We start from the raw sequence: 72,089 nt of genomic DNA, 5'->3' as shown, positions 1-72,089 counted from the left end.
CTTTGTAGGTTATTTTGCAAATCGATACTGTCTTTTGGCATTGCTACTTTCTTATAGATAACTGCTTCATCTGCGAAAACTCTTAAAAAGCTTCCAGCGCTTTATACTAGCTCATTTATATATATTCTAAACAGTTTCGTTTGCGTGTATCGTGGCGTATCAGGAACGACCATCGATCTGGTACACCAAGGAATTTGATCCATCCGGCCAGGCTACATTTTTCTATTGATCCACAAGCTCATGCTGATCATCTCACCACCAATGCAGTAGTAACTGACGATGCTGTTGAGTCAGCATGGGAACACGCAGGTGACGTCTGCTGCGGAGCCCCGTGTTCAACAATGTGCGGTGACCCATGTGCTACGAAACACTTCTGCCTACACTAGTACTGTACTCTTATCACCAGAATTGCCACACGTCACACCGAGGCCTTCTTTGCAGAACGGACAAGACTCTTAACTTTACGTTCCGCGATGAAGCGAGCACGTGAAATACTTTATTGTCTACCCGTGGTTACGCTGTCCTTCAGCCACTAATCATAGATACTCATGGCCGACCAGTCTCCCCATTTACGAGTTGCTTGCTACGAGCCTTAATGATCTGTCCTTTGCCACGCTCACTTAAGTCGATCGATTTCCCTATTTGCGGCCCGTATCGCCGCTAGAATTATTCCACATTCGTTTGTGCCCGTTTATAGAGGGAGAACATTAATAAAACCGACAAACAGCAGGGACGGGCTCCTGACTGGAAATAAGGGAAAAAATGTCCTATGAATATTTGTCCGGAAAAGTTTTGCATCACCCCGGTTCCCAGAATTCCTGAAGATAGACGTCGACTGTGGATATTGTATCACAGACACAGTCCCTCTGACTGTTCAGGGATGCCACTAAACCCGCCCACAGATGTAAACAACCGTGCACGAGCAGCGCCTATTGCACTGAGGGGGTCCAACGGCCGATCAGTTCCAGTCATTCCACCGGAAAGAAGTTACACAGCTCGTGTCGTCTGTAGTTTAACCATGCCTAGACGGTCAATACCGCGGTTCGATCGCTACTTTGTGCTAGGAAGGGCTCTCAACAAGGGAAGTGTCCAGGCGTCTCTGAGTGAGCCAAAGCGATGTTGTTCGGACATGGAGTAGACAGGCCACCCAAGGGCTACTACTGAAGTGGATGACCGCTATGGCTCGGAGGAAACCTGACAGCAACGCCACCATGTTGAATAATGCTTCTCGTGCAGCCACAGGACGTCGTGTTATGACTTAAACTGTGCCCAATAGGCTGCATGATGCGTGAATTCACTCCTGACGTCTATGACGAGGTTCATCTTTGCAACCACGACACCACACAGCACGGTACAGACGGGTCACACAACATGCCGAATGGACCGCTCAGGATTGGCATCACATTCTTTTCATGTATGAGTGTCGCATATGCCTTCAACCAGAAAATGGTCAGAGACGAGTCTGGAGGCATCCCAGTCAGGCTGAACGCCTTAGACACACTGTCCAGCGAGTGCAGCAAGGTGAAGTTTCCCTGATGTTTTGGGGTGGCATTATGTGGGGCCGACATAGGTCGCTGGTGGTCATGGAATGCGCCGTAACGGCTGTTCTGTACGTGAATACCATCCTCCGACTGATAGTGCAACCATATCGGCAGCATATTGGCGAGGCATTTGTCTTCATGGACAACAATTCGCGACCCCATCGTGCACATCTTGTGAATGACTTTCTTCAGGGTGACGACATCGTTCGAATAAAGTCACCAGCATGTTTTCCAGACGACAACCCTATCGGAGATGGCTGGGATGGATAGAAAAGAGCTGTTTATGGACGACGTGACCCACCAACAACTCTGAGCGATCTACGCAGAGTCGCCATTGAGAGGTGGAACAATCTGGACCAACAGTACCTTGATGAACTTGTGGATAGTATGCCACGACGTATACAGGCATGCATCAATGCAAGAGGACGTGCTACTGGATATTAGAGGTACCCGTGTGTACAGGAATCTGGACCAGCACCTCCGAAGGTCTCGCTGTGTGGTGGTACGACATGCAATGTGTGGTTTTCATGAGCACTAAAAAGGGCGGAGATAGTGTTTATGTTGATCTTTTTTGCAGTTTTCTGTACTGGTTCCGGAACTCTCAGAACCGAGGTGATGAAAAACTTTTTTTGATGTGTGTACATCGTCGCCACACCAGAAGACGCTGGCGAATGAAAGTTTTGACTGACCGCGTACCGTGTGTTCTTTGTATGTTGCAGGCTGTGTGATTGACTTAACGTGCTTCAAGCAGCAGAGTGGTCCGATATTCATCTCGGGAACAAGCCGAGGTTGTTTCTGTACAGGGCCAAGTACACTACTGGCCATCAAAATTGCTACATCAAGAAGAAATGTAGATGATAAACGGGTATTCATTGGACGAATATATTATACTAGAACTGACATGTGATTACATTATCACGCAATTTGGGTGCATAGATCCTGAGAAATCAGTACCCAGAACAACCACCTCTGGCCGTAATAACGGCCTTGATACGCCTGGGCATTGAGTCAAACAGAGCTTGCATGGCGTGTACAGGTACAGCTGCCCACGCAGCATCAACACGATACCACAGTTCACCAAGAGTAGATGACGAATCCACGCTTCCAATGTGCGTTCACCGCGATGTCGCCAAACACGGATGTGACCATCATGATGCTGTAAACAGAACCTGGATTCATCCGAAAAAAAGAAGTTTTGCCATTCGTGCACCCAGGTTCGTCGTTGAGTACACCATAGCAGGCGCTCCTGTCTGTGATGCAGCGTCAAGGGTAACCGCAGCCATGGTCTCCTAGCTGACAGTCCATGCTGCTGCAAACGTCGTCGAACTGCTCGTGCAGGTGGTTGTTGTCCTGCAAACGTTCCCATCTGTTGACTCAGGGATCGAGACGTGGCTGCACGATCCGTTACAGCCATGCGGATAAGATGACTGTCATCTCGACTGCTAGTGATACGGGGCCGTTGAGATCCAGCACGGCATTCCGTATTATCCTCCTGAACCCACCGATTCCATATTCTGCTAACAGTCATTGGATCTCGACCAACGCGAGCAGCAATGTCGCCATACGATAAACCGCAATCGCGATAGGCTACAATCCGACCTTTATCAAAGTCGGAAACGTGATGGTACGCATTTCTCCTCCTTACACGAGGCATCACAACAACGTTTCACAAGGCAACGCCGGTCAGCTGCTGTTTGTGTATGAGAAATCGGTTGGAAACTTTCCTCATATCAGCACGCTGTAGGTGTCGCCTCCGGCGCCAACCTTGTGTGAATGCTCTGAAAAGTTAACCATTTGCATATCACAGCATCTTCTTCCTGTCGGTTAAATTTCGCGTCTGTGGCACGTCATCTTCGTGGTGTAGCAGTTTTAATCGCCAGTAGTGTATATTAATCACGTCGTCCGCTGAGACGACCTATAGACCAACCAACGGTTGCTTCCACTGATATCACAGACAAGGAAAAATCGCCATCTGACAGTATGTTATCAAGAGGACATTTCGACGGACGGCATCACAACGGGCGGCGGCAGCAACACACTTTCGATGGAAAACCAGTAGCCATCAGTCTCTCGGGGAGCGGGGCCTTTGGTCACATCCCGCACAATGGGCCAACCGTCGTCCGGACCGCCTCTAGCTCGGAGCCCCAAATTTCTCCCAGCGCCCAAACGAGACTCACACGCCGCGAATATTCGACTCAACGGCCGCGGCGCGACGGCAGTGCCACCGGACGACCAGAGGAGAAACCAAACAGAGGAAGTCACCCGGAAGAGAAACCGATACGACCCGACAGGCCTCGGTAGTAACTGAAACAGATGAGCGACACTGAACGCCTAGATCAGTTTTACTACTGAATAAGATAAAATGTCAGTGTTTCGCGGCCACTTCTTGATGCCTCCACTGTTAGTACTCCCCTAGCAATTGTCGGCTGACGGTCGTTTAGTTGTTTTCGTGCGTTTTGCTAGCGCTAGTGGATAGGATATTCAAGGATTCCATGTGAGTTGCTGCTGGCAGAGTTGGGCCGAACTCACGACCGGAGGTTATATACAGGGTGAAGAATAACTGGCGCACTCGAAATTCGCAACGCGATTCATGACATATCAGCAATGCAAAAATGTGTCTCAAAATTTCAGCCGGCCGGTGTGGCCGAGAGGTTTTAGGCGCTTCAGTCTGGAACCACCTGACCACTACGGTCGCAGGTTCGAATCCTGCCTCTGGCATGGATGTGTGTGATGTCCTTAGATTAGTTAGGTTTAAGTAGTTCTAAGTTCTAGGGGACTGATGACCTCAGATGTTAAGTCCCATAGTGCTCAGAGCCATTTGCACCATTTGAACAAAATTTCGTCCTGCGAACATTTCTGGCTGTAAATGGATATTAAAGATTGTCAGTTGGCAACACTGTAATCGCATGTATGGTAACTACTTGTTTCAGGATACAGCAGTAGTGGTGTGCAGTTGATGCGGTGGGTAGCATTTTGGGTTAGCATGCAGTAGGTCGAGGGTTTGAGACTGGGTTGAAGTGTAGTTGTTGCCAGTTTATTCTGCCATATAATAGTGTAGTAGATACCGTTTCTTAAACCACATGTATCCCATATTTACATAGTACACATTTCAAAATCATTTGCAAATCGTGTTGCTAGCCCTACTGATGACGTTAAGGCGATAACGAAATGTAATGGACCTGAATGTGGCAAGAAAAAGTAGTTGGTACTAATTGATGGGACCATTAGGGAAAGATACACAGAAAACAGGTTTGGAATCTAGTAGATGCAGTGGTGTGAAACATTTCGCGTCCACGACCTAAAAGGCTTCTTTAAAAGCTAACCATTGAAAACAATTGTACGAGCATTGTTCAGAAAGTAATCGCCGATCGGGCGAGAAATGGAAACCATTGCAAATTTCCAATGAAGCTTTGCACAGATATGTTGGGCAGTGCCTCTAGTACGCCCACTGGTCGCGTTATGTCACTCTTTTCAGTTCTGAGCGCACAGCGAGCAAGTGAAAATGCGTAGAACTATAGTGTCTCCCGCCAAGCATGAAGGCCTGGCCAGAGATTTCGCCTAATGCTATGCAACCCACATAGCATAACAGTCATACCGAGCGAGGAGGTGCAGTGGTTAGCACACTGGACTCGCATTCGGGAGGACGACGGTTCAATCCCGTCTCCAGCCATCCTGCTTAAGGTTTTCCGTGATTTCCTTAAATCGTTTCAGGCAAATGCCGGGATGGTTCCTTTGAAAGGGCACGGCCGATTTCCTTCCCCATCCTTCCCTAACCCGAGCTTGTGCTCCGTCTCTAATGACCTCGTTGTCGACGGGACGTTAAAAACACTAACCTAACCTAACCATAACAGTCATGCGCTTCATTCTTATTGACAAGACGCTCCTGCAGCGTTTTCGATGAGAAGCGTTTGATGTCCCACAGTACAATCGATCATTGGCTCCCCGTGGGTTCCACATCCGCTTATATCAACTGTTAGCTATAAAAACAGCATTTAGGCACAGACAACGAGCTGCAGACCAGCACAGAGAATTAGCGGAAGGAACAGGCGGCTGCCTTCTATGAGGAGGATATTGGGAAGCTGGTACAACGCTACGACAGTTGTCTAAGCCGGAGAAGGGACTATGCAGACAAGTACCAGGCAGACGTAGCTAATTGGTGCAGCCGGCCGGAGTGGCCGTGCGGTTCTAGGCGCTACAGTCTGGAGCCGAGAGACCGCTACGGTCGCAGGTTCGAATCTTGCCTCGGGCATGGATGTGTGTGGTGTCTTTAGGTTAGTTAGGTTTAATTAGTTCTAAGTTCTAGGCGACTGTTGACCTCAGAAGTTAGGTCGCATAATGCTCGGAGCCATTTGAACCCATTTAACTGGTGCAAACAAAACATTTTTGGTTTTCACAATGGGTTCCATTTTGAGACCGGTCACACCTTATTTTCCGAACAGCCCTCTTATTTCCATTTCTGTGTTCGTTGTATATATGTGAAGATACTGTCTGGAAGACCCATTGTAATCGCTGTGTGGCGATTAAGACACCAGATACCGTACCACGCAGATTATTTAGCAACTAGAAACAAATACGGCTTGACCCAGTATCGAACCCTTGCCCTCCTGCATGCTAACCAAAAATGACATCCCCTGCACCAGCTACATAGCACTACTACTATAAACTGAGTTACCGTACATGTGATTACATTGTTGCCAGACTGCCAGTCTTTAACGCACATTTACTGCCGGAAATACGCGCAGGACTAAATTTTGTGACAGACATTTTTGTATGCTGGAATGCAAGGAAACGCGCTGCGAAGTCGGAGAGTGCAAATTTTTCTTCACCCTCTATATCTGCTGCGCCACTGCCTATGGGCCTTAGCTATTCTTTGCCACTTACACTTGCCCCCTTGTGACCTGCAAGACTCGTTCGCTGCAAAGGGGACTCCAGGTTCTTTTTCTATCTTGAGACCTCTTTCTTGCTGGAGCTATTACCATGCTAACGAATTTTGATCGTGTCCCTCAATACACGGCCGCGGTAATTCTCCTCTACAGTGAGAACTTGTCTAACGTCTAGTTTTGCCCATGTAGGATGTCACTGCTAACACTGGTACCTCCGAATGTAACTTTCGTTGCCGAAAATCCGCGGAAGTACGCACTTAAACCGCTAGAATATTGCGTCGAGGAAAAGCCCTAGCTCGCAACCTGAAAAAGGAAGAGTTACAAGCTACAAGTCCTAACTGTAATTAGTGAAGCGGATCATCATTCATCTCCTATCTAGTGGACCTGAGCATGTAAAACGTCTGATTATTCAGCTACCAAACGCTGGAAGATTCGAACTGATGATATCTCCATCAAACGCCACCGCAAATTCATGCATTAACGCCGTTTTTGTAGAAAAAGGTTCGTATTACCACCTTTACCATACTTCAAGTGCTTAAGTTACATCTAAAATACAGTTAAGGCAATGATTCAAACGAGTAATCTTAAATAAAAAGTACATGAGTCAGGAATCTCTGGAATCGTCCTAGTATCTAAGATTCAGAGATAACTTGTTCTTGTATAGTTCACAAAGTTCTTTTGATAATTTCCTTTTTTCTCCATTTCATGTTATAATCTTGCTATTCTACACTTAAATTCCGTTAAACTCGGTACTGATGAAGTTAACATGATAGGAAGATTACTCTGTTGTCACACTTGCTGTGGTGTCACAACTTGTTCTGTTTTGACATATTGTTGTGCCCGACTCAGTAGTGATGCAAGTAGATTTCCCGTGTGTGGTCACATGTGAATAGGGATATAAGTATATGGACTTGTGTACACTGGAGTCATGCCTGAGAATTTTTAGGCCGTGTTGCCCTAAGTCCGATGTAAGCTGGTTCTTGTGAATGTTCGGGACGACTGGCATGACGGTATTTAGTTTCCATCCCGTTAGGACCTGATCTTTTCTTAATCTGCTGGCACCACATCTTTGCGCTGCACATTTTGAATCCCTTGGTTACTGAGCTGTCACCGGCTTGGCGGTTCTGAGGAAGTTGGTCTTTAGATGTATGCCTTTAACATAGACAGGTAAAATTTCGCTTTCTGACTGAACTGCTGTTACAATATACTGCTCAGATTGTAAGGTTTTATTTATATCTTTATTAATTATTATTTACTTATATCTTTATTAAGGACATTGAGTACTAGAAACGACTTGCATTTTGACCCAATGCTATTAATGCGATACTATCTTCTTCAAAGGGTAATGATAGTGTGTTGTGGTTTAGTTTGAAAGTATTTTCAGGGCATATGAGATATCTATCTACTGATAACTGACTTTTCACTATTGGTGCTGGTACTGGCAAAATGGACGCTATGTTATACACTAATCGTATTTGAGACCGGCGGATGTTGATTAGGTATCTACGTGATATGTCTTATCTTGTGAACGTAATTCGTTTATAGTTCTTCAGACGGTCGCGTAGACTGAAAACAGCAAGCAGGTCTTACTGAGCGTACACGGAAGGCGCGCAAGTGTAGGATGCGATGCCTGCAGAGCATAACGCTCCTACGTAGAATGTCGCTCTACCAAAACTACTTTTCGGTAGACATGAGGTAGTAAATGATAGGATTGCCGGTATTATTGGTAGCATTCGTAGGGAAAGAAACATAAGAGAATATGTAAGAGAGAAAGTGGGAGTCGACGACTTCAGTTTGTGTTTTTGTTTGTTTTTATTGTTTGCTTTTCATATAGTTAGAACCGCACGTCATTCAGTATTGGTCCATCGTTTATTTTATATCCTTACAGAATATATATTGCATTTTATAAGCGATAAAGATTATATGACCATGAAAGTTCCGCACTTTTATGTAACCAAACTGTACTTTTGATGCAAGTACAATTTATATGCACAAAAATAAAAAATATATATATATTTACTGGTTTTGTTTTATACTCAGTAGAACGTTCATCATTATGTTGAAATCCAAGAGCTTCTCATTATTATTGATAAATGTGTAAGTTGATTATGAATAGCAGAAACGTGTTTTATATAATTTCGACGATGCATTGAAGCGATGTTTGACATATTTTTACGTTTATTTTATTTTATTTTTTCGTTGAAGAGGTTGCGTTTTGTAGATCTATATGATAAATCTGTTATGTTTTCTTCACTTTCACTACAACATCTCAGTTTTTGAACAAAAATTGAACTAATATTGACGGTTTCAATTTTGCTATAAGTAAGGTTTAGTTTTAAGTAGCAGACAAGAGGTTAATTATAAAGAACAAAAATGTTCCCTATGTTACCTCGCCTTTTATGTATCCTCACACAGTTTCTAGACAGTTCCCCCCTTCCGATTTTTATGGGAATGGATTAACACTCCGACTGAATACGTATAAAAAGCGATCGTTATGTGGTAACGCCTAATAGATATGCAACATGTACACGTGACGCGGGTGCGACATTAATTGACCAAAGCTGCTAGGAAAGCTACCGTAGTCTACACATACTTATAACAGTCTATGGTAACGCAGGATAGCTTTACAATTCCACTGTACGTTTCACAGTACTGCCGCGGTCGGTGAAATTGTACAGCTTGCATCAGCGCTGGAAGCGGCGTGATAACTACTGGCTGGGTGCTGTTGGGGTGAGCCCCACGGCGGAATGGAGTTGGCGCTGAGCGCTCGGATTACGACAGCTGGAGCTGGAGCCAGCCTATCCCCGCGGCACCTGTTGTCTCGGCTGCTGCCCGCGCCGATCAAGTGCCGATAGCGGCCGCAGGCTGGGCCCGCCTAACGAGTGGGTAGCGCAGCGCGCACGCGCAGGCGCGGCCGGGGGGCCATGATTTACGCGGCGGGATCCGCAGCTAAACTCGGCGCTCGTAAATCGCATCGGCCCGGTCTCCAGTTCTAGCTCCAACTCCAGCTCCAGGGCAGGGCGGGGCGGGGCGCGCTCCCCCGTCGCCGGGGATGAGCGTTACTCAGTGCCGCGCTGCGCCTCGCCAGGGCGGCCAACTTTTACGCGGGTCATTACCGTAACGCAGCAGCCGGGGACGGGCGGCGCCCGATACAGCCCTGGCAGGGCTGACAAACTGACGGATTCCTCTCTGTACTGAGCAGCGGGCAGCGGGAGCCGTACGGTGGGCTTCCCACGCTTTTATTTCTTCTCTCGGGCCTCTATCTGCAGCCCAACGGGAGAAGTTCCTCTCCGCAATGGTGCGATTTCCTTCGAGGGGAGTGTGCGGCGTTTTCTTTTTAAAACTTCGGATTAGCAGATCTTAAAACACAAAGTCTGCCTAGTCGAAATGGCTCTCGTCCATCGCTAGTACTAATGGCTACGACATTCACAGAGGAGAATAAAATTAATGCATAACTACAGATTGCAGTATCACTCCAGGCAACATAAGCCAGCTTGACTTGCAGTGATAGCAACCTAGAACACAATCACTCCGTCTGCAGGCCACGAGTGGCCTACCGGGACCATCAGAATGCCGTGCCATCCTCGGAGGAGGATGCGGATAGGAGCGGCGTGGGGTCAGCACACCGCTCTCCCGGTCGTAAGATGGTATTGTTGACCTAAGACGCTACTATTCGGTCGAGTAGCTCCTCAATTGGCCTCACGAGGCTGAATGCTCCCCGAAGAATGGCAACAGCGCATGGCGGCCTGGATGGTCACCCATCCAAGTGCCGACTACGCCCGACAGCGCTTAACTTCGTTGATCTTACGGGAACCGGTGTATCCACTGCGGCAAGGAACCTAGAACACAAACACTATATACAATGACGAACGAAATCGGTATCACTACCTGTGGTGTCACCGCCAGACACCACACTTGCAAGGTGGTAGCCTTTAAATCGGCTGCGGTCCGTTAGTATACGTCGGACCCGCGTGTTGCCACTATCAGTGATTGCAGACCGAGCACCGCCACACGGCAGGTCTAGTCTAGACTCCCTAGCACTCGCCCCAGTTGTACAGCCGACTTTGCTAGCGACGGTTCACTGTCTACATACGCTCTCATTTGCAGAGACGTCAGTTTAGCATAGCCTCCAGCTACGTCATTTGCTACGACCTAGCAAGGCGCCATATTCAGTTACTATAATTACTTCAAGAATGTATTCTGAACAGATAAGATTGTGAATCACGTATCGTCAAGAGTGACGTTCATCATTAATGGATTAAAGTTAAGTATCAAACTAATTACGTCCGCTTTCTGATTTCTCATTCCTTGTCACGTTTGAGACCTCACGTCAGTATAATTCTTCCCTCCTCACGCCAGCCTGCGTGAGCTAAAACGCGTGCATTTCGGCCTCCACTTGTAACACGGTGTTGGCTTCTGCTAACACAAAACTACCTATACAGCCCAGTCACATTAATGTGACCACCGTCCATGTTCAACGTCAACGTGCAATAACATCTAGCAGACAGCAGGTGGCAGCACTAGCAGCAGAGGATATGTAACAGGTGTCGGGGGAACGAACAGTGCAGCCGTTGTCGTAATGCAGAAACGAAGCAATTTATCTAACGTAAGAAAGGGCATGATCATCGGCTTTCGGGCCAAAGGTGGAACCATTTCTGAAGCTGCTAAGTTTGGTAACTGTTCTCTTGCCACCGTGATTAAGGCGTACCGTGCACAGCAAAATGGCGCTATCCAAAATCGGTGACTAGGCACCTGTGGTGCATCGTGGGTCATAGATGACAGAGGTGAAGGACGGCAGCAGAGTTGTGTATGGGTGAACAGACGTGACAGTGTTGAAGAAGTGACCAGCCAGGTGAACCAAGGGGCTACCAACAGTCTCTCCTGAACGACCTGCCTCCGCGGCAGGCGTCTGGTTCATGCACCCTTGATGAATGTTGTTCATCGGCGACGGAGTCTGAAATTCGTACTCCAGTACGGAAACTGGAGATCTACTGAGTCGTGACAGGTGGCCTTCTCAGATGAATCACGTTTTATGGTCCACAGATGGCAATTGGTGCGAACGATGTGAAACGTTTGAAAGCAAACAAGAAAGGAACGTTACGGTCGGTGGAATGTTCTTGTGGCATTCCCTAGGTGATGTCGTCATTTTCGAAGACATAATGGATCCTCACTAATATGCATTCTTGGGACATTAAAAAATGAAATAATAGTGTGGCATTGATGGCTAGGAAGCCCCATCTGGCGAAGTTCAACTGCAGGGTGCAAGTGACGCCACACTGTGTGACTTGTGCGTCGGTGATGATGATAAAAGGATCATGAGGACAACGCAATACGCAGTTCACGAGTGGAGCAAATCTCCACCCTGGCAGAGAATCGAACGTGACCTCGTTGCGTGGAAGGCAAAAACGTTACCACTCAGCTAAGCAGGCGGACTGGGAACTATATCCATTCCTACATACAATTGGCTTTTTCCTCGGCACTATCGAATCTACCAACAACGCCTTGTTGCTTGCTCGGGCTTTCACTGTTGAAAGGTTTGTGTAAAGAGAAAGCCACCTACTTTGCATCATGCGGAAACGTTTCATTAGTCTGACTTGATTTACAGAAGAACCTTAGAAAATATATTGTCTGCCACTTGTATCATGGAGATATTTTATGATAATAGTTCGTTTATACTTTTCCATAGCACGAATTTATCAATCACTTGTGTAACAGATTTGACTGCAAGGAGTTTAACTCCATAGATACATATGCAAAGCTTGGATATACGAAAGGATACGGTTTTTTGAGTATTAAAAAAACCATTGTTGAGTAAAGTAGCATACAGTAGGCAGGACAGCAGTAGCGAGGAGTGAGAGTCGTAGTCGAGTCTCGGGCGAGATGAGCCGGTGACCGGTGGGCTTAGCTGAGAAGCTCTGGGTCAGAGAAAATTGTTCCCTTTCGAAAATGATAAATTTTGAGAAGTGAAGAATAGCTAAGAACTGAATATTATTGGAGGAATTTGATTTTGACACAGAAACGACTCAGCAGCCAAAAGGTACAGGGTCACATTATTGAACTACATGAAATAAAATCGTCATAACTTCTGAACTGTTTGCGTTAGGACGTCGAAGGTGCACGGTTGGCCGCGGGGTATGCTGGGAATTAGCATGCGCATGCAAATTTTGTCGAAGCCCACTTTCGTATGATGGGTTCGTCAAGATTCAAAACTGGCACATTTGGGGCAATGAGAATCCACATTTCGCAATTAAGAAGTCTCTTCAACCTCAACGGGTGACTGTGTGGTGTGCAATGTACAGTCACGGGATAATCGGTGCGATGTTCCTTGATGTTACGATGACTACCGAACGCTACGTGAAGGTTCTGGTAGATGATTTCATCTCCGTTACGCAAAGTGACCCTGATTTCCACAATATATGTTTCATACAAGACGTAGTTCGAAGCCATCTAAGCAGGAGAGTGTTTGATGTCGTGGAGGAGCACGCTGGGGACCGCATTCTGGCTCTGGGGTGCCCAGGCCACTGGCATGGGCCTCGCTTTGCCGCCATATCCTACGAATCTGAACACATGCGACTCCTTTTTAAGGGGGTATATTAAAGACAATATGTACGGCAATAACCCCCAAAATCATTGCGGAGCTGAAAATAGCCATTCAGGAGGTCACTGACAGCATCGATACTCCAACATTTCAGCGGGTCATGTAGAATTTCGCTTTTCGTCTGCGCTACATCATCACCAATGATGGCAGGCATATCGAACATGTTATAACCTAAATCCGAATATCTGTACTGACGTTTACATGTTGAATAAAGTGTGTGCACGCCTCAGTTTGTAAGTAATTTACGTTTTTTAAAAGTTGTTGTGGGCTTCAGTCCTGAGACTCGTTTGATGCAACTCTCCATGCTACTCTATCCTGTGCAAGCTTCTTCATCTCCCAATACCTACTGCAGCCTACATCCTTCTGGATCTGCTTAGTGTATTCATCTCTTGGTCTCCCTCTACGATTTTTACCCTCCACCCTGCACTCCAATACGAAATTGGTGATCCCTCGATGTCTCAGAACATGTCCTACCAACCGATCCCTTCTTCTAGTCAAGTTGTGCCACAAGCTCCTCTTCTTCCCAATTCTGTTCAATACCTCCTCATTAGTTATGTGATCTACCCATCTAATCTGCAGCATTCTTCTGTAGCACCACATTTCGAAAGCTTAAATTCTCTTCTTGTCTAAACTATTTATCGTCCACGTTTCACTTCCATACATGGCTACACTCCACACAAATACTTTCAGAAACGACATCCTGACATGTAAATCTATACTCGACGTTAACAAATTTTTCTTCTTCAGAAACGTTTTCCTTGCCATTGCCAGTCTACATTTTATATCCTCTCTACTTCGACCATCATCAGTTATTTTTCTCTCCAAATAGCAAAACTCATTTACTACTTTAAGTATCTCATTTCCTAATCTAATTCCCTCAGCATCACCCGATTTAATTCGACTACATTCCATTATCCTCGTTTTGTTTTGTTGATGTTCATCTTACATCCTCCTTTCAAGACACTGTCCACTCCGTTCAGCTGCTCTTCCAAGTCCTTTGCTGTCTCTGACAAAATAACAATGTCATCGGCGAACCTCAAAGTTTTTATTTCTTCTCCATGGATTTTAATACGTACTCCAAATTTTTCTTTTGTTTCCTTTATTGCTTAAACAATACACAGATTGAATAAAATCGGGGAGAGGCTACAACCCTGTCTCACTCCCTTCCCAACCACTGCTTCCCTTTCATACCCCTCGACTCTTATAACTGCCATCTGGTTTCTGTACAAATTGTAAACAGCCTTTCGCTCCCTGTATTTTACCCCTGCCACCTTCAGAATTTGAAAGAGAGTATTCCAGTCAACATTGACAAAAGCTTTCTCTAAGTATACAAATGCTAGAAACGTAGGTTTGCCTTTCCTTAATCTTTCACCTAAGATAAGTCGTAGAGTCAGTATTGCCTCACGTGTTCCAACATTTCTACGGAATCCAAACTGATCTTCCCCGAGGTCGGCTTCTATCAGTTTTTCCATTCGTCTGTAAAGAATTCGCGTTAGTATTTTGCAGCTGTGACTTACTAAACTGATAGTTCGGTAATTTTCACATCTGTCAACACCTGCTTTCTTTGGGATTGGGATTATTATATTCTTCTTGAAGTCTGAGGTTATTTCGTCTGTCTCATACAGCTTGCCCACCAGATGGTAGAGTTTTGTCAGGACTGGCTCTCTTAAGTTTGTCAGTAGTTCTAATGTAATGTTGTCTACTCCGGGGGCCTTGTTTCGACTCAGGTCTTTCAGTGCTCTGTCAAACTCTTCACGCAGTATCATATCTCCCATTTCATCTTCATCTATATCCTCTTCCATTTCCATAATATTGTCCTCAGGTACATCGCCCTTGTATAGACCCTCTATATACTCCTTCCACCTTTCTGCTTTCCCTTCTTTGCTCAGAACTGCGTTTCCATCAAAGCTCTTGATATTCATCCAAGTGGTTCTCCTTTCTCCAAAGGTCTCTTTAATTTTCCTGTAGGCAATATCTATCTTACCCCTAGTGAAATAAGCCTCTACATCCTTACATTTGTCCTCTAGCCATCCCTGCTTAGCCATTTTTCACTGCCTGTCGATATCATTTTTGAGACGTTTGTATTCCTTTTAGTCTACTTCATTCACTGCATTTTTATAGTTCTCCTTTCATCAATGAAATTCAATATTTCTTCTGTTACCCAAGGGTTTCTACTAGCCCTCGTCTTTTTACCTATTTGATCCTCTGGTGCCTTCACTATCTCACCCCTTGTTCATATGGTTGAATAATTGCACCCTGTTTTGACACATTGGTTTGTGTGCAATAGAGGTTCGTTAATATTCATTGTTCAGCGATTTCGAGCGTTAGGTAAAGGAGACGATTTGTCAGTCATATGTCCATTGTGTTGGCAAGTTCCAGCCCCTTCTTTTGATAGCTTTATAAGCATGAGTAGTTTTATCAAAATGAATTTCGATGTTATATTTGCAATTTAGAAAAAAACTTAATAAGTTCTGATTTAACTTTATTTTTCATTCATAATTATCCTCTCCCTTTTCTTAAATGACACACATTTTGAATGCAGTGTTGTTAAGAGAACAGAACGGTGAGTGGATAGGGTGTTGTCTTCCTCGACAGGAGGTAAATTACGGCACGCAGCGCAACCCTTTTCTCTTTCGGCTTATTACGTCGCAACAGCACTGTCACTGGCAGCTATGCTGATGCAGACCAGAACCGATCATCCATTGCAGATAAGACATTATTAGGGCCTAATTACACCCCCAATTTGGAAGGACGTTACCTTGTTACGTGCTCTGAAATAAATTAGATGTTAACACATTCTCAGTACCTAATGTATAGCCACTGTGACTGAGCGTTTCCCAGACAAAATTAGTTTCATGTAATACTGTCAATGTTGAAAATTTCTTTCATTAGAAATTTCTAAATTATATAATTTTCAATTTATTCGATATACCCGCGATTTCCCATCATTAAATATATTTATACTTTCATTACCCTTGTAAGTTCCCCACCATACCTTCCTGTATGAAATTTCTCCTAACTTAACCTCCCACTCTATAAAAACTCTACATACTAACAAAATTACATATCCATAAACTGTTATCCAACTTAAACTGGATTTCTAACCTTTACCTAAATAGAACCAAATCTGAACTGAACTGTAACTGGTCTGAATACAACTTGTCGTTATATTAAATGCGCAGCTGAACTAAAACAATTATCTGGCCTTAATCAAAATTTCCGCTACTTCGCGTCTCGACAAGATTTCTCAGATTTCTCGAAAGAACACCAGGAAACAGCAAGCAGGCAGCAGCTGAGCTGTATTTCTATTTTTAAATAACCTTTCCAAACAATATTCTACTGTTGCACACCATATTGTGCAATGTGGTAATGCTAATAATAAACCTTCTTTAATCATTGGGAAGGGTAGAGTAACCATTCCAATTAAATGATATTCCAAGGCAACGATTTTAGAATGAAGTATGTGTTCAAAAAGACGGATTAAAGCTTCGCTTGATCTTCATACGTTACATTGGTCTGAACAATACAGGGTGATTCAAAAAGAATACCACAACTAGGAATTTAAAACTCTGCAACGACGAAAGGCAGAGCTAAGCACTATCTGTCGGCGAATTAAGGGAGCTATAAAGTTTCATTTAGTTGTACATTTGTTCGCTTTTATCCTTGCTCAAATGGAAACAGATGAATCTTTCGTTTCAAAGATTGTGTTTAGTGATGAAGCAACTTTCCACACTAACGGGAAAGTCAACCGTCACAATGTCTGTATATGGGGCACTGAGAATCCGCGGGAAACAACTCAGTATGAACGTGACTCGCCTAAGGTGAACGTTTTCTGTGCCATTTCAGCCAATAATGTTTTTGGTCCCTTTTTCTTCGAAGGTGCTACTGTAACTGGACTACAGTATCTGGAGATGTTAGAGAATTGGCTGTTCCCTCAGCTCGAACAAGAAGCACAACAATTCATAATTCAGCAGGATGGAGCGCCACCACATTGGCACTTATCTGTCCGTAACTACCTGAACGTCAACTATCCGAGGCGATGGATCGGCCGCCAGGCAGCCCGTGACAGAGCACTTCATCACTGGCCTCCAAGAAGCCCTGACTTACCCCCTGCGATTTTTTCTTATGAGGGTATGTTAAGGATATGGTGTTTCGGCCACCTCTCCCAGCCACCATTGATGATTTGAAACGAGAAATAACAGCAGCTATCCAAACTGTTACGCCTGATATGATACAGAGAGTGTGGAACGAGTTGGAGTATCGGGCTGATATTGCTCGAGTGTCTGGAGGGGGCCATATTGAACATCTCTGAACTTGTTTTTGAGTGAAAAAAAAACCTTTTTAAATACTCTTTGTAATGATGTATAACAGAAGGTTATATTATGTTTCTTTCATTAAATACACATTTTTAAAGTTGTGGTATTCTTTTTGAATCACCCTGTACTATGCGTAACAAAGTTAAAAAGATTTGAAAAGGGTATAATGTTAAAACAGAGTTACTATAAAACCAAACAGCTTAAATAATTGATATCTTAATGCATGACTCAGGGGAGCGGGGTGGTCTTTGTCTCAGCTCCGAGCAAGTTAACTGGCTGACAATAATTATTTCGAGAAACTAGATGCGCAGTGCTGCAGTCTTGCCTTGAACTTCTTCTCTTCAAAAACAATAAAATTATGCAAAATTTATATCCCTTTCCCCTTCTAATATATATACATCATATTCATCCTTGCCGTCCTTTACACTAAATCTTCCTTCTTACGACAGATACAGTCACAGGTGGACTGAGCACCACTGAAAAAGTCCATCACTTACCACATTTACCACCTCTGTCGTTTCCGAAATGCCGGGTCATAATAACCTGCTATTTGTCAAAGTTGCTTATGTCAGCGGATTTCCATTTTTGCGGGCCATCTCGCCACTCGAATGATTCCCCATTCGTCTCTGCTCCCCTCATATAGTTTCCTTGCCGCATCAGGTGCACACAACGCCATGAAATGACATTCAGTCGCACGCAGGTCATAATGTTACGGCACATCAGTATCCGTCTGCATATAGACACTCCAGACCACTGTGAAGTACATGGGTGTGTTTATATCCCATTACATCATTTCCTGTGGCTTCTTCCCATTCTATTCACGAAGAGAGCTTGGAGATAATGGTTGTTTAAACGCCTCTGGTGCCCACTGTTACTAATCTCACGGTCATAGCTAGGGGGGGGGGGGGGAGATTTTGGGGGTCCAAACCATTCCTGAAATGGTCAAAAAGCTAAAAAAAATTTTGAAATCGATTGCAGTGTAATCTGCAAATCTAGGTTTTTGTTGTTGCGATCTTCAGTCCTGAGACTGGTTTGATGCAGCTCTCCATGCTACTCTATCCTGTGCAAGCTTCTTCATCTCCCAGTACCTACTGCAACGTACATCCTTCTGGATCTGTTTGGTGTATTCATCTCTTGGTCTCCCTCTACGGTTTTTACCCTCCACGCTCCCTCTAATACTAAATTGGTGATCCCTTGATGCCGCAGAACATGTCCTACTAACCGATCCCTTCTTCTAGTCAAGTTGTGCCACAAACTCCTTTTGTCCCCAAATCTATTCAATACCTCCTCATTAATTATGTGTTCTACTCATCTAATCTTCAGCATTCTTCTGTAGCACCACATTTCGAAAGCTTCTATTCTCTTCGTGTCCAAACTATTTATCGTCCATGTTTCACTTCCATACATGGCTACACTCTATACAAATACTTTCAGAAACGACTTCCTAACACTTAAATCTATACTCATTGTTAACGAATTTCTCTTCTTCAGAAACGCTTTCCTTGCTGTTGCCAGTCTACATTTTATATCCTCTATAGGTAGCCCCATCTAATAGTCTAAGTTGCTGAGGCTAGGCATAGAGAGACGACGTTCGTTCATACACCAGCTGCTTAGAAGTATTTCCTGGAAACTTCCTGGAAACTGCAGAAATTGTTGTTACTGTCGGAGAGAGTTATGTAGGAGAGAGGAAGGGGTAGTGTGTACAGTAGGATAATCTCTCTGGTTTTTTTTATGTTTACTCTTCTACGTTCGAATGATAATGACATATCTGAGAATTGAGCAGTCTGAAGCAAAATTGTATAAGGGAAAAATTGTAGAGCATTAAAGTGGGTTTTCAGAAAGTCTAAGATAGTGACGAAAAACCTAGCTGATAAGTAAATATCATCATTTATCGGTTTAATAGAAATCGAATAGTCTGGTGTGAAAAACTTAAGAATGAAAGTAATTTCCGCATGGTGTGTCTCTGCCAAGTAACGTAGGTCTATGACACTTGGACCATACACAGAAAGAACTGCTACAGTATAGTGGAGAACTTAACTGAAAGAAAGCCTCAAGGAGAAAACAGTAATCATACTTGGCCCGATTGTCGCGCCACACCCAGCGCTGTATCTAGCGACTGCCTTGGAGTATCGACACGGGACGGGCGCATCCTGACAAAAGGGTAATTGTTCTGCCTAATTTCAGGTGGGGCTCGTCAACGCTTTATTGCTACACTACTGGCCATTAAGATTTCTACACCAATAAGAGCTGCAGATGATAAACTGGTATTCATTGGACAAATATATCATACTAGAACTGCCATGTGATTACATTTTCACGCAATTTGGGTGCATAGATCCTGAGAAATCAGTACCCATAACAACCACATCTGGCCGTAATAACGATTTTGATACGCCTGAGCATTGAGTCAAACAGAGCTTGGATGATGTGTACAGGTACAGCTGCCCATGCAGCTTCAACACGATACCACAGATCATCAAGAGTAGTTGGTTGGTTGTTTGGGGAAGGAGACCAGACAGCGTGGTCATCGGTCTCATCGGATTAGGGAAGGAAGTCGGCCGTGCCCTTTCAGAGGAACCATACCGGCATTTGCCTGGAGTGATTTAGGGAAATCACTGAAAACCTAAATCAGGATGGCCGGACGCGGGATTGAACCGTCGTCCTCCCGAATGCAAGTCCAGTGTCTAACCACTGCGCCACCTCGCTCGGTCATCAAGAGTAGTGACTGGCGTATTGTGACGAACCAGTTGCTCGGCCACCACCAGACGTTTTCAATTGGTGAGAGATCTGGAGAATGTGCTGGCCAGGGTAGCAGTCGAACATTTTCTGTATCCAGATTGGCCCGTACAGGACCTGCAACATGCGGTCGTGCATTATCCTGCTGAAATGTAGGGTTTTGCAGGGATCGATTGAAGGGTAGAGCCACGCGTCGTAACACATCTGAAATGTAGCGTCCACTGTTCAAAGTGCTGTCAATGCGAACAGGAGGTGACCGAGACGTGTAACCAATGGCACCCCATACCATCACGCCGGGTGATACGCCAGTATGGCGATGACGAGTACACGCTTCCAATGTGGGTTCACCGCGATGTCGCCAAACACGGATGAGACCATCATAATGCTGTATACAGAACCTGGGTTCATCCGAAAAAATGACGTTTTGCCATTCGTGCACCCAGGTTCGTTGTTGAGTACACCATCGCAGGCGCTCCTGTCTGTGATGCAGCGTTAAGGGTAACCGCAGCCATGGTCTCCGAGCTGATAGTCCATGCTGCTGCAAACGTCGTCGAACTGTTCGTGCAGATGGTTGTTGTCTTGCAAACGTCCCCATCTGTTGACTCAGGGATCGAGACGTGGCCGCACGATCGGTTACAGCCATGCGGATAAGATGCCTGTTATCTCGACTGCTAGTGATACGAGGCCGTTGGGATCCAGCACGGCGTTCCGTATTACCCTCCTGAACCCACCGATTCCATATTCTGCTAACAGTCATTGGATCTCGACCAACGCGAGCAGCAATGTCGCCGTACATAAACCGCAATCGGGATAGGCCACAATCCGACCTTTATCAAAGTCGGGAACGTGATGGTACGCATTTCTCCTCCTTACACGAGGCATCACAACAACGTTTCACCAGGCAAAGCCGGTCACCTGCTGTTTGTGTATGAGAAATCGGTTGGAAACTTTCGTCATGTCAGCACGTTGTAGGTGTCGCCACGGGCGCCAACCTTGTGTGAATGCTCTGAAAAGCTGATCATTTGCATATCACAGCATCTTCTTTCTGTCTGTTAAATTTCGCGACTGTAGCACGTCCTCTTCGTGGTGTAGCAATTTTAATGGCCAGTAGTGTATACAACTACGAAAAATAATGCATCCATCTATTCTACTTACACTCGTGCACACAGATTCACTATTTACAAATAAAACCCATCCATACACTCAGTCTCTCTAAAGAAGAGTGTAGGAATTCTACCCTAGCCGCATGGAACAAATGTTTGTCGTCATGTCACAACAGGCTGACTTTCAGTTGCATTACAGTACGTATCTCATGGCCTCATGATCAGAAGACTACTGGATGCATTATATGAGCAGGTCGAGACAGAATATCTCTAATACTTTTGAGTATACACTCCTTGTAATCTTCGATCATTAGAGGGTTTGAGAACATGTGATATTCAGCCTTAATTCACTATTGCTGTATTGCACACATACATTTGAGTCTGAACCCCATATACTTCACAAACTATGACCCATTGACCTCCTCTTTCATCAGGCCGTTGTTGTGGGGTTACTCCATAAGGATTAACGGGCGTATATACAGATGTGCCGAGTGTTTCGGGGTGGTGCCTAATTACTTAATATGGAGTGCAGCTTTTCACCTAGTCGATGAAATAGGAGAGTGTGGCTTTGCAAACTTATAATGAAGTCGGTACATGTGGAGTCTGGGAAGGTCCAGAATACATACACTGACATAGACAGGCTTCGAGAACTGCACTGAAATCTTAGCCATCCCCTTAGCGACTAGCCCTGACTGATACTAGCGGTTCACTTAAAATTTGGCCTGGAGATACGTATAATCTCTTGCACCATAACGCTTCTCCCGCTCATAGTCATCTCCACAGCGACTAGTCCTTGAATGAAGATAGTGGTCCACGTGAAATTTTGTCTTGTAACGAAACCTCTTCCACCACAACCCCTTCCCAGTGGTAATCTAAAAGAATATCGTTGCAGTGTCTTGTATTTTTACATGGTTTTGCCAAAAATATAATTTTTTTTGGTATTTACATAATGTAATCATTTAAACAGTATGCCTGTTTGAGGGAGATGCTATGAATGACTCTACTAAGTTTCATCCCTTAACTGAGATATTGCTGGGGGTTTCTGTAGCGTGCAGAATGTATCTCAGTTTATTTCCCAATATTGCATGAACTTGAGGATGATACCATTGAGCAGGACTAGGCGCTCTGGACACAGCAGCAACCTGCAATTCAGTAGATTATGCCAGCTGCGCCTCCACAACAACAAAATAGTTATGGTGACTCTGGCGCAGTTAGAATCCTTACTCATACACTACCTGACACTGAAATTCGTCATTGATCTTTTTTCAAGGTCATGCGTGATACCGTCGGTCATACCATCATCCTTATCCACGGGATTTCACACTCCCCTTTCTTCCTTCTCTCCTCGCCCCTCCTTAACTCCAACCAATCATAGCGCAGTATTAAAAATCCAAGATACGTGGTTGAAACAGCCCCGTTGCATTAGTAGAAAATTAAATAAACCCTTCCCTCCCCCATCCCTAACCAATCACAGCACAGCATTCGTTATCTCCAGTCAATCATTTGCAGGATTTAAAGACCAAGATAATGGAAACAGATCAAATGTGTGTTTTATACCGCACCCCCCTTCTCTCTGTATCCGACCAATCACAGCAGAGTATTAAAATGATGCGTAAAAATTGCGTCAAATATTATTTCTGGAGTAACCATCAGGTCACACGCCTGCCCCTCCTCATCGTCAGTAAATCAAAGCAAAATATTTAAAAAAAATACAAGAGAAGATGGAAACATACCATTTGTGTGGTATACCTTTAAAACTATTAGAAAGTAGTCGTGTTAATGGGGAATTGAAAGCAATGCCCTCCTCCCTATCGCCACTTAGTCATAGTGCAGTACGAAACATTGAAGAAGATGGAAACAAACCAGTGCCCTCTACTTCCTACCGCCAACCAATCAGTTTTTAGTACTGGAAAATGACGCCAGATATGCTGTAAAAATTACGTAACTTCCACTTCAAAGTCTCATTATTTCATGAAAGTCAAAGGTACGCATTCTTTTCAGCATATTCCACGTAATACTGAAGTGATGCCGTTGGCAAAGGTATGTCCATAGGTAGTTCTGGTTTAATAATATTAAAAAATGATTCCATGGTCAAAAAGTTGCTCATCATTTGCGTACACACACACGAGTATCTCAGTATTTCTTTCACCAAAAAATACTATACGCAACCGTGTTGTCTAGTAATCATTTCTAGTCTGAGACACACACACAACTGTATCAAAATCACCTTCTTATTTTAATATATTACTGAGTAATTAGAGGAGAAACAAAAGATATATATAAATAATTATTCTTTTGTTTAAAGATTTTCAGGGAGGACTTTCGCAGTTTATACTGTGGAAGTATACTAATGTAAAGCGTATCGTACACCACACTCTACACTTACAGCATCGTGTATTGCAAATAGTAATATCTCGCAATCTGAGTAGATATTTTAAACAATTCCGCTAGACAACCAAGATTTCTCTACTGTATCCACAGTAATAAAATCGAAACGACACTGACAGGATTTTGCGGACAAACTGTGTACATTATGAATAATATCTTTAATGTAGCAGTTTACCGGCTTCCTATACTCGAACGGGAACAGTTTTGTATTGTAAATTGTAAATACCCTCGTATCTGTTGCACGCTTCAAAAACAAGAACGCGTTCGCAAACGATAAAGCATTCTCTCTGAAGCGATTGTATGATTCGTTCATTAACATCGGTAAACGCTTTTGGGTCACCAATGACTTTATATATGAGAGCTAAACACTCTTGGAAATAAAACAAAGAGTCAGAACAGTCTTCTTTTAGAGATCTAATAGTCACGTCTCTTATTGCGCTATTGAGTGATACTTTGTGAACAGAAACTGAAATTTTTGTACAAAGAAACAATTTCATATCAACACAGTAATCAGCTTGTCAACAAAATGTGTAGATTACTATTAGTAAAAATGCCTGTTGTACTTCCATCTTTTGCGAAGACAGCGACTGCGATGCTGACTCTCCAAAGATTCAGCATCACCTTGTAACTTCTTACCGAGTTTTTCCCCTGTTTTATAATGTGCCTCCCTGCTGAATCGGCAGGCAAAAATGTGATTACTAGGCTTAGCCACCAAGTTTTTTTTTTTTGTATCCTGTTTGCAGCACACTTTTCCCAAGGAAAAAGGGTCCTCCTCTAGATATTTCCAGAACACACTCTTTCTCTGCCTTTCCGAATGAGTGTGTTGAAGAAGCTTGCTTCCTACGCCCGGGTTCCCGGGTTCGATTCCCGGCGGGGTAAGGGATTTTCTCTGCCTCGTGATGACTGGGTGTTGTGTGATGTCCTTAGGTTAGTTAGGTTTAAGTAGTTCTAAGCTCTAGGGGACTGATGACCATAGATGTTAAGTCCCATAGTGCTCAGAGCCATTTGAACCATTTTTTTTGTTGAAGAAGAAAACAGATTAAACAGACCACCTCCGTTCTGCAACAGTACAAAGTTGCCTTCAAAAAGAAGTTGTGGTAAAAATATTTTAACGAGTGCACCATGACAATACAAGCGTTAGGTGCAATGGTAATGCAAGCCCTATCAGCACTGGCTGAGGCCTTGTGACAATGGCACGGTGTTACCACCGGTAGACTGTTACCTGTGCTTGCTCACTCATCTCGCGCTACACTCTGTTGATGAGAGACTGTCTCAGTTGTTTGTCTAATATTTTCAGTTCTGCTGTGGAAGCGACTACAGTCTCTCGCCCATAATACGAGAATTATTTCCGAATCTGCGAGCCTCAGTACGCAACGTCGAGTCTCTTACAGCAGTATTTTCATTAGATATCGTAAACGTTTAGGCAGTAAACGATGTTTCTCTCTTCATTACATGATATTATCTTTCCCTTTCGATTGGTTCATGTTACAGAAGACTGTCCTAGCATAAGAAAACTGTGACATTGCGCAAATTAATGAGAAACGTGCCCATCTTTTGCCTTTATGGTGGCTTGTATTCAACTGGAAAGACTGTCTCCCTAGACAGCTGAATGTCTGTGGAGATGGGGCGGCCCATTCTCCCGCAGTAGCCGCCATCAGTGATATTGGATGGCCAGCTCTGGAAGTCAGTGTTGTAACTCATCCCAGAGGTGTTGCATCGGGCTTAGTTCGCGGATCGAGGCCGGCCAGTACATTCCAGAAATATTGTCGTCCGTAAACTATCGTTTCACAGATGTTGATTTTGATAAAAACATTCTTTATCTCCGAACTGCTTCTCTACTGTACGTAAAACAATACTGCGTTTAGTTTTCTCGGTTGCAATAACGGGGCATAGCCTTAACCATGAAAAACAGCCCCATACCGTAACACCATAATCACCTACATCACTATGTGATCAAATGTATTCGGACACCCCCAAAAACATACGTTTTTCATTATAGGTGCATTCTGCTGCCACCTACTGCCAGGTACTCCATATCAGCGACCTCAGTAGTCATTAGACATCGTGAAGAGAGCAGAATGGGCCGCTCCGCGGAACTCACGGACTTCGAACGTGGTCAGGTGATTGGGTGTCACTTGTGTCATACGTCTCTATGCGAGATTTCCACACTCCCTGGGTCCACTGTTTCCGATGTGATAGTGAAGCGGAAACGTGAAAGGACACGTACAGCACAAAAGCGTTCAGGCCGACCTAGTCTGTTGACTGACACAGACCGCCGACAGTTGAAGAGGGTCATTGTGTGTAGTAGGCAGACATCTGTTCCGACCATCACATAGGAATTCCAAACTGCATCAGGATCCACTGCAAGTACTATGACAGTTAAGTGGGAGGTGAGAAAACTTGAATTTCATGGTAGAGTGGCTGCTCATAAGCCACACAACACGCCAGTAAATGCCAAACGACGCCTCGCTTGGTATAAGGAGCGTAAACACTGGACGATTGAGCAGTGGAAAATCGTTGTGTGGAGTGACGAATCATGGTACACAATGTGGAGATCCGATGGCAGGGTGTGGGTATGGCGAATGCCCGGTGAACGTCATTTGCCAGTGTGTGTAGTGGCAACAGTAAAATTCGAAGGCGGTGGTGTTATCGTGTGGTCGTGTTTTTCATGGAGGGGGGCATGCACCCCTCGTTGTTTTGCGCGACATTATCACAACACAGGCCTACATTGATGTTTTAAGCATCTTCTTGCTTCCCACGGTTAAAGAGCAATTTGGGGATGACGATTGAATCTTTCAACACGATCTAGCACCTGTTCATAATGCAAGGCCTGTGGCGGAGTGGTTACACGACACAGAGTCCTGACCTAATTCCTATAGAACACCTTTGGGATGTTTTGGACCGCCGACTTCGTGCCAGGCCTCACTGACCGATATCGATACCTCTCCTCAGACCAGCACTCCGTGATGAATGGGCTGCCATTCCCCAAGAAACCTTCCAGCATCTGTCTGAACGTATACCTGCGAGAGTGGAAGCTGTCATCAAGGCTAAGGGCATGACAACACCATATTGAATTTCAGCATTATAGATGGAGGGCGCCACGAACTTGTAAGTTATTTTCAGCCAGGTGTCCGGATACTTCTGATCACCTAGTGTACTTCACTGACGATAGATAGCGTGCACCGCTCCAAATCACTCGTTTCCAGTCCGCTACTAGGTGGAGAGGCTCTTTACACCACCTCCAGCACTACTTAGTATCGACTGCAGAAATGTATCGACCGTTGCATTCCATTCTTCTTTGCAGTCGTTTGCAGCGTGCTACAATTTGGAAACATGAAAGAGAATGTACAATGCCTGATTTTATTCGTCATCAAAAACTATATGATGCAAAAAAGCTTACCTAGATTATGTTTATAACGAATAATGAGACAATTGATCTGTGCTACAACTGTTACTCGTTCGACATCCAGACAACGACTGACAAATGTGGCTCACACTACGTCTTCTAAATACGCTGCGTGCTTCCATCGTAAACGACAGGATGGGCAACATTATTTCCCAAATACATTAGTAGTTCAGCCACACCACGTGCTACATCATCTTGATGGAGTCATTGTCTCCCTTGGATTTTATACTTTTTGTATAACGAATGTCGATGTTTTTATCTGGTTTCTGTGGTTATATGTACACTTTAATAGCTCTATTCGCTTTATTTTCTATGATATTTCGATATCGCACGAATTATTGCTCTATTCTTTAGAAGCCAGCAAGAAAACAGACCGCTCCACCATTTATCCGTTTCGAAAAGTGCTGGCGTTTTCTTGCAATCGCGAATGTGTCATCCTGCTCCTCTTCTTTTCCATCATAATCTTCATCATCCTAGGTGTAACGATCATCATTGTCTTCTTCTCCTCTACCTAATTTTTTCATAAATATTTCGCTGTTAATGTCCTTTTGGCGTAACTGTCCTAATCACTGAGAAGAGAGCTGAAGCCATCCTTGTTGAATTGCATCTCCGTGTTATCCTTTGACAGTACCTGGCGATACTTTTAGCTACAGCTGGAATTGCGTTTTCTCCCATACTGATGTATATCTCATCATCTCTCAGCAATGATCCTCGAATTTTATCTAATACAACCTTAACGATATGCATATACTTCTAACCTTCGTTGAATTTATTTATCTGCAGGCGAGATAGCTTTGCTTATGACCAGTGGTAGCCTTGAGAATTTTACAATAATTTTGAAGACTTATGGTACGTAAATCTTTTCAACAGGTTTCGTTTTAAACAATAGGCTACATAATCATTTTGTACGCAGGTATATCAGATTGTTACATCTACTGGTGAATCACCAATCATCCTTAAACTTGCTGTTAGTACAAATGTAATGCCGTGCGTGTTAGCACACAGTTTGTATGTTGGGTTAACGAAAAAGATGCTGCCATTTGAACCTTTGTCGCTATCATCTATGTATTCATCTTCTTCAACCTCATGGTTGAGAAACAGATGCTATTATGTTTTCCAGCCCAATGTCAGGAGCCTCAGCTAGTCTTTCTTAAAGCAATACGGATATTTCCTCGAGATTTCATCATCTATCTCATGGGACAACTCTTCCCGCCAGTTGAATTCAGAGACATGTTGACAACTGCAGTGCCCAATCACGACTGAACCGATCACAAGGAAAGATCTCAATTTATACTACTCCTTCTAGTGCTAGGCGTTTGCCTTTAGCCATTAGGCGTTGGATATTAGGCTTTAGTTATTAGCTGATCGGCTTTAACCACTTTCAAGTAGAAGTTACGTAATTTTACATCATATCTGGCGCCATATTCTAATACTACAAACTGATTGTTCCGAGACGGGGGGGATAGGGTTCGTGCGATATATAGGACAATTGACTTGATTCCATCATCCTGGATGTCAACATTGGTCATAAATTTGATGCCGATTCGTTTCTTTTTTAACATTGTGACCCATGAAAGCTCTGTTGGGCAAGATCCAGAGTGTATGTGTCCACGCACTCAGAAATTTCTCAAAATGTTTGTGAGCAGATCTACGCTGGTGTTGATGTACAATCTAACGTATTCCCCTGAATTACGAACGTTGAACACTTGCCAAACATTCAGCACACGTCTGTAATCCGTATCCATTGTGACAACGCCTGTCACTTTACTAGAGAATGTGATTATGTCGAATGTTGAATCCAGGTACTCATAAGGAACGACCATCGTCTCTTACACAAGCTTAAAATTGCATCATTGGGATACGAAGTTCTGATGATATGCATATTCTCCTGATGTGTTGTCTCAGTAAGTTTCTGAAGAGATGTGCGCATGAAACGTAGTGAAATCAGGGGTCGGAACATTATTCTTGGTGTGATTTGCTTGGAAAATGACAAGTACTTTTTCAGCTGCGTCTGGTATGAAACTGATCTTATTACTGTAAAATCGAAAATACCCAAGCGCTCAACAATAAAATGAGCATAATACCCTCATTATGCAAGGAGACGCGTGCGTGTCGTAGAAGATGGTAATTCAAACTACATGCATTGTTAGCTGCATCACAGAATTTCTCGATTAGAGGTCGGTGGTTTCTATGTGGAGTTTCGACTTTTCTGTTCATTTTTCGGCCCACTGGTATGACAGTCAGCTGCCTGTTCGTCTAAAGCATAATTCTCCTGAGATTTGGTCATGGAAGCATTTTTGCTATAGATAGTATCAACACACCATGCAGTTTTTTTGAGCTGAAAGAGCAACTATCTAGCAGTATTATCCCCAACGTATTGTTCCAATTGGTTAAGATGAGAGTCATATAACAATATAACCTCATACACCGCCACATATGTACATGCTGTCAGTGAAGTTATTATGAGAGGCAATGGGGCCACCTTCACAATGCGCCACAGCAGGTAGGAGGGAATCGAAGTCCTTGTATACGACGAGGTAAGCCCTATTTGAGGCATCTATGACAAAAATGTCATTTGTACTTGTGTTTACTCTCTTGCGAGGAAAGTAGGCAGGACATGTCTTTGATGCAGATGCAGTGTTGCTTCTCGCCGTCAGAGAATAGCACTAAAGCTACACATCTGTGGCACTGACCAGCTACTTTGGAAATGTAGGGGGACTGCCTGCTTTATGCTTAACAGCTTTCTGCTTGTTCTACACAGTATAGTCTTTGTCATCCTTGGACCTGTACTGTGTGTATCCGCCGAGCGGATTCGTGCTGGGGATCGGCACGCCTTCCTGCTTGGGAAGCAGCGCGTTAGACCGCGTGGCTAGCCTGGCAGCCATCCTTGGTCTTAGTTACAGGCTGTAAAAATGAAATGAAAAATCGGTGTACTACCTCTCAAATTTAGGTAGGTCCTGGATATTGAAGGGGAATGAAACTGTAGTTATAGTTCTCACAGACATTACATGTTTTGTATGTACCCGAAAGCACTGCATTTGTCAGCTAAAGTAGATCACAAACCAGAAGCAACCGTGCAAAGCAAAATTCACGTCCTCAGCAGTATTTTCTAAATTAATACATGCTTCTTTGGCGGAAATGTGTTTCGAAAGAAGGGTGAAATTGCACTCTAATTTACTGGGTCATATCACTCTGTATTGTATCTTGGTGAAATGGCCCAGTATAAAACTCTTGGTGTAAGTACTGAACCACTCTGTCATTGATTTGTCGCACAATTTCATACCACTTACCTCCAAATGTGGACAGTGCTCTTTTCCTGCCATCATCACCACCCTCTTTTGGGATGTTCGTGAGCTCACAATATAATATAATTGGCTTGTATGTTATGGTGGATAGCATGGCTCACTGAGAATTCAGGAAACAACTTTTTCAAAATGGTTTGACATGCATTGAGAAAAGGGGCAGTGTCTTGGCAGCCTGCATTAGACTTGGTTATGTGAGCTTTTTGGATCCGATCCCAAAAAGTGCCAGGAATCACAGAATAGTTCAATGCAGACGTGCCTTTTACTTTGTGATCTGGAACAGAGTAGGCCGAAGTGCTGCTGCCAAGTCCAAGGCAAGGTGATGACCCAGTAGAAGGAGAAATCCAAAGCTGAGAAGGTCCAGTGCACAGTGAATGCTTAGTCATTGGAAATAGCGGAGGGGAGTGCATCGTCGAAAGACCGGTCTGCAGTGAATGCATCGTTGTTTACTGGCCCAGCTGTGGTGAGCGTGTAACTGTTGGGTCCAGACGCAGAGTCGTAGGCACAACAATACCTCCACTTGCATGCAACACATCCACAGAGAAATAAAAAAGCGGTGTGATATTGGTAAGTATCATGTGTCAGTATTCCACAAAGATAGAAATTACACATAAATCTGCAATAATAATTTGTAGTGGTAGCTACCTGTAAAATCATTGTCATCCTTATCAATTCATTGAAATCTTATCCCATAATCATTTGCCATTATATTGTCTGATATATTATTCAATTCTGCACATAGGTCTAAATCCGTCTCACTCATTACGACGTTATTATCGAGTGTGCTTAGAAAAACAAAAACAAAAATCTCATAAGAAGTGATTGCAATTGTGGATAAAAAATTATTATTAATGTAGAAAAGAAAGAAATATGAAGTGCTTAAGTATTTGGGACTTAATAATTGGTGCCATTCTCCATGAGCTAATACGGGAGAATGGTGTAATGGGTTGAGGTAGCACATTCAGTTGTATCTCAACAGATATTGCGTCAGTCTGTTCACCCAGACTCATATTATTATCGAGTGCACCTATAATCAAAGTTTCGTAAGTAATGCATGCAAGTGTAACAAGTTATTACTGGTTCAAATGGCTCTGAGCACTATGCGACTTAACTTCTGAGGTCATCAGTCGCCTAGAACTTAGAATTAAACCTAACTCACCTAAGGACATCACACACATCCATGCCCGATGCAGGATTCGAACCTGCGACCGTAGCGGTCGCCCGGTTCCAGACTGTAGCGCCTAGAACCGCACGGCCACTCCGCCCGGCAGTTATTACTGGTGTAGAGTAGAAAAATGGAGTACTACTACTCATACATTTGTCCCTCAAAACAATCGGAGCCATCTCCGATGAGATAACACTGGAGGATGGTGTCACGGCTTGTGATGCTTTATTTAGTTGGGTATCTGTGACTACTGCATCAAACCATCCATCCGTAGTCACATCTTCATTGAGTGCATCTAGAAAGAAGCAAGAACATCTCGTAAGTAATGCATGCAATTATATGTGTAACAGTTACTATTATTGTAGAAGAGAAAATGAACTGCTGCTTAAGAAACAGTTCCTCAGTGGCTGGTGTCATTCCCTATGAGCTCTCACAGCCAAATTACTTTGATCTGCAGTACATGCAGACTAGGTGCTGCACCGATCTGTATCAAGAGACTGCTGATGGCGTCCACAGTTATTGGGCAGGGTTACACTTCACCCACCCTCATCGTTACAATCTTACTGAAAAACTGTACATTATATGTATATAATGTACCACACATGCACACATACAGAACACACACACACACACACACACATTCTCTGGGGTGTCAATGAGCATCAGATTCTCTAGTGTACCTCTTGTAGATAACAACAATCAGTTCAATGAGAGCGCTCATGTAGCCATTGTTTCTAGAACAGAATGCATGCTGGTAGTCAGAACGTGTTTTTAATAGTAAAGAGGGAAAAGGGCATCTTGACAGAGTTTCACTTTTCTCCATTATAAGAGGTTTGAAAGGCACTGCTGGCAGCTTTAAGTCTGAGAAGTGATTGCACAGTGGGACACTGTTGGTTGAAGCCTCCAGTACACAACAAGCAGAAAATGAAAGCCCTTGCGGAATATGCCATTGCAACTAAGTTCCGTAGCTCCTTGAGCTACAGGAAAGGTGTCACGTGCAGGGATCTGGTGGACATTCCCGAAGGTGTGTTAAAGCTGGCGACTGCAACCTCGTGTGCAACAAAATAAGAAATATTTTATCAAATTGCAGTTGTAAAAACAATGAACACACACACAAAAACACAAAGCGTATATATGAGGCGCAACGACCAAAGATCCATTCTCTGAGTGCGGACGCACAGCGCAGTCTCCTGTGGGAATCTAAAATGGCGAGTGACAGGTTTCCGAGTAAGTGACACTGTGCTGGTAGTGTGCAACAACAGGTTGGAATCTCGTCAGATGGGAAGTATACGAGGATGACCAATGCAGTTAAGGCGACTGCTCGCATTAAGCAGGCGATCTGGCTTCCAGTTGTGGTGTGGCACAAATTTTCACCTTTTACCACTGATTCATCTCACCGCACAAATGCAGCTAATGTAATCGAAAACCTTTGAATTTATGTGATCGTTGTATCTTCTTTCAAAGTTTCTACCAGTTTTGCTACATAGAGGGCGTTGCATGTTCTACATACCATTTTCTAAATGTTTAATTGGGTATTTTTGTGTCAGTGCTATTATGCTGTGTTACAGTGTGTGTAACAGTTTCTATTATGTGTTGTGAAAGCAATGTCATTGTTGTACAGACTGAAAATGTTTGCTGTTCTGTAGAAGAGTTTGCCTGTGAATAGTATGCAAGCCATTCCATCACATAGTTACACATACACAGAAAAGCTTTCATCTTCATTTATTGTACGATCTTAGCAACTGAAATCAGTTAATCTTAGGAGTTAGGAATCTCTGGAAAGATGTAAACATCTGAATGTAAAAGGGTTGTGGTGATGTATTTGTTAATGTGGTTTGTGTGCTAAACAAATAAATTTCAAGCAAAAATGTAAGTACGTTTATACATTAATGGGTTAATCATACAACTCACTCAAGATTCACACTAAAATACATGTATCTTTCTGTACAGGTTTGTATTTCCTTACATAACCGCACTGGCACACTCAGCAATGCACAGTAACTGCAATGCACCTGACGATGCTGCTCAAATGCATCGTGTTAATAAATATTAGCAAAATGTGAAATTATTTCGTAAACGTTTCTATAAAACATTAAAAATTTAAGTTTTTATTGTTTATGTTGTGTTTTCCTTGCATTAGCAGTAAAGGCATCAAATTAGAGACAATAGCAATTCAGACTTATATGTATCAGACAACATACACAATCCCTCTGTCAGTGACAGTTCTAACAAATTTTTCCTCTTGTAGCCAAAAAATGTACAGGCGTATTCCTAAGTAATTCTGGGAGATTTTTTGAAGACGACTGCTCAAAATTACAAGACACACAGGTAAATGGCGTGCCTCAGTATGCTTCGGTTCTTAATGTGCGCCGTAATGTAGCTGTGCGAGAGGCAAGGCGGGTCAGAACATGTAGGCAAATCATGAGTTCAGTACTGTCACAATGAATTGGTTAGCGCCTGCAGATAGGCTACCAAATGAAGAAATTTCCAAAGTGACCTGTTGTCGGGGCAGCTCCTGTCAGCAACTGTAAAGAATACGTATTGACGTCTGCCGTCTCTCAAACTAAGTCCGTTTTGAGTATCCATAACGTGAGTCACAAACGTCGAGAGATCTGTGTTAGTTAATTATTTACTTTCATGTTCCATGGATCATTTTGCGCGATAAATCGTAATAATATGGAATGAGTCACTTTGCCTTCACTTGGCTAATTAATTTGTAAACTTATCTACATGCCGAACATTTATAATCACTTTTTATTTATTATTATTGTTATTATTAGATATACAGACGTGAGTTAGTAATTCCTACCAACCACCTTTTACACATTACAGTACTAGAAATTATGCTACAGAATAGAAGGAGTTGTCAAGGAGAATTTTCTTCAGTTTCCTTTCTATCAAATACCACTGGATGAAAGACCAAAATGTTAGTTGCAGCACTGTATTATTTTTCCTCCTGGTATAAACAAACAAATCATTGTCCTTCTTGATGTGCAGTGTTTTATTTATAATAAACATCGTGAGAGAAGAAAGTAAGAATACCCAAGCCTTAAACAGCTGTCTATAAGATAATCGTGGGTGAGCACCATATATTATAATTACAACAAATTTTTGAGCTATAAAGACTTTCTTTCCTATGATTTATCGTGCAAATGTGGCAGAGCTGTTTTAGGTGCTCCAAGATTTGATTTTTCCGGTCTAAATTCTCAAAATTATCTACACCAAAGAATTCTGAAGTTTCCGTCCTATTTGTTATTTCCTCACCACGTGTTACATTCATCACTGGTTTAGTATTCCCAGATCGGCAGAACTGAATATCCAACCACTTTTTTAAAATTCTGGGTTAAACTATTCGCAGAAAACCAGTTAATAATAGTTTTGAGAACATCGGTTACCATTTCTTCTGCATCTCTTTGTATTCTTGGACTGATTACAATATTAGTGTCATATGCTTGTTGTATGTTAGACAGAAGATCATTAACACACGAGGGCTACTCGGAAAGTAGCCTCCGCTCGATCGCGAAATCAAAAACAGAGTGAGAGTCCAACGGAACTTTGGATAGATGTGTTGGACAGTGTCTCTATTATTCCCGTCGCTTTTTGCAGTCCCGAGCGCACAGTGAGCACGTAAAGATGCCTAGGAAATAGTGTCTCACGCCAAATTTGAGGGCCTGGTGAGAGCTATCTCCTGATTTCACGCAGGCTGTACAACTTAACTATCATGCATTTTATTCTTAATTCAGAATTGTTTGCCGCACACTGCAGCGGCAGTGAGGACTCTCCTGAGACATTTGATTTCGATGGGAAGTGTTTGATCACCCACCATAGAGCCCCGAAGTGGCTGCCACTGATGTTCACCTGTGCTCACATGAACCTCTGGCTATGAAGACAAGAACATTTTGGCACACACAGCAAGCTGCAGATCAGCGTAGAGAATACGCAGAAGGCACAAAAGACTGCCTTCAATGGCAAGAGTATTGGAAAGTTGGTATAATGCTACGATAAACGTCTAAGTTGGAGCGGTGACTATGTAGAGACGTAGCTAGACGGTTGCAAATAAAACATTTTTGGCTTTCCCTGTGGTTTCCATTTCGCAGTCGGTCGTATATTACTTTCCGAATTGCCCTCGTACATGAGCAACAATTACGAAGTTAACACTGAGTCTTGCGGAACCCCATACGTGATTTCTCCCAAAGAAAAGTGCCCCCGGACTACACTGGTTGAACTGTTAAATACAACGTTATGCATTCTTTTGGTTAGATATAATTTTTCTGCATGACTTGGAGATTTCACGCTGTCGTCTTCTGAAAACCCACAGATTCAAATGGTTCTGAGCACTATGGGACTTAACATCTGAGGTCATCAGTCCCCTAGAACTTAGAACTACTTAAACCTAAGTAACTTAAGGACATCACACACATCCATGCCGGAGGCACGGTTTCGAACCTGCGACCGTAGCGGTCGTGAGATTCGATACTGTAGCGCCTAGAACCGCTCGGCCACTATGGCCGGCCATTGATAAGTATTGAGAAGGAAATTTAAAATTTACGTAAATATGATCTCAGCTTAGAAGCGTCACCCGCATGAGCTTCGAGCTCGCTCCAATGCCTGCAGAGGAAGTGTCAGTTTGAACAGAGCAATAAGTAATTAAAGCCACGAAGTTTCTGCGACATGACCGGCTCGGACGCATTTCCTCTCGGGCAGAGACCCGGCTATTTTGTCTGCAGCGGCGGTAAACACTTTGCGGCCCGGAGGCGGAGGCGTCAGACGCCGCCGCCGGCTGCCGGGCCGAGTTCGCAAATATTTTGAGAGAGTGCCGCCGCTGCGGTGGGGGCGGAGGTGGGGGCGGCGGGGGCGGCGGGGGCTGGCGGAACCAATATAAGTGGGCGTCCGCGGCGGGTGATGAAATATTTGGGCTCAATCAATGGCCCGCGGCCGACGCCTGTCCCCCACTAATGAAACGACTCGACCCCCGACTCCGGCCTTGGCCGCCAGCCGCCGACCTGTGGCGCTCTCCGATGGCACACACCACCTCCCCCACCCCGCATTCCACGCACAGTGCTCTTCGCATGCGCACTGATGCGCCAAAGAAACTGCTATGTGCATGCCCATTCAGATAGAAATGCAAATAGGCAGAATGCGGTGCTGGGGTCGGCATTGCCTATATAAAATCATAGGTATCTGGCGCAGTTGTTAGGTTGCTGCTGCTACAATGGCGGGTTATCGCGATTTAAGTGAGTTTTAACGTGGTGTTATAGGCGGCGCACGAGCGGTCGGACGCTACATCTCCGAGGTAGCAATGAATTGGGGATTTTCCGTGAGACCCCTTCACGAGTGTATCGTGATTATCGAGAATCAGGTAAAACATCACATCTCCGACATCCCCGCGGCCGGAAAAATATCATCCAAGAACCGGACCAACGACGAGTTAACAGAATCGTTTAACGTGACGGAAATGCTACCATTCCGCAAATTGCTACAGATATCTGTGCTAAGCAATCTACAAGTGTCAGTGTTCAAACCATTCAACGAAACATCATCGAAGGCCCACTCGTGTACCCTTGATGAAGGCTCAGCTGAGCGCGTCAACACCGACATTGGACTGTTGATGACTTGAAACCTGTTGCCTGGTAGGATATGTCTTGCTTCAAATTCTATCGAGCGGAAGGAGATGTACGGGTATGCAGACAACGTCATTAATGCATGGATCCTGCATGTCAGCAGTGGACTGTCCAAGCTGATCGAGGCTCTGTAATGGTGTGGGGCGTGTGCAGTTGGATTGATGTGAGACTCCTGATACGTCTAGGTACGACTCACACAGGTGGCACGCACATAAGAATCCTGTCTGATCACCTGCATCCATTCATGTCCATTGTGCATTCCAGTGGTATTGGCCAATTACAGCAGGACAATGGGACGCTCCACACGTCCAGACTTGCTACGGAGTGGCTCCAGAAACACTCATCTGAGTTTAAACACTTCTCCTGACTGGCATACTTCTGGCCACTAAAATTCACAGACATGAACATTATTGAATATACCTGGGATGTCTCGCAACGTGCTTTTCAGAAGCGATCTCCACCCCATCGTAATCTTACGGACTTATGGACAGCCCTGCAGGATTCATGGTGTCAGATCCCTCCAGCACTGCTTCAGACTTTAGTCGAGTCCATGCCACGTCGTGTAGCGGGACATTTGCGTGCTCGAGGGCGCCCTACACGATATAAGGCAGTCTCTTTGCCTCTTCAGTGTATAATACAGTAGTGATTTGTACTAATCTGATAGCATATTACACTTTTGCATATGTGCTACACTATGTGTTCGGCAATATGTATTCTGTCCTCCATATACCACAACTTGTCGTACACAGGTAAATTGATAAAGTTGAAGTCATATCTAGGAAAATAATTACACTGGGTTTTAGGGCTATAAGTGCAGACATTGTGATCATTGGTACCTCAACATGTGCCCACTTCAGTGTATTGGTTGATTGTTTTCTGCTTCTAACAAGCTTCCTCCGAAAACGTCACATACACTACCAGCCATTAAAATTGCTACACCACGAAGATGACGTGCTACAGACGCGAAATTTAACGGACAGGAAGAAGATGCTGTGATATGCAAATGAATAGCTTTTCAGAGCATTCACACAAGGTTGGCGCCAGTGGCAACACCTACAACGTGCTGACATGAGGAAAGTTTCCAACCGAATTCTCATACACAAACAGCAGTTGAACGGCGTTGCCTGGTGAAACGTTGTTGTGATGCCTCGTGTAAGGAGGAGAAATGCGCACCATCACGTTTCCGACTTGGATAAAGGTCGGATTGTGGCCTATCGCGACATTACTGCTCGCGTTGGTCGAGATCAAAAGACTGTTAGCAGATTATGCAATCGGTGGGTTCAGGAGGGTAATACGGAACGCCGTGCTGGATCCCAACGGTCTCGTATCACTAGCAGTCGAGATGACAGGCATCTTATCCGCATGGCTGTAACGGATCGTGAAGCCACGTCTCGATCCCTGAGTCAACAGATGGGGACGTTTGCAAGACAACAACCATCTGCACGAACAGTTCGACGACGTTTGCCGCAGCATGGACTATCAGCTCGGAGACCATGGCTGCGGTTACCCTTGACGCTGCATCACAGACAGGAGCGCCTGCGATGGTGTACTCAACGACGAACCTGGGTGCTCTAATGGCAAAACATCACTTTTTCGGATGAATCCAGGTTCTGTTTACAGCATCATTATGGTCGCATCCGTGTTTGGCGACATCGCGGTGAACGCACATTGGAAGCGTGAATTCGTCATCGCCATACTGGTGTATCACCCGGCGTGATGGTATGGGGCGCCATTGGTTACACGTCTCGGTCACCTCTTGTTCACATTGACGTTACATTTCAGATGTGTTACGACCCGTGGCTCTACCCTTCATTCGATACCTGCGAAACTCTACATTTCAGGAGGATAATGCAACGACCGCATGTTGCAGGTCCTGTACGGGCCTTCCTGGATACAGAAAATGTTCGACTGCTGCCCTGGCCAGCACATTCTCCAGATCTCTCACCAATTGTAAACGTCTGGTCAATAGTGGCCGAGCAACTGGCTCGTCACAATGCGCCAATCACTACTCTTGATGAACTGTGCTATCGTGCTGAAGCTGCATGGGCAGCTGTACCTGTACACGCCATCCAAGCTCTGACTCAATGCCCAGGCGTATCAAGGTCGTTAATACGGCCAGAGGTGGTGTTTCTGGCTACTGATTTCTCAGGATCTGTGCACCAAAATTGCGTGAAAATGTAATCACATGTTAGTTCTAGTATAACATATTTGTCCAATGAATACCCGTTCATCATCTACAGTTCTTTATGGTGTACCAATTTTAATGGCCAGTAGTGTAATTTGGTGCCTGAATTTTCTGCATGCTCGTAACTGCATCACTAAGCAGACTACACCAGGCAGAAAATGATAACCATTTTGCTTCCACATGTCCACACTTCAACACCTGACCTGCTGCATGGGGCAAAGTAAGAATCAATGGCTTGCCCTTGCCACACGTAGTATTAGATATGTGGTGTCGTGACACAGCATAAAGTCAGGAGGTATGAGATCAGTTTGCGGTTTCCGAGGTGTGAGGAGCAAATGCCGAAAGACAGATTTTCCAGTGAAGCCAGGTTGATTGACACGGATCAGCGCCAAACACTGTCACGGGGCACCTACGAGAGGCGCGGATTCTGGGACTGTTAAAAAAATGTGTGTGAAATCTTATGGGACTTAAGAGCTAAGGTCATCAGTCCTTAAGCTTACACACTACATAATCTAAATTATCCTAAGGACAAACACACATACCCATGCCCGAGGGAGGACTCGAATCTCCGCCGGGACCAGCCGCACGATTTTGGGACTCGATAGGATGCTTGCAGCAGGAGACTCTTGGAATTCAGGGGCCTTTTTATCGTTATTTATCTGCGATCAGACTAACTGCTACACTGAAGGCTAATTCTAAACATAAGAAAAAGAAGCGGAGGAAACTGGTCGGACAACAGAAGTCAGTGTCTGAAGCGACGGGGATGGGTGCTAGCAGAAGTGGGGAACATTAGCAGCACGTTAAGTACAAACTTGAGAGCAGCACTCCAGGTGAGAAAAATAAATATGTCGGAGCTCACAGAGGCTGACCACGAGTGACACAGAGTCGGCGTCCCAGCAGTCTGACAGAGAATACAAAAACATATATTTTTAAAGAATCGTGGCGACCCACTATTTCTCCATTCCTATAGCAAATTCAGAGTAGGAATTAAAATCCATGGAGAAGAAATAAAAAAAATGTGAGGCTCGTCGATAACATTGTAATTCTGTCAGAGACAGCAAAGGACCTAGAAGAGCAGCTGGACGGAATGGACAGTGTCTTTAAAGGAGGATATAAGATGAACATCAACAAAAGCAAAACGAGGATAATGGAATGTAGTCGAATTAAGTCGGGTGATGCTGAGGGAATTAGATTAGGAAATGAGACACTAAAAGTAGTTAAGGAATTTTGCTATTTGGGGAGCAAAACAACTGATGATGGTCGAAGTAGAGAGGATATAAAATGTAGACTGGCAATGGCAAGGAAAGCGTTTCTGAAGAAGAGAAATTTGTTAACGTCGAGTATAGATTTAAGTGTCAGGAGATCGTTTCTGAAAGTATTTGTATGGAGTGTAGGCATGTATGGCAGTGAAACATGGATGATGAATAGTTTGGACAAGAAGAGAATAGAAGCTTTCGAAATGTGATGCTACAGAAGAAAGCTGAAGAGGTATAGAATAGAATTGGGGAGAAGAGAAATTTGTGGCACAACTTGACTAGAAGAAGGGACCGGTTGGTAGGACATGTTCTGAGGCATCAAGGGATCACCAATTTAGCATTGGAGGGCACCGTGGAGGGTAAAATCGTAGAGGGAGACCAAGAGATGACTACACTAAACAGATCCAGAAGGATGTAGGTTGCAGTAGGTACTGGGAGATGAAGAAGCTTGCACAGGATAGAGTAGCATGGAGAGCTTCATCACACCAGTCTCAGGATGAAGACCACAACAACAACATTGCCGATCCACCGGCACCTAGCAGTCTGGCGACTCGCTGTGCCCCTCCAGGGCGCCTCTAGCCAGCCACATCTAGATTCCTTCCCTGCTCCTTTTCGACAGGTAGGGATGCCTCTAGATTTTACATTAACTAGCTCCACGTTTGGTGTCAACAGCGTTCATCTGTAAGCTAAAAGTCACTGCCAGCCCTGTTATGGCCAGCAACGACAGTGTTTAAGTCAGTCGGTCCCGCACTTTGTTCTTTTGTGGCTGAGGGCTGCTGTAGTAGCACTCTAACCTCTATAAACCCACTGACATTGCAGTTCTCACGAGGAAGTATCAAGCTTGCTGCCTCTGCTAAAACGTGCCTTTTCGTGGTCATCTGCTTCTGTGACGCCTTGCAACAGCGTCTAGGCGTGTATGGAGTTATCAGTTAATTCTCTGAAGTGAAACTTCTCCCCTGGGACAGCTGCCCAAAGCGACTTCAGTTTGCAGGAGACTCTAGTGTTAGTATTTAGCTCCGGTAACCTAAACGCCACCACTTGTTCCAGCTCTCTGCATTGTGCCCTTCTTGGCTCCCAGCAGCCGGAAGCGTAGTATCGTACAAGTAATTAAGTCGTCAGAAGACGACAGATATTAGCCTACCTACAAACATACTACTCCTAATAGCTAAGATTATTAGCCTGAAAATGAAGGAAATACTGATCTAATGTTGATCAGTACATCGTCCTCAGTCACCAATGACATTGTCTGCATTTATACCCCAACAACTAATGTGCGTTACTTGGAATATCAATGATTATTAGATTCTTCACCAAGTAAATTAACTCATTATCAGCCAGCTAACAATAGTATTTACACCTGGCAGATAACAGAAGGTAACACATAACGGATATTTTAACTGTGTACAGACATCAAGCAGTTGTGTTTGCAGCTACGACAGCTATGGTGATTTGTAGTCCTCCGACGGGCATCAGCAGAAGTGACGAGACTTTGATATATGCTGAGTAGTTGCAGGTGAGTTTCTATGCCATTTGCTGTAGAGTTTTATACTGTAAACAGTGAATCCCGTATTATTTCGTATGGTGCCCAGGACAAAATGCCACGCGTATGTCTCCAATGATTGGAGCGGATGTTAAAACCTGGACTCCTCCTCATCTTGTGTGATTTTATATTCAATAATATTATTTTTGGAATTACATATGTACGCTAATCTGATCCGAAAATTCCAAGCAAAAGCTGTTCCTTCCACCTACAGACTTTCTCCTAATATGCCTGTCGCCATTAGAATGAATCCCCTTCGTCTATCCGACGGCGAGCTCAAAGTGCCCTGCATGCCAAGTAAATGATGTTAATAGTGGTACGTGTCCACTTCCGTCCACAAGACGAGGGGCCAACAAAAGAAAAACCTTCTGCATATTCAGTTGGACCAAAGCATAACGCCTCTGCGATACTACAAAATTATGTTCTCCTTCGCTTCCTCCGGGAAACAATTGAAGTTTTCCTGGATGCTGTAGCATTGCTCCGATCGAAATAATACTTCTTGTGGTAAGGGTTCATTATAAGCATCCTTAAACGCCCTTTTCAAACATCTGTTTCGAAACGTCTGTCAAATACAGGACAATTCAAAACGTGCGTGTATAGTAAAAGAAATGAGGTCATAAGAAAAACTGAAACTTACAGGAAATTCAAATATTTTTAAAATTTTTATTGGTTGTCCAGCTCCATTTAAATAGCAAGCAATTTCTCAAATATTGTTTTCCCTTTCTTTTATTATCGGTAGCTTTACGTTGCAGTTTAAATATACGTGAAAGGTCAAGTACTGAGTCAACGATTTTCTCTGATATAATGAAATAGTCGTTTTACGAGTAGCACCCAGAATTCGTACTGCTCTCTCTAGATCATCGAGGCGACTGAAGGGTGAATAATTAATTTAAAGGGCTGCTGGTTTGGCATCAGTGACGTAACATTTTTGTCGTCGCGGCTTACGGTGTTTCTTACGCAGATAGACACTGAGATGCATGCCTGAAAGTGCAGATGCACACCTCGCTCGAACTCTTATGGAAATCAGCGAATTGCTGCAAGTAATGACGATACTGGGCAAGGGGCACTACATCAGTAGCGTGTGGATAAGGAGATAATTTGGATATGAAAGGAGACGTGCTGTGGTAGGGCATGCAGTTTTCAGTGACCTCTGTGTCTAGATGTTGTAGTTGTCAGCACATCTGCCTAGTAAGCAGGAGAGCTGGCTTCGAATCCGAGTCGGGCACGTATTTCAACTTTCAACATTGACTTAAATCAGTACCCACTGGCAGCATATGTTATTTATAACTTTGTGTCTTGATTCATAGTGGCTGCAGGATCAAAATGGTATCAGTTCTTTGGGACATGTCCAAAAGAACAGACACCACACAAACCAGATATATCGCTAAGCAGTCATTGCGCTAGCTGGACTGCTGGTAGTACTATCGAACTCGCGACTGATTCCTTCTGCTGACTGTGCACGATTTTTCACAACTACCCCGCAATGCTCCACGTCCTCTGTCCGTTATGTCCCGGAGGTCTGTCTTGTTTTGGATTAGTAGCGGTTGTTACTTTGCGTTTTCGCTTCACAATCACATCACCAACACTCGACTTAGCTTTAGAAGGTTGCTGGTAGACCTTTCGGGATGTGAGGTCGTGGTCCAAGAAACTCTCCTGTTCCTGACGTTTCGTCCAGGACTGCGCTGACATCCTCTGAGGCGCTTCTCCTCTGGGTCTTGCCCACTGAAGGTCGGACGTCCGAGACCGACATAAATACTGTAAGAAAGCAGGCAGAGATAATCCTTGTCAGAGATAAAACTTAACTATCGATTGTCGTCTTGTCAAAGGTAAAAAACTCTCTAGTGATTCTGTAGAGATGTCGCTAAGTTTCAATGCGTCCTCTTGCCTGTTAAAATTATCCTGATGCTTATAAATTTCAATGGCTTCTCTACATAGTTGTGCATAATAATTTGACCCTACAGATAAAATTTCTGTTTCATAAAACTTCGTGGTTTCCTGACTGAAGAGCATGCTGTGTTTATGCTCCTCTTGGTAGTTCGACTATAAACTATACCACACGTACACGAAATTTTACATACACCGTATGACAGAGGAGGGCGTTTATCCTTCACAGATTTTAGTATTTGACTTATTTTCTTTGTTGGTCTAGTGACCGGTCTGATGTCATGTTTCTGAAAAATCTTACCGATCTGATCCGCTACTTTTTTAATGAAAGGGAAGAGAAACTGTATTTTTCTGTCGTTGTGGTTCATCCTTGTCCTTCACTCTTCTGTTTTGGTGGCAAAATTCTCTTTACCTCTTTTCCTGAGTAGCCATGTTTGTCGAAAGCCTGCTGCAGATGTTTTATTTCAGCGTCCAGGTGTTCCGATGTGCATATCCGTTCTGCTCTATCGGCAAGACTTTCAATGACACCTCTCTTTTGTTGTGGATGGTGACTGGAGTTTTTATGGCTCTGAGCACTCAACATCTGAGGTCATCAGTCCCCTAGAACTCAGAACTATTTAAACTTAACTAACCTAAGGACATCACACACATCTATGCCCGAGGCAGGATTCGAACCTGCGACAGTAGCGGTCGCGCATTTCCAGACTGAAGACCCTAGAACTGCTCGGCCACCACGGCCGGCAGAGTTTATATGCAAATATCTGTGGGTATGCGTTACTTTACGAAAAACTTTATGTTCCTAACTTCCATTGGACTGTCTCATAACTAAAACATCCAAGAAAGATATTCTGTTATGATTTTCCATTCTCATGGCGAAATTGACCACGCCCCCTTTTCTACAGTATTTATGTCGAGCACAGACCTGGAGGAAACGTCAGGAACAGAAGAGTTTCTTGGACCACGACCTCACATCTTAAAAGATTTACCAGCAGCTATGTCATCCTGTCGTGAAAGCCTTCATTCTATCAGTTTTAGAAGGGTTGAAGTGTCCCACGTGTGTCTGTTACTCGGGTGACGTCCAGTGAGTAGTGCACGTTCGATGTTACTGAGTTCTTTTGACCGAACCACTCTGCTGCTACTGCATGCTCTTCAGTCAGAAAACCACGAAGTGAAGTTTTCTGAAACAGAGATTTTATCTGTAGCGTCAAATTATTATCCACAACTATGTAGAGAAGCCATTAAAATTTATGAGCATCAGAATAATTTTAATAGGAAAGACGACACAACATTACCCGGATGCTTTTATAGTGGCAGGAGAATCTGTGGTGACATCTGGTGTCCGGTTCCGCATTACACGGGTGTGCTTTCGATCTGATAGTGTACAAAAGGAATTAAGACGCAGTGAGACGGAAGTAGTTGCTCATCTCTCTCTTTCTTGACGTTTATCCCATAACATGAGGTAGATTGTTTTCGTGATTTTGCTAATCAATTTTACTTTAGCTTCTTGGTTGGACGCCTTTTGAGTGCCACAATCGTCAGTTAACATAAGGGAGGCAAGTCATGTCCACCATTGTCTGTGAATCGTACAAAATTTTGTTCCGTGTGTTTTAACTACTTGCGTATTGTTTTATTTACTGCGTGGTTTGGGGACCAGCTCATACGTGGTTCTACAGAGGCAGATAATTTGGAGTTGTTAAGGTGATTTCTTTCGAGATGTTGTGCGTCATGGCGCTATGGTTGCAAAAACACTGAAAACTGCTGCAAATTGACAGCCTTTTAACGACATTACTGCATGAAGTATAGGATTTGCTTAAACAAGTAGGGGTATTCTCTCTTCATTGCAAGAGATGCTCTGGTATTGAAACCACAAGCGATATCTACTGTGTGTCCCAAAGAAACACCGGCAAGCTTGAGGGACAAGTTCTTTATAGAAGAAAAGAACGTATAATAAACATTGTCTGTAAAATGGATACGTTAACAGCTATGAGTAGTTGTTCAGTAGATGTGTTTCACAGCAGTGAAGACATTCAAGTGTTCATACTCTTGAAGTATGCAGTTTAGACCTCATGTTTAATGGACGATTTTGTCTTTGTTTGGTCTGTACTACCTCCTCCCAAAATATGGAAAGCAAAGTCCTTGCAGCATATGAGATCTCTAGCGTAATACTGAAGATGAGATCTTAATGTACGCATTTTAGAGCTCATGTTTACTAGACATCTTTCTTCGTTTTTGTGGAAGGTATTTTTGCGATGTACTGTGTATTCACTGTCTCGTTATGTTGGCTATAGCTCTTTATTAAATATTCCTTCCACATGAAACTATGCTGATGCATGTGTAGCTGCTCTACTGAGTTTTAACACACCCGGAACACAGTGTTTTTGATCGTCCAGAGCTCTAGCAGAAACAACACCGGCGGCGAGAGGAGCTTCCTCGCTTGATAAACAAAATCAACAATGCCGCAGGGACCAGAAGGTCTGGGAGCATCAGGGCAGCAGGGCAGAGCCGCTGGCGGGTAGTGGAGGGACAACAGTGGCGCAGCGAGTTTGGTGTAAGCTCCGGTAATCCGGACACGGGCCAGCCGGCTGAACACATTAGCGAAATCGGCGCTCTCTACCAGACCGTAAGTACACCGCGTGGGCTGCGCCCGGGGGTCACTCTTCCCCCTCCTCACTGCGTCCGCAGGAGACGTACTTGTCGCAGTCATACAATCTGTCTAGCTAAGAGGCCGCTGGTTATAAGCTTACTCACCGAAGGACGGAGTTCATTTCTTTGTACAGGTACGCCCCTCCTTATTGTAGAGCTATTTACACTGTCTGGCCGATTAATGACCACCTATCAAAAGCATTAATAACCACGTAATGCATCACAGAGAGCTATGAGAAGAGCAGTAAGACAGTTAATGAGGTTCTCAAAGGCACCGACAGTGATTGGGAGCCATGCTGACCCCATTTCCTAGGACAGCTCCACTAGGTTTAACTGTTGCAGATCCATGATGCCAGCAGTCTGATCGACGTTGTCCTACAGATCCTCTTGTTTAATCTGGGGAGTGTGGTGGCCAGAGGAATATGGTAAGCTCGTCCTGGTGCTCTTGAAACCACGCACGCACTCAGCGATCTGTGTGAAACGTTAAATTGTTCTACTGGTAGATGCCATCATGCCGAGGTAAAACAAACTGGACGTAGGGGTGGACATGGTATCCAACAACGTATGTATACTTGTGCTGATCCATCTTGCCTTCCAAATTGATCACCCACAGGCTGGAATGACATTTCCCAGATTATAACGCTTCCTCTTATGGTCTTTACCATTCCGATGACTGTTACAGGATGTTTGCTTTCAGACAGCCATCTGTCGGATTGAATGTAAAATGGTAAAACGTGGTTGATCTGAAAAGGCCACTTGTTGCCACTCAGCGGACATACAGTTGGGATATAGACGCGCAAATACCAGCCCTCGTCACCTATGAACAGATTTCAGCATGTTTACATGAAACAGGAGGCTGCCGTGGAAGCCCATGTGCAGCTCCATTAGCTGAGTCGTCGTGAAAGAGACACTAATGGTAGCCCTTTCGTTCGCCTGGGCGGTCAGTTGATCAACATTTGCATGTCTATTCACCCACACACATCTCTGCAACTGTCCTCCAATCATCTATGGTCCAAGGTACAACACAGTTGCCTGAATGCCTGCTCTGCAAATTGTCATTTTGCCATGCACAGTAACACACGAATAGTTTACAAACTTATCCATCCTGGAAATACTTCCACCCCTGCCCTAAAAGCCAACGATCATACTCTTTTGGACGTCAGATAAATCGCTCTGTTTCTGCATTTGAACAATAACTGCACTGTTTCCTATACATCCCTGACATGCTCTATATACACTTCTCTGCTTGTGCTGCCACCTGCCGTCTGTGAGTGGTTATTGTACGATGATGTCAGTCGATACCAAATGAGAGTTCTCCAATGTAGAAAGAAAACAGCAAATTTTAAAATTTTTCCAATTGGAATAAACCACAATTTTTAGATTTATTCTTTTTAATCCAAACTACTTCCTGATCTTAACACAATACAACAAAAGAGACTAAAAATTAAAGAATTAAAAATTAAGGAAATGAAGAAATTGAGGAATTTAAAAAATTAAAAATTAATTAATTAAAAAAATTAAAAATTAAAGGATTACAAAAATACAAAATTATTAATCAAACAAGTAAAAAATTAAAGAATTAAAAACTGAAAAGTAAGGAATAAAAAAATTAAAAACATAAATAATTCTAAAACAACTTATTCAAATTCAATAACATGAACAGAATAATTTTGAATTTGTTTTTAACTTAGTTTATAAATGTTAAACTGATGAGACCCTCCAGATTATTTTCATCATCTGAAAAGGTTTTAGTTTAGATCTGGAAGTGGAATTTTAAATTTCTATACTGGAACTAATGTAACTTTTGACCAAATGTAGCTAGTTTAGATTTAGTTTTTGAAATATTGTAAGTTTTATTTTTATTTCAATACTACTAATTTAGCAAACCCTCCTGTGAAACCATAATTTATACTATCAAACTCGCTTGATAATCCTTCAGTATTATTTCTCAGTGTGGTGGTTTTATTTATATGCAAAAAAATTATTTAGATTTTTAAAGATGAAAACTGGGATAACATTTAAACAAAAATAATTATTTTTGTTTAAAATTCATCACAATTTTTATTTTTATAAAAAAAGCTTCACATTACCTTAAGCTACCCAGTTTCTACTAACTTTAAGAAAAAAATAAATTCATTTTAAAAAAGCAAAAACCTATGGCACCATTTGATGGAACTCTCTTTATTTCATTTCACTCCATCCTTTTTTTTCTGCTGAACTTCGCTGTTGGACTGCGACTTTGGTGCTAATTATCATCCATCCATATTCATCTTCCAGCAGCGTCTTGGCGACAAATGGTGTAGATGGTAGAGCTGAGAGTGGCGGACTTTTCTTGATCGACTTGAACAATGGACGAAAGTAGCAAATTAAAATAGTATTGGACAGCTGAAACAGTTATATAGCAATTCAGCTGTGCTCTGCAGAACAAGAAAACAGCGTTCACAGTGAGGATGGTGTATGTGCCAGAGAGCTCAGTCACGCGCAAGGCTCGCTAGGGGCAGGAATTACATAACAGCTCCCCCTTTCAGCTTCCAGCACCAGCCAAACAGATCGATTTTCTTGAATTTCTGAGAGAAATATTAATTCATTTCAAAAATTCAAGAAGTTCACATAATCTACCAAAAAAGCTATCCAAAAGATAAGTATAATATTTTCTAATTATTTTAATAAAATTTTACCTAACAGTTTTGAATTAGAATCCTATATTGTGCATTATAAGTTAAATTCTTTTTTCCATAGAAAATTATGGAAGCTAAAGTATCATCAGGAATTTTGTTATTGTAAGTAGCACATAATTCGATAGTAACCATTTGTGTACCTAACAATTTCATTCTCCTAGACATACCATATTTATGACATAGATGGGAACACTGTTCAACAGTGTTGCTCATTTAAAAACTAGAAAAGCATCATATGTCTTCAGATAATAGTTTGGAGGATCTAGATTTCGCACTTCTCGAGGAAAATCTTCATTTCTTCCATTGTTTGTATATATATATATTCTGCAATGTAGCATGATCGAATAGAAAAGAATCAATCAACTGAATAATTTCTCCATTCATTAGAAAAACAACAAGGATAAAGTAAGGCATATCAAATATTGTAGAATTACAGTAGTTGGTGATATCTAGTTAAAAATTCTGTTTCCATTTAATCTTTCAATCTGTATGGTTTGTGATTCAAAGAAAGATATGGGAATCTCTGGATCTTTAGTCTTTTCTGGGCCACCTGGAGAGAGTATTCTGGTTCATGTCTAACCAGACGAACATATATTTCCATAGATACTACAAGTATTTTTCCTTCCTTAAGAAGTGTGGTCACATGTATGTCTTACTTTTTATCCTCCCATTATTAAGGATATGACCTTCCATGGTGAACTCAGTGGCTAGACAACTGGAAATGGTCTAACATTCTGCGTGGTGTCTGTTTGTTCTATATCATGTCTCTCTACCACTTTCGCCCAACGACACTCTGAGCATGTCTTTTAGGGAATTGACTAGTTTGAACCTGGGACCTGTTGCTGGTAAGGAGACGCTAGACCACACATGACATTTAGAGTTCAGAAGAGTTCAGTGAGACTAGCGATGATATAACCAAATACTTAATGATTTCAGCATCAGCTCCACTGCACTCCCTGTAAAAGATTCTTAATACTAACTAAATTTAGTGGAAGGGGTTCAAGGCTTTCCTATTTTTAGTTAGCTGGTAAAATAACGTCAAAAAAGTAGTTAAATTTACCATTGGAAATTTTATTCTATGCACAAAACATTGTTTATAAATTGCACTATTGATAAAATGAAATGTTTTAATACAGGATGGTAAAAACCAACAGTGTTCAACAAAAATGTGAACGAATATTCCCTGAATGGGTATCCAAGTTCTACAATGGATCGAAGGATGACCTATGCCATATCACATCTATAATCTAGGTTTAAATTAAGTTTCACAAAAGATATAACTATCAAAATGGTCTCCAGTGACCCTCAATTACTCATCTAACTTGTCGTAAATTACAGTGGCTGATGTGGCTTCTCGATAACTATATAACAGAAAAAACATCGCGTTTCAGATTTTTACTTCAAGTGGCAAATGTGAACATCATGAGCTTTAATACACAATCGACACTAGTATTACGCAAAAAGGGGGTGCAACAGATGAGACTTCTGCAGTTATGAGTGAAGCTTGATGCGCTGTTATGCGGCATCGCGTGGGTTCATTACCTTGTCAGTGTTCGTCCGGGGGCGGCGGGCAGCACAGCTCCGCTCACCTCGCCGTCTCGGAAGCAACTCTCTCCTAACTTCTCCTTACTACAATTTACCGAAGTTGGTTTAAAAAAAAAACTAACTGGCTGTGTTTTCATCTGACCAATCAGGGTCTCAATGTTAACCTTAATCTTCACCTACAAAAATTCTGTCTATCCAATCAGAAACGTAATACTTTTCGTGGTGGGGCAATGTTTTTAAAGTTTGCAACTTAACAGAGACGCGAAAAAGTCTCGCGCTAAAACGTGCAGCTGGTGTGGTCCTTTTAGTGTTATCGTAAGATCTGTACTGTTCTTCTGGAGCGCTCTAGCTTTTAACATGGGCTGGGGGGTGGTCCTAGCGGTTAGCTGGCGACGTGGGTGTCCGTCCTTTATCGTAGGGCCTTCTATCTTAACACGGATCTGCTCTCGGCTTCTGTTCTCGTTTCTCCCCTCGGAACTGCGTCTGTCTCACGGTGGGAAGGTATGACATGCATTTAGGCAATTTGTGTTAGTCTGTGGTATTCCATTTGCTCACTCGTTACTCGTATTACTTTGGTTAATTTAATGTCACGACTTATTCGGAGCTATGTGACATACTACTGGTTTTTCTTGTCATGTCAGGGTTTTCATGGAAGGTGTTGGATTTGCCTGACACCTTACAATGGGCTGATGGAGTAATAAATGGATGTTCCACTCAAGACAGAATGTTCTTTCCTTTCTTCATGGCAATAACCTTGAACAGCTCCATTACATATTTATCAATTAATTTTTTTATTGGATTGCCCACAATGTGTTGGATAATCTTTACCATCAGTTCCACTAATAGTGGTGCTCATATGAAGTTGAAGATGATCAGTATGAATCCAACTACGTCCATTATTTATATGTATATCCATAGCCTTGTTTAGAAGATTTGGGTTATTTTTATTCTTCTCATTCACGGGAAATGAATGAAAGTGGTAGCTTTAGATTTTATTAATTTAATAAGGGTATAATTTATTACAACAGTTTCAAACTGTTACAGTAGCTACACTGAAGTCAGTCAAATATTTTCATCACTTACACTTAATTGGTAATCTTGTGTAGTATGAAGAATGGGAATATATATATGAGGCAATGTCCCTCATAAATTATTGAACCACGAATTTCGTCATTAGGCTTGAATGAAGCAGTAACATTACTTTCTTTATGAAAATTATCAGTATATGCCACAAGAATTCTATTCTACATCTACATCTACATCCATACTCAAGTAAACGATATGCAATTGACAAGTGAGCGCACCGTGGTTGAAATACTCGAGGCTGGCGTGTACACATACATTCCAGACACAACAGTCACACAGGCTTTTAGTTTGTGAGAGAGGCTGCACAGCGGGACGCCAGGCCCTTCAGAGGACGACCCAGCCCATGTCGGCCACTGACCGCCCGTAGCGGACAGTGTGGGCCCGAATGGAAAGGGGGGAACAACCCCGTGTTCAGCTTAAAAGCAAATTCCGCTACATTGTGTGGGAGCAGCCAGCCTACACATTCTTTACACATAGCAAGCAGTTTCAGATATTCTCACAGGGAGACAGCAAACGCCGAACATCAAACCTACAAGCTTCTGGATTGGTCGCCTTAAACGAAACGTCATTCCCCCATTTTAGAAGAGCAATGCTGATTGGCAGACGATATTTCTGATGCCTTGAGCTGAAGGAATAATGGAAGAGACCAAGAAATATACCCCTTCACATATGGCGTGGAGAGGGGCCGTTCCGTTGTCGCTCTTGGAGCGAGAACATGTACGTGTACTCGAAAGAGCAAGGAACAAGTCTCTCCTCAGTACTTCACTGGGAGAGCACCTCTGTCGAGAGGGAATCAAAGGGCGACTCTATATTGAGTCTTTGCGATTAAGCATTGTCCACCGTGTTGGCCGACACACTTATTTTGCGGTGTGAACAGACAGAGTTATAGTTAAACGCCTGTGAGCGAATTTTGAGTGGCATCGAGGTGGACTGGTTATCTGGCCGGTGTACCACGCCAATAGCTAGACTAGGGGCGAATAGGAATCCTTGACTTCATCAAGGTATAGGGAGAGTTTGATTGGCGAAGGTCAATCCAGATAGAACGAGAGTTATCATATTTGTCAGCAGCGAGCGGCGCAGACAGCAGTCATCACAGCTTACGGTATTGTGTGCTGCAGCTATTGCCCCATATTTCCTCCACAACAGTACACTTGACTGCATTTCACACGCGACAGCCTTGACCGTACCTAGCAACATTCTAAAGGATAATTATTCAAGTTGAGTAGGCGTGCCTCTCAGCCATTCTGCCAAGTTAACTACCATCTTAAACTCTGTGTAGAAATTTCATTAGCGAATCCTAGCCTTGAAAAGCAACTTCACATTTCGAAAAGAACCAGGATATAGCTTGTTCAGTTCATAACCAAAAGTGTCATTATGATTTATCAGAATTTTTACAAAATAAATAATAACTTTCATTAGTTTCCTGTTTTTCTTACACTAACTATCATTACTCCAGTACCCAAGTATCCCACTAGTTATGTAAGAAATTTTGTGAATTTTTGTGTCATTTCCTTACAGCGGACGACTCCAGAAGATATTTATTGCTGAACGTTTCTCAGGCATTTGTCTTTAGAACGTTAGGAGCGTCTGTCCAATTTCTGTAGTAGTGTGGGGGGGTGGAAATTGCATCTTGCAGGAGCCACAGGGTAAAGGGTACATCTCAGATTAATCCGTCGTGCACAAAAAATGGCGACCCTGCCAGTATAGATAAAATAGGTAAACTGCTTGGATAGGTAAAATAGGTAAGTTGCCAGGATAGGTAAAATAGGTAAACTGCCAGGATAGGTAAAATGGGTAAGCTGCTAGGATTGGAGAGTGTCAGGATAGTTAGGTACGGCAGATCGCAGCAGTAGCACTTAGAAGAACTTCCTTTCATGTATTAAATAGCTATTTGCAAACATTGGGGTCAGAATAGATACAGGTAGTGAAGAATGCAGAATTGTAGGGAAAAGGGTGTGTGTTATTGTGTTGGAAAATCTTTCACTTTTTTACTATTTTTGTGTAGCTGTTAGGGCATAGAATTTTCAGGTGATAGGCGCAGACGCAGAGTGACGCAGAGACGCAGTGTGACGCAGCATCATATAAATTAGAATTATGAAATAACATTTTTCTCCCTTTGCAAGCGCACAGATAGAGATTGGAGACTATAGTAGAGCAGACAGAACATTAGCCGAGAAGTCACGACGTTGTTGTTGTTGGTGGTTCAACCAACTGGTAAGTGGTCGTACAGTTTTATAGATAGGGTTGTGGTGTGTTGAAAGAATTTCCATGTTAACGAGAGCACAAACCAAAAGGCTACGTGAGAGACAGCAAGTAGACAAGATGGGGGAGAATCAACCAGATAGACAGCAAGTAAACGAGCTTATTGAGAACAGGACAGAAGGTGAACCTGAAAACAGGACAGACGGTGAATCAGAGAATAGGACAGTCGGGGAGCGGCAGAATCAGCAGGCTCAGTTAGACTGGGATAAAATTGAGACAGATCAGACAGATGGGAATCGAAGGGATTAGAACATCGAATTTCCAGAATATGAAATTCCAGGTAGGGCGCATTCTGAGCCAGAAATAGACAGCCCACGTAGGAAATGGCAAAGATTAGAAGCGAAACGAGCACAGGAAACGCGTTTGTTTGCTGCATATTCAGGGACAGAATACGCGTCAATACAGTCAATGAACCGCCAGTTAGCTAACGTTCAAAGAGATGTAGACGGTGAGGAAGTGGGGGAACATTTAGAATACATCGAACCTATCGAACACATTCTAAAGATGCCCCAACAGCACACACGGAATTTTGCGGAGTTACCAGCGCCACGAAAGGGTTCTGTAACAGACGCAACTGTACCTGCAAACACAAGACATACACAACAGAGAGGGCAGAATGCGGAGTTGTTTGCACCACGTAATGGTTCAATGAAAAACGCAACTAGTCCTCAACACAGACAGCACGGGTTATTGCAGTTATCAAACTCAGAAACGCCACAGCATAGCCAAGTAAACGACGTAATTGGCCGAGTGGAAAACAATAGATCGAGAATGCATAGTTCAGCAGAAGGTAGTGTTACAAGATAGGACGCGATCATAGAGATGTTACAAAAAATGAACGCTAGTTTGACGAAACAGAATCCGGATATTAATACACAGATAATAAAACAGTATCAGGAACTGAAACAGGATAATCAGGAATTGAAACAGGACAATCAGGCTATTAAGACACAGATCCAACAGCTTAAAATCCAGGTCGAAGAAGGGATCGCCAGAATTGATAGTCAGATCACTCAGATAAACAAAGACGTGAAAGAATCTAGAGAACGATTTCAGGTACTAACGCAAGATGAGCAGCAATTACGCACTGACATGGACTAGGTCGAATTGGACATCGTAAACGTTGACAAAAAGGTGGAACGTTTTACGAAAAAAGCCACTCGAACAGCGATACAAATTTCGGAAGAACAAGCAATTCAAAGCTAGGTCGCAAAGGTTGCACTGAAAAAGTATGATCAGCGGATTAATAAAATAGAACTTAAAAACAAAGATGAGTTTGAAAAGTTTCGAACAGAGTTGATACAAACTATCGAAGAAAAGATCGAGACCGCTTACACCTGTAGCGAAACAACTGACGCGTCAAGCATTAATTCAGTACATGAACACGCGCCGTCTAAGAAAGTCAAGTAGAACCAAGGATAGACGTAACACTCGCGCAGAAATCGAAACAGAAAACCCCGATTGAAGCAATACATGACATGCCACAGGACCAGGCACAGTACCTAGAGAAACGGAACACATACATTCAGCCGATACCAATCGAAAGACAGGCAACTGATCCAGTAACTCCAATGACATAACATAATAGCAGCACAGGTATTATACCACGAACGATGAGAGTAGAAACACACGAACAACACTTTTGTTCACCAATGATACGATATGACACGGATATAAGTCAGGAAATTGAGAATAGGCAGACAGGCAGTAGATTACCAGAGAATAAACACGACGACACAAGCAATGGCAGATTATTTGAGTCCATGAATCAGCCACAAACCGGATTTATGAGTAGATATGATACAGTTAGAAAATTTCAACATTTCAAGGAAGAAGGCGGTAGCTTGCATGCACACACATTCATCGACCAGTCTCAAGTAGGCTTACCAAACCACTGGAGCGTAGCTCACAAACTTGACTTCATTTGTGCACACATGTCAGGGACAGTTGCAGAGGTGATGCAAAAGATTGCGGCTACCTGTACGTCTTACCTACAGTTCAGAACAGCATTTCTCGAAAGACATTGGTCCAAGGAGGCGCAAAACAAAATTAAATAGGAGTTACTTCAGATGACACCATATGAAAACTCAGGAGAGAAAAACGTGGTAAAATTCTTTGATACAATGGACAAAAAGAATCAATGCCTAGACAAACCATACAGTAACGGAGAGCTGATACGTCTGTGTAGAATGAAATTACCGGTAAAGTATCAACAGGCAACAGCAGGAAAAAATTAAAATACCGAAGAATTCAAACAGGTTTTAAGGGAACTTGAATTTACGTTTAAAGAAGACGAGGTGAAAGAAAAAAGAAAGGAAAGGGAACAGCAAAAGGAGAGGACTAGGAACGAATATTCCAATAATAATAATCGTAATCCTAACACCAATAATTTCAGGCAATTGAACAGACAAGGACAGTGGCACAATGGAGACAATTATCATAGAAACGATAACCAGAATAATTGGTACCGAAATAGGAACGGTAATGGACACTCACACAGTGGCGGATGTGGATTTAGGAATCAAAATGCCAACGGTCAAGGGTACTTTGAAAGAGGTCACGATGTTAGAAACAGCAACTGGCGAGACCAGGGCGCGAATAATTACCGAGGAAATTATGGTCCACAGAAACAAGAACAACACAGCAAAGAGAAACCAGATGTAGAAGTTAGGCCACCGAACACTGCAAGACGTAAAGATTGAATTGAAAAATGCGGCAGAGGTTACACAAACTAACGTCCACCCTATCTTATACTAACCACTACACAAAAGTGAAATTAAGAATTAACAAAATAACACATTAATTAAAAGGAAAAGAGATACAATACACACTAACAATATCTTGTAGTATCAAGTACACTACAACATGCACACAACCAACAAATGGTACACAAAAATTAAAAGAATGAAGAAGTTGTGGTGTCACCGCCAGACACCACACTTGCTAGGTGGTAGCTTAAATCGGCCGCGGTCCATGTAGTACATGTCGGACCCGCGTGTCGCCACTGTGTAATCGCAGACCTAGCGCCACCACGAAGGCAGGTCTCGTGATACGAGAGAGCACTCGCCCCAGTTGTACGAGAACCTAGCTACCGCCCAGTTGTACGAGAATCTAGCTACCGCCCAGTTGTATGAGAACCTAGCTACCGACCAGTTGTACGAAGCCTTTCTCTCTCATTAGCCGAGAGACAGAATAGCCATCAGCTAAGTTAATGGCAACGAACTAGCAAGGCGCCATTTGTATCAGTGCCTATAGCTTACGAGTATTCAAGAGAGATGTATTCCAAGGACTAATAAAAAGATAAGTAATAAGCATCTACATACTTTTCTTCTTATTCATTTATAAGTTCTCATGTTCCAGACTTCACGCCCGTCTGCTTTAGCCTTGCGTGCCCTATCGGCTACAGCGTTAGTCTAGCATTCCTTTTCAGCCATCTAAACTTCACGGTGTCGGCCCAGCTACCGACACAACAGAAGTGGTAAGACATAATTAGAATAAAGAAATATATCTATCTAATAATTTTTGCCACTATCAGAAAATTTTTGCGTTATATAAAATCTGAGTTTTTTTGGTGAATAACAAATATATGTAAAACAACAGTGGTATATATTTCTACGCGTCAGAGGAACATCGCCACCGACACCGATCACCAGCTCCCTCAACACCAGATGCTTCGAGATAGCGACGGAGAGGGTACAGACGTGTTGAGAAAGCACTTAGGGCATTAACAACAACATGAAGACCAACGCCACACTGGAAATGCAGGTTGCAACCAGGTTGGACTTCGGGAGGACAACGCGCAGCACGGACATTTCATATGCCACAACACTACTACACAACGGAAGTGCGTGGGGAGAATAATAACACGACGAGACGACAATGAAGGTACAAAAAATAACTAAGATCTACAAACTCATCAAGAAACAGTTGGAAAGGCAGTCCGATTCTACAAATCCTATATCACTCCTACACTAAAATTCACGTACTCCTAGCCCAAGAAGAACAGAAGAATGCGTGAAAGAAGAGAAGAATAGAAGATGCAAGATGAAGAAGGGCAGAAGACAGCAAGATACCTTTCTTTCCTATCCTACGAAGCAAATTGCTACAAACGTCTTTCCATGATCTTAGAAGTATAGCAACTACCACAACCACCTCTCCAAAAAGAAATCTTGAATCTTCAAACACAAGCGAACGGCAAACGGAATATTAAGGAGTACCAACCAACATTATCTAGAAATAGATTAAGCAGAATGAACAGTATTCTCCCTACCACATCATCAAACCGCCATACCGAACCAGGTGTGAAGTACCAAGACGTAACAGCACAATATTGGGTTGACGATCATCGGTAGTCAACTACAATCATCGAACTGCCATACCGTCCCAGGTGTGACAGCAAAGGAGAACCAAGACATCACTGTTTATGCAGTAAACCACAGACATCACAATCAGTTCAAAGTACCACTCCATGATGACAATGTCAACAAGTAAGACCCGGCATCGCATGCTAGAGTGCTTCTCTCATGATTTGTGACACCCAAACAAATGAATCGACGCCTTCCAGTATTTCAGTGGAGATCGTCGAGCACAGAAACTAACGCAGCACAAAACGAAACAAAAAATTGATAAAATACGAATGTAATCGCTTTAATATGTACGTAAAATCCACAATTTATAGAACCTTAAACCTTTTGTAAAGAAACTTAGTTAGTATAGTTATATAATCTCATAAACTCATGGAAAGTCTATTTATTTCCTTTATATGTAAAATTAGAAAAGGATTTGTGCAGGATTTTTCTTCTTTATGTCACCTTCAAAAACACCTTTTTGGGGTAATAATATTAATACCGAGGAGAGAATTAAGAGGAAACGCTTCTTCATTCTAACAAAAAAAAAAAAAAAAACAAAAAACAATGACACATTAAGAAAAAGATAATGCCTAAACAGATAAAACAAAGTAACACAACAGAGCTTTTGCGAACATTTACGCAAGCTTAACTAAAGAAAAAATTTAACCACACTAAAACATGATACACTGTACACTTACGAGTTTAAAAAATTAATATTGTAAAAACAAATTTTTGGAAATGATAAAGAAAATCAGAGACATGTACTGGCAACGACAAAGAATAACAACCTCTGTAAAGCATATATTTTCCTAATAACAAAACATAAATTGTAGAATTAAAAAATAAAAACAATAGCTATAAAGAAATCATTAGAAAAAATTGTTAAGAATGGCTGAAAAAAGTTTATTGGCAAATCTAAAAGAGCTTAAAGTTGACGAAAAAATAAAAGATGGTAGAAAGAAGTGGAGGAAACCAATCTAATGGCGAATTTCAGAATAACGTAAACAGTTTCCTACTAAATGCCAGTGAGTCGAAAGAGTACAGGAAGACATAGAAAAAGATGTGAATAATATGTGTTATACGTACTAACATTCCTTGAAAGAGAAGAACCAGAAGAGACGAATTTTAGAATCCATTGAAACAATATTGTTAACCCGTGTAACTGCAGTGTTATGTACTTAAAGGTGTATCTCGAAATAATGTTGTTGTTGGCCAACAGACGGATTTACTTTCCTTTCTGCAATGCTTGCGTAACAATGCTCGTGAATGTGGCCTACGTCAATTGAGTAGCCCGAATAAATGTCTTGCACAATTTTTGCCAGGCGTTGCAAATCTACAAACACTAAAAAGAGAAACTTTATATAACTGTTCTCCTTTCGATAGCTGTTGAATAAAGAAATACTGTTACGCTAAAAAGAACCTGTATAAATAATTTCTAAGACAAAAAAAGTAAAAAAAAACAAAAAATCATGACACACCGAATAGGATTTATCCGAATAGGACGTAAATCAGAAGATGTGATGTACATTGCAGACATAAATGGTTACAATTTCAGAAAATTGTATGATTTAGTCACGAGAAAGCGCTTCACAAACTGAGATAGAAAAAAAATGTGCAAATGTGTGTGAAATCGTATGGGAGTTAACTGCTAAGGTCATCAGTGCCTAACCTCCACCGGGACAAGCCGCACAGTCCATGACTGCAGCGCCTTAAACCGCTCGGCTAATCCCGCGCGGCTGTACACAACAGCAACAAAGACAAACGTTAAAAAGAGTGTGCATACAACAGCGTAAATGATTTTGCACACAGCAGCCCAAATGTGAGTATATTTCACACTATTAGCATCATGTACGACGAGTGGTCAAGAGATAACTATTTCCGGAAATACTTTTATTTGAAGGGCTTATTGCAATAGTGGTACAAGGCCATTGTTGTTCATTCTGAGTTACAGTGTCCTAAAGTTAAATGAGCGCTGAAAAATCTGCAGTTGAGATACTAGAAATATTCAAGCATATGGCTTCTTGCTAGAGATGAATCTCTCTTTCTGTTTGTTTGGACCATTAATGTCAGAAGCATTATAGACAGAAAAGTGGAGGTAATGGACTTGTACCACTATTGAAATAAGCCCTTCATTTATCCCTGCACATCGATGTTAACCCCCTCAAAATAGTCTTCATCAGATATTATTCACTTAATTAAGCGGTTTTTTCGATTTCAGGAACACTCCTGGAACTTGGTCTTTGGCACAGCTTTTAGCTCTCTCAGTGCGATGTTTCTAATCTCATCTACACAAGCAAAATGACGACGCTTCAAGATTTTCTTTATTGTTGTGACCATCAAACAACACCATGGAGCTACGACTGAGTGCGATGGGGCATCAATGCAGTATCGTTTTTGGCCAAAAATGCACGAACAAGCAACCAAGTGTTAGCAGGAGTACTGTAGTGGTGCAAAAGACAAGAATTGTTTCGCTACAAATCCGGCTGTTTTTTTCGGACTGCTTGATTCAAATGCTGTTGAATGTGTAAGTTGTACTTCTAATTCATCGTCCGACCGCTGGAAAGAAATTATAGTGGATAATTTTGTTAGAGTCGAAGAACACAGTGAGTATATCCCTTACATTTTATCGCAATTATTAAGCTTTGTTCGCTCTCGGCGATCCAAAATATTTCCACTGTGACGAGTGAGCCATAGTTTCGACATCGTATCTGTGAATTCGTATTCCATCACCCGTTATGACACGTTTCAATTCCAATTTTTATACAAATGAATAATCGCCGATACTACCAAAACATATGTAACCTTTTTGACAGCTGACAATAGATTAAATATCTGATATGGCTAACACTTTATAGATACTTTTCACGCACATTTATCAGCCCAGTGCAAAAACCGTGGATGTCAGGATAATAAAACACGTGAAATTACAAAATTACCGCTACCTTTTGAAGACCTATCGTGTCGTAATTGTAGTTATCTGATGTTGGTGACTGTGATCAGCGTGTGCGTAGCGTAACATTGATGTCGATGACGACATCCGTGGTCTGGGTATAGCGTCTTTAATTGGTAATGAAAAAGTCGTCAGTGCCGGATTCGAAGACCACCTCCGCTTAAATTTTGAACAAAAATCATCCGAAAAGACGGCCAAAGACTTATGACAGAAGATGTCCCCCCCCCCCTCCCCATTCAGCCATCAGCCTTGTCAAAGAAGGCAGAGGGACGGAGCAAGGTTCAGGACACTCTCTTGCCCTTAGGGTGGCAAACTGTCCCTATAAGTGGAAGAATCAGCAATATTCAACGATATGAGGATACAGAAGGCAATGGAAGCCATTGCATCAAAGACTCAAAATATGTATCCAAAAGACATGTGGCTAGTAATTGAAACAGTGCCATGATGATCTTCTCATTGGCCAAAGATTGCGGACTGGTCTTTCACTCGGTTATCTGGGAGGGGACTGCCAAAGGGGAGGTGCCCAACGAATGAATAACCAACGAAAGGGTAACGTTCTACGTATTGGGGCATGGACTGTCAAAAATATGAACATGGTAGCGGAGCTAGATAATCTGAAAAGGGAAATTCGAAGGCTCAATCTAGATGTTGTCGGGGTCAGTGAAATGGAAAGAAGACAAGGATTTCTGATCACATGAATATAGGATAATATCAACAGCAGCAGAAAATGGTGTAATGGGTGTAGCATTCGTTATGAATAGGAAAAGAGGGCACAGATTGAGTCACTGCGAGCATTTCAGTGATAGGGTCATTCTCATCAGAATCGGCAGCAAACCAACACCGACAACGAAAGTTCAGGTTTAAATGCGGACATCGCAAGCCGAATATAAAGAGATTGAGAAAATATATGACAATATTGACCAGGTAATTCGGTTCATAAACGGGGATGAAAATCTAATCGCTATGGGGGGATTGGAATGCGTTTGTGGGGGAAGGAGTAGAAGAAAGAGTTACAGGAGAGTACGGATTCGTATGAGAAATGAGAGAGGAGAAAGACTAATTGAGTATTGCAATAAATTTCGCCTAGTAATAGTGAATCCTTTGTTCAATAATCACAAGAAGAGGAGGTATGCTTGGAAAAATCCGGGAGATACAGGAAGATTTCAAGTACAATATATCATCGCCAGGCAGAGAGATCCGGAACCAGATACTGAATTGTAAGGCGTGCCTAGGAGCAGATATAGCCTCACATCACAATCCAGTAGTGATGAAGATTAGGCTGAAGTTTAAGAGACTAGTCAGGAAGAATCAACGATTGAACTAAGGAATGAAGAGATACGTTTAAAGTTCTCTAAGGGAATAGACACAACAATAACGAACAGGTCAGTAGGCAGTACAGTTGAAGTTATGGACAACACTAAAAAGGGTAATCACAGAAGTTGGAATGAAAAACGTAGGTACAAAGAACGCAAATGCGAAGAAACCACGGGTAACAGAAGAAATATTTCAGTTGATCGATGAAAGAAGGAAGTCCAAAAATATTAAGGGAAATTTAGGAATATAGAAACACAATTCGCTGAGGAATTTAATAATTAAAAAGTGAAGGGAAGCTAAGACGAAATGGCCGCATAAAAAATGTGAAGAAATCGAAAAAGAAATGATAGTTGGAACGACTGACACAGCATACAGAAAAGTCAAAACAACCCTAGGTGCAATTAAGAGCAAGGGTGCGAACATTAAGAGCGGTATGGAAATTCCACTTGTATATGCAGTGGAGAGGACGGATATGTGGAAAGAGTACACTGAAGGCCTCTATGAGGGGAAGAGTTATCTGATGAAGTTATAGGAAGAAACAACGGTCGACAAGGTAGAGATACGGGATCCAGTACTGTATTATTAGAAGCAGAATTTCAAAGAGCTGTGGGAGACCAAGTAAGGCAGAAGGGATAGATAACATTCCATCAGAATTACTGAAATCATTGGTGGAAGTGGTAACGAAAGAACTATTCACGTTAATGTGGAGAATATGTGATATACCACTTGACTTTCGCAATAACATCATCCACCACAATTCCGACTATTGGAAGAGCCGAGAAGTGCGCGAACTACTGCACAGTCAGTTTAACAGCTAATGCATCGAAGTTACTTACAAGAATAATACACAGAATAATGGAAAGGAAAACTGGCGATGTGTTAGATGACGATCAGTTTGGCTTTAGGGAAGTTAAAGTCATCCGTGAGGCAGCTCTGAAGCGGTTGATAACGGAAACAAGACAAAAGAAAAATCAAGACACGTTCACAGAATTTATCGACCTGGAAAGAGCGTCCGACAATGTAAACTGGTGCAAGATCTACGAAATTCTGAGGAAAATAGTCGTAAGCTACAGGGAACGTCGGTAGTATACAATATGCACAAGAACCAAGAAAAAACAGTGGAAGCCCAAAAACGAAGTCCTCGGATTAAGAAAGGTGTAAGACAGGGATGTAGTCATTTCCCCATACAGTTCAATCTATGCATTGAAGAAGCAGTGACGAAAATAAAAGAAAGGTTAAATAGTGGAATTAAAATTCAAGGTGAAAGGCCTTCAATGATAAGATTCGCTGATGACATTGCTATCCTTAGTGAAAGTGAAGAAGAATTACAGGATGTTTTGATTGGAATGAACAGTCTAATGAGTATAGAATTTGGATTGAGAGTAAATCGAAGGAAGCCGAAACTAATGAGGAGTAACAGAAATGAGAACAGCGAGAAACTTAACATCAAAATGGTTCAAATGGCTCTGAGCACTATGGGACTTAACATCTATGGTCATCAGTCCCCTACTTAAGATCAGGATTCGTGATCACGTAGTAGATGAAGTTAGCGTATTTTACTATCTAGGCAGCAAAATAACCCAAGACGGACGAAGCAAGCAGGACATAAAAAGAAGCAGACTAGTTATGGGAAAAAGGGGCATTCCTGGCCAAGAGATATCTACTGGTATAAAATATAGACCTTACACTGAGGAAGGAATTTCTGTGAACGTACGTTTGGAGCACAGCATTGTGTGTTAGTGAAACGTGGACTGTAGGGAAACCAGAACAGAAGAGAATCGAAGCATTTGAGATGCGGTGCTACAGAAGGATGTTGAAAATAGGAAGTTCTCCATAGAATCTGCGAGGAAAGGAATATACGGGAAACTCTGACAAGAAGAAAGGACTGGATGGTAGGACATCAGTTAAGACAAGCAATACAGGATGTAGTTTACAACTGCTACTTCGAAATGAAAACGTTGGCACAGGAGAGGAATGCAAGATGGGCCACATATAATCAGACAGAAGACTGCTGAAAAAAAAAAGACTGCGTCTAGGGAAAAGAGGGTAGGTGAAAACCACTACTGGCACTTACTCTAGTCTTCTCTATTTGCACATAGATGACCACAGAATATGACATCTTCACCCGACGACATTTAAATGATTTACATCTTCCGCTTTTACGTATTGCTTTAATTCTAGACAATAATGGGATATATCTTCAGTGAACAAGTAACAGAGCAGCTGCATAATAAAAGATGACTGAGAAATTTATGATTTTTTTTGAGTCATTAGTCTTCTGGCCAGTTTGATGCGGCCCGCATTGAATTGCTCTGCTGCTCCAACCATTTCATTTCATAGTAGGACTTGCACTCTACGTCCAGAATTATTTGTTGGATTTACACGAATCTCCGTCTCCCCCTACAGTTTTTACCCTCTGCAGTTCCCTCTAGCACTACAGAGGTTATTCCTTGATGGATTAACATGTATCCTATCATCCTGTCACTTCTTACAGTTAATGTTTTCGATAAGTTCCTCGCTTCACCGATTCTGTGGGGACGCTCCTCATTCCTTACCATATGAGTCCACCGAATTTTCAGCATTCTTCTGTAGCACCACGTCTCAATCGCTTCGATTTTCTTTTGTTTCAGTTTTCTAAGTGTCCACGATTCACTACCGTATAGTGCTGTACACTCTCCGGATCTTCCCGCTCAGATTAAGGACTATGTTTGTTACTAAGATATTTCACTTTGCCATGAATACCCTCTTTTCCTGTGCTAATCTGCTTTTTATGTTCTCCTTGCTTCGTCTGTCATGGGGTATGCTTCTTCCAAAGTAACAAAATTCCTTAACTTCGTCTGCTTCGTGATCTGCAGCTCCGATGTTATTACCATTTCTACTACATCTCGTTACCCCTGTCTTTTTCTGGATTACTCACAATACATATTCTTTACTCATTAGACTGTTCATTCTGTGGTGTCACCGCCAGACACTACACTTGCTAGGTGGTAGCTTAAATTGGCCGCGGTCCTTTTTAGTACATGTCGGACCCGCGTGTCGCCACTGTGCGATGTACCACAAGAATGGAATAAAGTTAAGTATTCGAGGAGCTGCATACATTTCTTATTAGAATTCACTACTTATCCTGTTCCAGACTTGACGCCAGTCGGCGTGTGTGTACGCGTGCGTTTCGGCTCCCTTCTCAGTGTGGCGTAGCTAGCTTGTTATGCCACAACAGATTGGCGACGAGGATTAAAGGATCGTGTTCTTTCTACTTCCTTTGCTCTGATTTATTTGTGTCATGGCTTCGCCAGATGTACTGTCCAAATTTTATCGCTTGCAGAATCAGCAGACGCAGGCGTTATTGGATGCCCTTGGACAGCTCGTCCAGGGTCAACGTGCACTGCAACACGATGCGGCAGCCGCCGCTTCACCGCTACCGCAGCCACAACTCGCAGTTGCACCGCCTTTTAGGCACTACGACCCGGCGCACGAATCCTGGACCGAGTGGTCCCGCCGGTTTGGATTTCATCTCGCCGTCTACAGAATTCAAGGTAATGAGCGGCAGCCGTTTTTGCTTTCGTGCGTAGGTGTGTCCACCTACCGTGTGATAGTGAAATTGTTTCCCCGACGCGACGTAGCAACCCTGTCCTACGATGAAATTTTGTCGGCATTGGACGCCTATTTCAAAGAAACAGTTAATGTAGTTGCAAAAAGGTATACTTCCTTTCGTACAAAACGTACAGCCGGTCAAACTAATAGGGAGTGGGTTGCAACATTGCAAGGCCTTACAAGGGAGTGTGCATTTGAATGTGACTGTGGCCTTCCTTATTCAGATACTATGGTGCGTGATGCAATAGCACAGAACGTTTCTGATGTTCGCATACGGGAGCAAATTTTGAAACTAGTTAATCCCCCCCTTCAACAAGTGATAGACATATTGGATAGGCAAGACACACTTGACTGTGCTCAGGACTCATTTGCAACTTCGCCAGCCGTGTGTAACATTAACCGGCCCGCCGGGCGCGCTACGCGGCCCAGTAAACTGCCCTCGCACACGTCTGCGCAGCTGCCGCCACGCTTTAAACCAAGTGTGCCGCGCCAGCATACAAATGCAGTGAAATCATCCCCGCGGTGTGCAACTAGACATTCGCGTGACAATTGCCCGTCACGCCAAGCTATTTGCTTTTTCTGTAATAAGAAAGGACATGTTCAAAGTGTTTGCCAGAAAAAGGTCAGATCAGACACTCTTAATCATTCCAGGCCCTTTGCTTCGCGAGGGAATCGAACCAAGGACACTCAGACTCGTGAACCTTCGCCCATGGACATTCATGTAGTTAATTCCGCTTCGTCCGGTGCCACTATCTCTAACAGTGACTGTGTTCGCCTTTCGCCAGTTGAAATCGGCGTTGCTTTCCAATACTTGCCTTACGCCATTCGATCCCCAGAAACCCCTTTTGTTGATGGTAGATGCATCGGATTTCGGGATCGGTGCTGTGCTTGCGCACAAAGTTGGCTCGCATGATCGCCCTATTGCGTTTGCGTCAAAATCGCTCTCGTCTGCGCAAAGAAATTACTCACAGATAGAGAAAGAAGCTTTGACTCTCGTCTTTGGTGTTACTAAGTTCCATGATTTCTTTTATGGTCGTCACTTTACCATCATCACAGACCACAAACCTTTGACGTCGCTTTTTCATCCGAACAAGCCTGTACCTCCGCGTACAGCGCAGAAATTCATTCGCTGGTCTATTTTCCTCTCGCAGTACCGCAACGATATCTTGTATCGGTCCACTGCTAAGCATGGAAACGCCGATGCGTTGTGCCGTTTGCCTGTTGCTGAGGATAAAGCATTCGATTCTTCCGAACTTGCTTGCATGTTCATTGATTCGGAAACCGATGAAGTGGTCGAATCGTTTCCGATTGATTTTCGTCGTGTAGCTACAGCCACAGCTGCTGACCCTGTCCTTGCTACCGTTTTGCATTTTGTTGCTACGCAATGGCCTTTGTCAAAGTCTCGGATCGAGGATCCGTTGGTTCGCCGATTTTTTGCTCATAAGGAGAGACTTTTTGTTCGACGTGGTGTTTTGTTGTTGCGTTCTGATAATGATCAGTCCAGAGTCGTGGTCCCACGTTCGTTACAGTCCTCTGTTTTACGGCTTCTTCACCAAGGACATTGGGGTATAGTGCGAACGAAACAACTTGCTCGTCAGCACTGTACTTGGTTCGGAATCGATGCTGCGATTACGAATATGTGTTCTTCTTGCATGGCGTGTGCCGAACAACAATCCGCACCGCCGTGGAAAGTCTTTGCATGGCCAAAAGCCACTTCCCCTTGGCAACGCTTGCACATCGATTTTGCTGGTCCATTCTGGAATGCTCGATGGTTAGTTCTGGTAGATGCCTTCAGTAATTTTCCTTTTGTTGTCCGGATGTCTTCCACGACGTCCTCTGCCACCATCCACGCGTTGTCTGCTATCTTTTGCATTGAAGGTCTTCCGCAGACTATTGTTTCCGACAATGGCCCACAATTCATGTCCGCCGAATTTCAGTCTTTCTGCAAGGCCAATGGTATTCAACATCTGACATCCGCGCCGTTTTCGCCTCAGTCAAACGGTGCCGCTGAACGATTGGTCCGTACTTTCAAGTCACAGATGTTGAAGTTGAAAGAGTCGCATTCTCGGGAGGACGCGTTGTTGCTCTTTTTGTCTTCGTATCGCTCTCAGCCCCGAGATGGTCGCTCGCCGGCTGAGTTGCTCCACGGTCGTCCTCATCGAACCTTGATGTCTTTGCTGCATCCGCCGCATCAGGTTCCTGTGCAGCGGCAGACTCCTGCTTTTGCTCCAGGCGACGTTGTATTATATCGCAACTATCGAGGTTCACGGCGTTGGCTCGCAGGGCGCATTCTTCGCTGCCTCGGCCGCGTGATGTATTTGGTTTTGGGGGCCTCTGGTGAGGTGCGTCGGCATCTCAATCAGCTGCGCCTCTGTCGTCGCACGGGTTCTGCCGCTCCCCGTCTGCTTTCAGCGACGGTGCCGTCCGGTCAGCGCCCTGGGGACCCATCTACTGGCTCGCCTCATCCACAGGTGTTACCGACGATGCCTTCCATTTTGCCCCATGGCGACGCGCCGCCGCAGCCGCCGCAGCCGCCGCCGCCGCCTGTTCTCCCGCCGGCGCCGCCCGCATTCGACGCTTCGCTGCAGCCGCCAAGCGCCTCCCTGGGTCACGCGCCGCCGATCGCTTCCCGCGACCAGCCGTCCTCCGCCATGGACCTCTTGCCCACTCCGGACCACATGGCGTCTTCGCGCGTCGGGTACCCCGACGCAATGGAGGTCGACCCTTCGGCCCCTCTTGTCTCTTTACGGGCGCATACACCGCATGTTGACGTGCACCCTGGACTAGGTTTTCAGGCGTTTCCTAGCTCCCCTCGGACCGAATGGCCGGGTGCGGGTGGCACAGCCTCACCTGTTGTTAGGCTCCCCACCTCATCGCATACGTCAACATGGGGTCCTCCCCACGGCGGGCGGAAGCCTTATAACACGACCGTTCGCCGATTTGCGGGGGAGGAATGTGGTGTCACCGCCAGACACCACACTTGCTAGGTGGTAGCTTAAATCGGCCGCGGTCCATTTAGTACATGTCGGACCCGCGTGTCGCCACTGTGTGATCGCAGACCGAGCGCCACCACAAGGCAGGTCTCGAGATACGGAATAGCACTCGCCCCAGTTGTACGACGACTTTGCTAGCGACTACACTGACGAAGCATTTCTCTCATTTGCCGAGAGACAGTTAGAATAGCCTTCAGCTAAGCCCATGGCTACGACCTAGCAAGGCGCCATTAACCGTATCTGAAGATAGTCTTATTTGTATTATCAAGAGCGATGTACCACAAGAATGGAATAAAGTTAAGTATTCGAGGAGCTGCATACTTTTCTTATTAGAATTCACTACTTATCCTGTTCCAGACTTGACGCCAGTCGGCATGTGTGTACGAGTGCCTTTCGGCTCCCTTCTCAGTGTGGCGTAGCTAGCTTGTTACGCCACAACACATTCCGTCCAGCACACCCTGTAATTCTTCTTCGCATTCACGGAGGATAGCGGTGTCGTCAGCGGATCTTATCATCACTGACATTTCACATTAAATTGTAATGCCACTCTTGAACCTTCCTTTCTGTCACTGATTCTTGAGTGTACAAACTGAACAGTAGGGGCGAAAGACTACATAGCTGCCTCACGCCTTTTTTAATCCGAGCACTTCGTCTCGGTCTTTCAGTCTTATTATCCCCTCTTTATTTTTGCACAATTTGTATATTACCCGTCCTTTCCTAAGCTTACTCCTATTCAGAGAGTTACGACATTCCAACATCTTGAACCACTTTACATTTCCGAACACTTTTTCTAGATCCATGAATCCCATGAGCATGTCTCGATTTTTCTCCAGCGTTACATCCATTATGAGATGCTACATCATAACTGCTTCTGTGGTGCCTTTACCTATCCGAAAACCAAATGGATCGTCATTTAATAGATCCTCTGTTTACTTTTCCATTCTACTATATATTTTTCTTGTCGGCAGCCGCTTTGACGCATGAGTTGTTCAGCTGATTCTGCGAGAGTTTTCTCACTCATCTGCCCTTACAATCTTCGGAATTGTAGGGGTGTTATTTTTCCGAGACTTTAATGGTGCGTTGTCAGTCTCATATATTCTACGCACCAACTTGAATAGTCATTTGGTTGCCGTTTCCCCCATTCTTTTAGAAATACCAATGCAACTTTATGAGTCCTTTCTGCCTTGTTTGATCGTATACCTTATTTGACTGTGTAGTACCATTGCTAATTCCAGACATTTCAGAATAGTTAATTGTATCTATCCCTTCTGCCTTATTTATCGTATATCTTATTTGACTGTGCAGTACCACTGCTAATTTCATAGTTTCAGTGTAGTCGATTAGTTTTGCTCCACAGCTACGACGAGAAAGACACGCAGCAATAGACAGAGTATTTAGTTTCGCAACAGCCCAACGTTTTGCGTATTAAGTCTGTAAACTGCTCGCCATTCACCTGCAACCTATTTCTGGCAAACTAAGTGTGATGGCTCCGCTATACGCCACAGCACTCGTATTTAGGAGTATAATGGTTGAATGCCAGTCTCACCCTTCAGATTTAGAGTTTCTATCGTTTTCGGAAAATGCTAAAGGCAAACGCCGGGACAGCTAACTTGTAGAGGAGGCAATATCTTTTCTTCCTCAATAAGAACTTCGACTCCTTCTCTAACTGCATCATCTTCGACGAAACGTTAAAGCCTAATCTTTATTTTTTATTTTCTTCGTGGCAATTAATTGATAATGTGATACATCCGAAACGTCGCCTGCTCTGATAACGTATATCTTCACTGCATCAGCGAAATGAGCTAGTCGTCTTGTTGAAGAATATGTCTGCGGAGACTACAGATGAAAACCTCACAACGTCATTTAGTTCAAGTAATACAATATGGTAGGCTTTCTATTAGAGCCCTGTAACACAGCATGAGTCTCTTCATCAAGCTAAATCTATACAAGAAAACTTTGCTACGAGTACGTGGTATGAAATGACCTACAGGTAAAGCTGAACGAACTCTAAAAATTATACATCACAGAAATCAATATTTACTGATCTCAGACTACTTTTCTGAAGTTCACAAAGGAAGTAAGTCAAAAGAAGACAAAACTAAGTAACTAATACGTGAAAAAAGCCTTCTGTAACAGAAGAAATACTTCAGTTGATCGACGAAAGAAGGAAGTACAAAATTGCCCAGGGAATTTCGGGAATACAGAAATATACGAGGGATATTGGCAAAGTCCGATCGATCGTGAAATGGAAACCACAGTGAAATTACGACGAAACTTTGCAAACATTTGTTAAACAGTGTCTCTAGTATTCCCGCCGGTCGCGTGTCGCCGCTCTTTTCAGTCCTGAGCGAACAGTCGGCACGCAAAGGTGCGTAGAAAACAGTGTCTCCCGTGTAGAGTGAGAACCTGTAAGAGACTGCGCCTGATTTCATGCAGCCCATTTCCGTCTTTCTGACAATGCACGGCTGCACGTAGCAGGGGCAATGATGACACTCCAGCAGCGTTTCCGATAGGAAGTGTCTGATAGCCCACCTTACAGAGCGGACTCGGCTCCCTCTGGTTATCATGTCTGCTCACGTGAACCTCCTGCTATGAAGTCAGCATTCTGGCACAGACAACAAGCTGCAGATCAGCGTAGAGAATTGGTAGAAAGCACAGGCGGCTGCCTTCTATGACGAGGGTGTTGAATAGTTGGTTACGACAAATATCTCAGTCAGAACGGCGACTATGTAGAGACGTGGCTGGAAGCTGTAG

The sequence above is a fragment of the Schistocerca piceifrons genome, chromosome 4, assembly GCF_021461385.2.
Source record: "Schistocerca piceifrons isolate TAMUIC-IGC-003096 chromosome 4, iqSchPice1.1, whole genome shotgun sequence".
NCBI lineage: Eukaryota > Metazoa > Arthropoda > Insecta > Orthoptera > Acrididae > Schistocerca > Schistocerca piceifrons.
This window is presented reverse-complemented; position numbering follows the sequence as displayed.